Source organism: Sparus aurata, chromosome 18 (genome assembly GCF_900880675.1).
Source record: "Sparus aurata chromosome 18, fSpaAur1.1, whole genome shotgun sequence".
In the NCBI taxonomy this organism is placed as follows: domain Eukaryota; kingdom Metazoa; phylum Chordata; class Actinopteri; order Spariformes; family Sparidae; genus Sparus; species Sparus aurata.
This window is the reverse complement of record NC_044204.1, coordinates 12,599,197-12,671,285: the sequence shown is the minus strand read 5'-3', so window position 1 is coordinate 12,671,285 and position 72,089 is coordinate 12,599,197. Positions and strand designations below refer to the sequence as shown.

At 43.6% G+C, this 72,089-nt stretch overlaps 2 protein-coding genes across 5 annotated transcripts; both read right to left on the bottom strand.

The window, feature by feature from the left end:
• Window positions 1-21,795: 21,795 nt before the first annotated feature.
• On the bottom strand, window positions 21,796-43,897 carry LOC115568413 (uncharacterized). Of its 4 annotated transcripts, none has more exons than XM_030395676.1 (10): window positions 43,768-43,897; window positions 42,636-42,739; window positions 41,514-42,551; window positions 41,088-41,311; window positions 40,927-40,962; window positions 40,680-40,835; window positions 40,538-40,600; window positions 40,264-40,323; window positions 40,001-40,135; window positions 21,796-22,145 (listed from the first exon to the last, which is right to left on the bottom strand). In XM_030395676.1, exons 4-10 carry the CDS (start codon window positions 41,229-41,231, stop codon window positions 21,864-21,866), a joined length of 876 nt encoding a protein of 291 aa, XP_030251536.1. In that variant the 5' UTR covers window positions 41,232-41,311; window positions 41,514-42,551; window positions 42,636-42,739; window positions 43,768-43,897; the 3' UTR covers window positions 21,796-21,863. The 4 variants fall into 4 exon arrangements, with proteins under 4 accessions (XP_030251536.1, XP_030251538.1, XP_030251537.1 ...); XM_030395678.1 differs by having other exon boundaries at window positions 41,088-41,606; window positions 42,275-42,551; XM_030395677.1 differs by having other exon boundaries at window positions 42,275-42,551.
• A 17,382-nt stretch (window positions 43,898-61,279) lies between these two features.
• LOC115569220 (uncharacterized) lies at window positions 61,280-63,865 on the bottom strand. Its single transcript, XM_030397194.1, has 8 exons — window positions 63,674-63,865; window positions 63,419-63,588; window positions 63,080-63,318; window positions 62,699-62,957; window positions 62,363-62,570; window positions 62,024-62,254; window positions 61,788-61,940; window positions 61,280-61,708 (listed from the first exon to the last, which is right to left on the bottom strand). Exons 5-8 carry the CDS (start codon window positions 62,531-62,533, stop codon window positions 61,535-61,537), a joined length of 729 nt encoding a protein of 242 aa, XP_030253054.1. The 5' UTR covers window positions 62,534-62,570; window positions 62,699-62,957; window positions 63,080-63,318; window positions 63,419-63,588; window positions 63,674-63,865; the 3' UTR covers window positions 61,280-61,534.
• Window positions 63,866-72,089: the final 8,224 nt, after the last annotated feature.

The window sequence follows — 72,089 nt, the reverse complement described above, 5'->3', positions numbered from 1 at the left end:
AAATACCACAATTAAGTGTGAACACTGGGCAAACATGGTTGTCATTTTTCTGTCTCTCTTTTCTCTAATCTATCGTCACTCACTTACCTTTCATAATTTCTAGGTTACACGAAGACTACAGCAGCTTCCTGAGCCACCATCGTGCATGGTGGACCCTCCTGGCCTGTAACCTGTCTGCCTGAATGTATCTGCACTGCAGAATGCACTGAACATTTATCAGACAGACTATGGACCTTTACGTCTGAGGGGAATAGTGCAGTAAGCTTTTAGTCACATAAATACTATTAATTTATCGCAAAAGTGTTATGATGAAAAGTACATAACTGATTCCTCTATCTTACATTGCTTGTGGTTCATCTTTTACTTATTACCATAAAAATTACATATCAAACAATGAAAACACAGAACAGTCAGGAAAGATGTTTTATTGTAAGAAACATATGTAAACATGTGTTGACATGAATGAAATAATAATAAGAAAATAAATATCTGAAGTGAAACAGTTTGACTTTATATATTAACTTCAATATCAATATGAAAATAATAACAAAAAAAAGTATCTAGTTGCCATGGGTGTAAACATTCAGTGCTGACTTTATATTGAATTGTGTTCAGCCAATATAGCCTACAGAAGCTTTGTAAGCTGGTGCTGGGGCTCTCTGGGGTGGAGAGTGAGAGTTGTGCTGCCTGTCTGTGTGGTCCAAGAGGTCTTCAGGGATTATTAGTTTCAGCACCTCTTTCACATATGGGGCAGGGTCCTGGAAAACCTTCACGAGAGCAGGTCCAACAGTGCATCACCTCAGTCTGCAATGCAATAAACAAATATGTATGTTTACAGGAAAATTGCAGTAGAACCAAAAAGCCTTGTGCTGCAGTGTTGTAAAGTTTCTCTTATTTCTCCTAATTACTTCTTATTTATACATTCTCCTTATTTATTTTGAAAACCATCTTAAAATAATTCAGATTTTAAGTTTTAAGTGTTTGTGTTCAACCTTTTGTGTGATGCCTGTGTGTCCATGTTTATTTTAATTTGAGAGGTTCAAATAAAAGATTGTAAAACTTACTGAATGTCGCCACTGTCTACACGGGTTTGGCTCTGCACTCTCCCTTCCTTCCTGGACTTTGGAAAGCTCAGTTTGAAAAGAGGATCTCCTGATGATGTGGTAGCTTGTCCTCTATCAGCCTTCTCACTGTAATGCAGTGCAGCCAGGTAGAGTCTTAAACAGTAAAAAGACAATAAAACATGAAAACAATTGCAAGAAATGGGCAAACAATTTAAAATGTTCTCAACAAGTAATCACAGTTTAATTATCCTGCACAGAATTCCCAGATATGGATAGGAGTAACACATGACAGCACTGTTACAGTATAATTCAAGCACTAAAGGCTGCAACGCGTTACGTTACTCTAACCTGACCTCTTTATTTCAGTAACGAGTAATCTAATGCGTTAACATTAACAAACAAGTGATCAGATTAAAGTTATTTATTCAAGTCACTGTGCATTAGAATTATTTTGGTCATTTTCCTTAGTAAAAATATATATTCTTGCTTTCTTCTTGCGTCTCGGGGAGTGATGTCACGTACGTCTCAAGTCACGTTTTTACCATGAGGATAACTCACGTGTAACACCACGCAGCAACACAAAAATGGAGGGAGGAGAGAGATGCGCGTTTTTCTAGCTGTTATTAAAAACAAAAAAGCACAAATACTTGGTCAAGGGCCCGTTCCGGCCCGGCCCGTCCGAGGATAGCGGCGGGCTCGGGCAGAGAATCTAAACTCTGTGTAGCACTCAGCAGTACACTCGTTTTGCCCTGGCCTATGCCAACATATTCCAGCTTAGAAAACGTTTTCAAATGCATTATTTCACAAAATCCTGAAAATTTAGACCCGGTGGAGGGTGTGTGTATGTACCGCTTGACCGACCGGGTCTCTGGGTCTGCGTGTGGAGACCGTGTTGATCGCGAACTAGCTCGCGGTTAGCATTAGCTTGGAAGATCGCGGTTAGCGTTAGCTGGTACTATGTGACACTGCTTGGTTAGTTTGTGTAAAATTGCTAAATAAAAACAGCTACATGCACATGCAGACATTTCCCTAGGACACGCATTACATAATGTGCAAGATCAGAAATGTAATACACAGAGTGATTCTGCTGTAGCACTAACTTGTGTGGTCAGAGAAGCTAACGTTAGCGGTTAGCCGCTAACCATACCTTGTTCTCAATGGTAAAACACACAGTACATCAGGCACGAGTTCAGCCTTATCTACAGGAACACACAGCACATTATTTGTATACTTACATGTCACTGGTCTGCAAGTATTCCTTTGAGTACAAGTCTGCCGACTACTCCTGCCTTGTACTGGCCCAAGTTGGTGAAACAGTCAGGTCAAAGTGGTTCACACACACCTACAGTTTTTTGCCAAAATCAGCTGGGACATTGCTCTCAAAAATAAATTCAATCCATGCTGCTCTTTTTTCCTCTGCAGCTGGGAGACGATGAAGTGTTTTGTGCTGGTCCTTGCAACCAACAACAGCGCACTTCTCCTTGAGCTTGGACATGGTGATTTCAATAGCGTAATGGCGGATCTCCGAGACGGTAGCTGTACCTGGTGGGTGGAGACACCGTGCGGTGAAGGGAGGGGCAGTGGGGTAGCCATATGCAAATGAGTGGCCGTCGACGTCGACAGCCGCAGCAAATTTGACTGGTGTATCTGGAAACTGCAGGCAGGACCCCTTTAGAAATCTGTATCTCACTCAAAAAAGCACGGATAGTCTTTTTTCAAAGTTTCTAGGTGTGTGGCAGCACCATGGACCCACAATAACACCCCAAATACCAGAAAAAGTCAGTTTTTCATAATATGGGACCTTTAAGACTGATAGACTGTGATAATACCCTAACTAAATTGGCCTACAGCCTGTTAGCTAAGTAACAAAGTCCACAGCTTTTTATATAGGTCACCAGGCGCTGGGTATTTGTTGTTTGCTCATTTCATCATGGCAAAGATAACTTTATCAGATGATCAAGTCTGTTGTTAAAAGTTGTTCTACAGTTTTTCAATGGCCACAATGCATTTTGTTGAGGTCAGTCAAGTTGTTGACCATTGCGCTTTATTGAGTTTCTTTTTAGGGGCAGTGCCATGTTGAAATTGTGGGCCAAACATACAATTGTCTATCATTGTTTGCTGTAGATTTAAGATGTCAGACTAAGACAAGAGCACAGAGGATTTGCTTTTGGCAACAGTGTCAGATTTGGCAGTCATACTGTAAATGTATTGATGTGATATGCAAATTAACACAGCAGACGCAGACAAAGTGGATCCTTACAAAGTATGGACAAATCAGGTTGTAGGTTAAAGTAGAAAGGCTGCCATAACAGTGGTGGAACCTTTCTTGTAAACTCTATTGACATAAGTCCTACATATTTAAATTAATGATATAAATATAAAGAGGAAATATTGGAAGTGTAAAAAAATTGGTCTGACAGCAATGCTTACATGCTTCATCATGAATTTTCCATATTTCACATTTTTCTTCTTATGCTTGTATTGCGAAAATAACAATATAAGTAACTTTCATCAGTCTTTAAATCAGTCTTTCGGTGCACTTTTTCTTGAGGCACAACTTATTAGTGGACTTAACAGCTTTTCAAGAATCATTTATTACATTTAGCATGCCACCAAATGGATTGCTGTTTTGTACACAGTACAGGTCACTGATTGTCACATCCTCTCTCTCTCCCTCTCTCGCACACAAACACATACAGCAAATTAAGTCACTCTCCTCCTTCTTACTTACACACATGTACACTTACAAACACATACAGAGTGGCACCATCCATTAGAGGCAGGCAGGTGACAGCAGGCAGTGTTGGCAAACTGTGACAATAATGACACCTTCTTTAATCACAGGACACACACACACACACACACACACACACACACACACACACACACACACACACACACACACACTGACAATGAGGACACAACTAAATGGACAACATAGGAAGGTAGAGGAGGAGGAGAATGGAGGCCAGGAGGGAGCAGCAGATGGAGAGAGATGAGGACATATTACTGTGATGTAGAGGAGGGATGAGGCCCAGCAGACCTGAGAGGAAACAAATGAGAAGACAACGTACCAAACAAAAGAAGACAAGGGAATTTCCTGCTGGAGAAGGCAGGGCAAGACAAGAGGAGACAAGTGGAAGTGGGTTGGGGAAGAAGGCTGCTGTATGATTCACCTCTTCCCCAATGAAATGTCCCAGATGTTCGGCTGTCAGGTGTTATGAACCTGTCTGCTCCTACTGTGTCCTCTGTCACCGACTGCTAGTGAGACAGACAGCAGCCGCCTCTCAAATGTTGTCCTGTCTCTTCTTTCTAACCCTCTACTTGGCATGTTTTTATCATCTTTCATCATTTCCCTTCTCCACTCTTCTGCCCTGCTGCCCTTAGAGGTTGTCTCCGCCCTTCTCCCTCTCATTCACCTTTTCCTCTCTTCTGCAGTGTTTACCATTTTAAGGGGGGACTGCAGCATAAAAATAAGTACTTTCCCTTAGATTTGGTAATCTCAAAGATTTCCATTTTTTTCTCTTTAGCGACAGTGATGGCGATAAGCTGCAATTGCAGGTGTATTTTTCGACCTCACTGCTTCCCAGACATCCAGCGTCGCCTGCGTGATGTCAGTCAGTTGTCAGTTGGCATAACAACACCAAATGAAAGCAAAAACTGACTCTATGGATACTGCAATTCATCAATTTTGTGTGATTAGAGAACATAATAAATATTTATCAACCTACCAGAAACTGAGGAATTTTGACACATCTTTCAGCCAACGATCCAGGACAACCTCTGCGAGAGCCACAGGAGCACCAGGAGCAAACAACTTCTGGTGAACCTATTCTTCAGGCATGGCTTGTATGAGCATTCTTCATATGTCCATACATACCTGCCAGAGACATGGTAAAAGGAGTCCACGCCAGAGGCCCTGAAAGCACATGCAAGCTCTGCAAATTCTGTTGTTGAGTTTTGGCTCTCATTATCACTTTGGCACTGCGATAGACTATGACACTTGCAAAGTGAAGTGAAAATATTGCATACTTCATAGTTGAACAGAATGTAATGCATCGTCATAACAAGATTTGGCAATAAGTGTCACTTGTCTTACAAAAGTTAACAGATGCTTGTATGCAGTACAATTATCGACCATCAAAAATCTACCATGAACTGCTCATAGTTTTGGGCTTCCTTGCAGCAGTACCAGAAGTGGGCAGTGATGAAATTTATCCATGGCATGATTTTGATCCTTTCATTCTTGCCTGTGTTCATTCCAGAACAACAACAAAGTAAATCGTGACACACAAATACTACTTTTTCTTCTGAAACGCAACCATGATCCTCATTAATGTATATTTGTTACCCTTGCCAAATGAAAGTGAAAAAGTGACCCTACAAGCCAAAAAGGGAAAAAAAAGTTTCAGGTGTGCTCTTACAGCATGAAGCTTTTTGGCAAAGCTTTTGGCTGCTTGCCACATGTCCAATGTATTATTCAGACCACATGCCTTGAAAATCCATCTTTCTGGGTCTGTTAGAGAAATATTTGCATTTGATTCATCAAAAGAAAATAATTTTCTTATGAAGAAATATGATGTGTGTAAATAATGATTTAAGCATGAGCATCTGTGCAGATATCCTTCAGTGAGATCTCGGGCAGGAGTTTGTTTAACCTTTGTATAAAGGCTTCTGTCTCTATCAGCACAGAGCTGAAATTCCACAATTTTAACAGAAGAGCTACCTTGGAGTGGCTGTTTCCTGAAAGAAGACTGGGCTGCAATAGGTTATCGTATTACTTTTGGAAATAGAATGCGTATGTCTCACAAACACTGCGTGTATAGTGTCAAGATTTATTATCAGCAGTTCTACAGCATTGAAGCTAACCTTTCAGATTCAGCTTTAATGCTGGATATTGAAGGGATAGGGGCACGCTGATCACCGTGCTAGACTTGGTTCAATATATATATGGACCTTGAGCTTAATGTTCATAACTGAAACAAAATGATCCGAAAATTGTTATTGCTTATCGATCAATGAACAAACAACTTTTCACAGTTACAGTGTGCCTTGAGGCCTAACTCTACAGTCTACTTTATACTGATTGTATATTGTGGCGACATGCATAGGCTGTGAAAGCAGCCATAGAACTTGTTGTTCTGTGGTGAAGCTCAAAGCTTTCTGACTAAAGACACAAAAAGAAATCATTTCTGATATCTACCTCATCACACCCACACAGAAAACTGGTTTTATCAACAACCTTAATATAAGGCTGTAGCAGTCCTATTATTTAAGACTTGCTATCTTTCTTTGTTTTTTGCTGATTTTAAAAAGCCCTCTGGACTAATTGCAGGGGATTCAGATCACCTGTATGGCCGATGGAGAGCCTGACTCCTGATTGAGGAATGGACGATGAGGTCGATTGACGCACCAGCGTGTCAAAATCAAGTGACCAATATAAGATGACGTAGCAGTGAGACAGAGCCTCTGTGAGTCTCGGTTCCGACTCTCTGTTGGATAAGCCTTCAAACTATAAACCAGTTTTTAAATCATGTTGACAGGCCAAGTAAAACCTGATTCACAATATATTATGTAAGCCATGCTTTTTCGCTAATGTTGCCGTCACGTTTGCTGCGCGTTCGGTGCAGGAAGACATGGTAAAAATGGGCTTCTCTCACAAAAGTGTCCGCAAGTAGGAAGTGCTTCCAAGCAAAAAACATGTTCCTATCTGTGTGTAGCAGTATGAAGGAGCGTTTGATGGGTTTCAGCTGTGTGGCTCTTTCCAGCCAATCACTGTGAGGGAGCACCTTATAAAGGCAGGCATAGGGCACCTGGTTGTCCTCTTGCCTGACAGAGCCTGGGTCACGTGACTTCCTGGCGCCCTTCACTTCCGCCTTCACTTGGTTGCAGGTAGGCTGCCGGTTGCGACTATAGTCTGGTCTCACGTTGTCTCTCCAGTTTTCATGGTGGTCATTTTATTTTAGCAGGCTCGCTTGGGTGTTGCTGCTGGCCGCACGTTGCTCGCTGCTGGTTGTGTGCTGCTTAATGTCCGCTGCTGGTTGCTGTGTAGCGGATCGTGTTGCTCCACACCGTGCCGACCGTGATTGCCTGACTGGTATGTAGCACAGTGACTGTAGCTTCCTCCTCCAGCCACTCGTAAGTTGCTAATATCTGTTCTCTTATTGTAGGCTAAAGACACCTGTGTAGCGGCATAGCAACCGCTAACCTGCAAGAAATCGCTGCTGCTTTGCTTTGCCTTGCTTCACTTCGCTGCTTTGCTTTGCTTGGCTTCACTTCGCTGCTTTGCTTCGCTGCTTTGCCTCACCGCTAGCTGCCGTGCTGCTAACAGCTGCATTGCTTTACGTAGCTATTGCTTTGACTCATTGCTTGGCCTCACACTGCGCTGACACAGACTTTTATTTGCATCCGAGGTTGCGGGGCTTCAACGCTGTCTGTCTGGCTCCTGGCTGCTCACTACAGCTGGCTAAAAGTGTTAGCCTTCGTCCAGGCTTTCTTTAAGCGTTGCCGTGGCCTAATCGTTGCTCGGCAATCCCATACTGAACCGTGTACTGTCAACCCTGTCACTTGTTTTGTGTGTGTGCGTGTGTTTGAGAGAGTACAGTGGGAGAATTTATTCCATTCTTTGTGATTAGTAGTTTATGATCTTTTCTTTATTTTCTTTTGTAATAATTGGTCTCACTGCAACCTGTAATTCTGATTTGTTAGATTTATGGTTATTTTGGTCTTTGCAGGTTGCAGGTGAATTTCATTTGATGTAAATCTTAATTCTATTTTAGTTGTGTCAAATCTTAGATGTAAGATTAAGTCTTGGATTTCTTGTTTGATTCATTGTATTTAATGTTAGTGTTCTCACCTGCTGTCCTCTGATTTCCCCCATTCAGGTGCTGAGCCTATGGTGGTGGATTGGTGTCCTGGTGGCGGTGTCCCTCTTGTGTTTTGCACTTTTTAGGTTGATTTTGCTTCACTGTTATTTACTTCACGTGTGGTGTTCCTGGGATCCCCTTTGTTTTGATTGGTCCCCATTTTTGCCCCAGTGAGTGACTTCTTAATACATTTTTAAGACTATTTGAACTAAAATAAATAAATGTTTTGTACCCAGTTATGTGGTCTCTGCCTCATTGTGAAACGGACCTGAGTGCCTTATTTTCATTACAAGTTGTCCTTTAAAAGGTAAAAAGGTCCCTGGGTGAAACCCCCAGGGTGGCGTTGTTTGGCGTGAAATGCCGTAATAACTGAGTGCCGTCCAGAGCACGCACCTCGTGCCGCCACAATCTGGCGTTGTTGGCAGGACTTGCAATTTGAGAGCAGAGACGCATATTCTGGTATTTTGTTTTTTTCTTTGAATGAGAATCTGTGACAGTGTTACCATTTGGAGTGTCAAGCATTTTAAGTGTTGGTGTCTGACCTGTGTTCTTCTTCCGAGGCAAAGCAGCAGTCGATTTCTTGGATTTGAGAAGAGTCCTGTGAGGAGCCTGCCCTCCTTCTTCCCTTTTTCCCTGGTCTCATCCTTACGGTAGGAAAGCTTTAGTTGTTACAGGTTGTCATGGAGGCAGAATTGCAGGAACTGAGGGAAGTTGTCGCTCAGCTAAGAGCAGATAACGAGAGGCTGAGACAGGAACAGGTTGCGGCCGTGCCTGGCCCTAGCACAGCGCCCCCAGTTTCTCATACACCTGCTTCTTCTACTGCCAGTGCTCCTTTAACAGAGCGACTGATTTTTGTGCCCCGAGACCGAAAATGTCCCACATTTAGGGGAAAGTTAGGGATGGGGTTAACGGAGTGGTTGGAGGAGGTTCAAGCTTGTATGAGAGCACGTCACTTGTCTACATCCGATCAGGCATTCTTCTTATTTGACCACTTGGAAGGTGAGGCACGTGAGGAGATTAAGTACCGTTCCAGTGGAGAGCGTTCCGATCCAGATAAAATCATAGAGGTGCTACAGGAGCTATATGGGTGCGTAGAGTCCTATGTAGCTTTACAAGAAGCCTTTTTTTCTCGACGGCAGCAAGAAAGCGAGACCCTGTTAGAGTTTTCACTTGTGTTGATGAGTCTCATGACAACTGTGAAGCAGCGTGCACCCAGTGGCATACCCAATGCAGAGGTTTTGTTACGTGACCAGTTTGTGGAGCATGTGCTGGATGGGGCCCTTCGTCGTGAGCTGAAACAGTTTGTGCGCCGGCAGCCTACCGCTACCTTACTTGAGGTTAGGAGTGAGGCCATCAGGTGGGAACGCGAGGGCTTACCCGGGGGTGTTAGGGGTCGGAGTCAATCTGTCCCTTCTATCTTCGGTGCTCAGTGTGTGGTTCAGGGTAGTAGCCAGAGAGGTGTTGGTTCCCCACCAATACCCGAGCTGCGTGAGTTGCGTGAAATGCTAAAGTTACAGCAGGAGCAGTTGAATCAACTGACTCAGAGCATTTCCCATTTGCAGGGCCCTCGGCAGCATAGCCGAGTAGCTTCTCGTGGTCCCATAATCTGTCGGCGATGCCAGCAACCAGGTCACATTGCTAGGGAGTGTGATGCGGCCCGTGTCCCTTTCCGTGTTCAGCATCCTTTGCCAGCCTCCCAGTCAAACAGGCCATTCCACCCTGCCCAGGTGCCGGAAAACTAGTGCCCGCCGAGCTGCAGAGCCACAGTTTGGGCGGGGCAGTTACGGGCTCCAGGGGTGTAGGTGACGTGGAAGTGTCCAAGCTCATGTCGTCTTGTCCCCATTTAGATGTGAGCATGGGCGGCATTGCCGTTTCTTGTCTGATAGATACAGGGTCTATGGTGTCAACCATTAGAGTCTCTTTTTCAACAGCACTTTGAGCCATGGGGCCAAGAACGCCTGAAATCGTGTCACTGGCTGCAGCTTAGAGCAGCCAATGGCCTGGCTATCCCCTATGTTGGTTACCTTGAGCTAGACGTGGAGCTTTGTGGTAAGAGGTTGCCAGGTTGTGGGATTTTGGTGGTCAAGGATCCTCCTGGCTGTATGTCTTCCCAGGTTCCAGGTGTTCTAGGGATGAATGTTATACGTAAGTGCTACAGGGAGTTGTTTGGGCATCATGGCCTGGCGTTGTTCGACCTGCCGGTGGTGTCTGAGGTCCCCAAGCGTGTCATGCAGGCTCTGCAAAAGTGTCATCAAGCCAATGTTGAGATTGATCAGAGCGCAGGGAAGGTAAAGGTTCGTGGCAAAAGGGCTTGTCGTATCCCAGGTGGGGTGCTGAAGATTGTTGCGGCCACCTGCTCGCAGCAGTACTCTGGCAGCACTGTGTTGTTTGAACCATTAGACTCTGGCCTGCCAGCCGGACTGCTGGCTTCTCCTGCCCTTGTGCCGGTGGTACGGGGCACAGCCTACATTCCCATTGTGAATGTCGGCGCTTCCGATGTGTTGCTCTATCCTCATGCAGTTGTTGGCACCTTAGACGAGGTGCGTGTTGTCAGCTTGCCTGCTGGTGTTACTGAGGTGCCAACTTTGGTGGCTACAGTGGCTTCTCAGTCGGTCTCCCCACCAGTGCAGGATTCGATAGCAGCCATTGATTTGGGTCATTTGCCTGCTGAAGTACAGGATAAGGTGAGGGCTCTTCTTGGTCAGTACAGTTCCATCTTTTCGGCCCATGACGGGGACCTTGGTTGTACTGACCTGATTTCCCATGAGATCCCCCTCTTGGATGATGTCCCAGTGAAGCAACGCTACCGCCGCATCCCTCCATCTGAGTATGAGGTTGTTAAAGACCATATTAACCAACTGCTAAGTGCTCAGGTCATTAGGGAGAGCAGCAGCCCCTATGCCTCTCCAATTGTTTTGGTCAAGAAGAAGGATGGCACTGTTCGTATGTGTGTTGATTACAGGCTCCTTAATGGGAAAACCAGGAAGGATGCTTTTCCGTTGCCCCGTATAGACGAGTCTTTAGATGCCTTGACTGGGGCCCGTTGGTTTTCGACCATGGACCTGGCCAGCGGATATAATCAGGTCCCTGTGGTAGAGTCTGATCGTTCCAAAACTGCCTTTTGTACTCCCTTTGGCCTCTTTGAGTGGAACCGTATGCCCTTTGGGCTTTGCAACGCTCCCAGCACCTTCCAGAGGTTGATGCAGCGGATTTTTGGTGACCAGCAGTGCCAGTCTCTGCTGCTCTATCTGGATGACATCGTGGTCTTCTCCTCTACCATCGAGCAACATCTGGAGAGGTTGAGTGTGGTGCTGGGGCGTCTGCAGCGGGAAGGGCTAAAGGTGAAGCTCAGTAAGTGTGCCTTCTTTCAACAGGAAGTCAGTTACTTGGGCCATGTCATTTCTGACAAAGGTGTTTCAACTGATCCTAGTAAGATCGAGGCCGTTTCCAGCTGGCCACCCCCTGCCACTCCATCTGAGCTGCGCTCGTTCCTTGGCTTTGCCAGTTATTACCGCCGCTTCGTAGATGGTTTTGCAAGGCTGGCTGCACCTCTGCATAAGCTGGTGGCAGAACTGGCAGGCCCAAAGTCCAAGCGGGCTGATCAGACACTTTCTGGTCGCTGGACAGAGGAGTGCCACAGTAGCTTCGAGGCACTCAAAGCCAGGCTCACATCGGCACCTGTTCTGGCTTATGCAGACTTCACGCTCCCATTTATTTTGGAAGTGGATGCCAGCTATGGAGGTCTTGGGGCTGTGTTATCACAAGAGCAGGGCGGTAAGGTGAGGCCTATAGCCTATGCAAGCCGTGGTTTGAGGCCCACTGAGCGCAACATGCAAAACTACAGCTCCATGAAGTTGGAGTTTTTGGCGCTCAAGTGGGCGATGACCGAAAAGTTTCGGGAGTATCTGTTGGGCCACAAATGTGTTGTCTACACCGACAACAACCCCTTAAGCCACCTGTCATCCGCTAAGCTGGGGGCCACTGAGCAACGCTGGGCAGCCCAACTGGCATCCTTTGATTTTGAACTTAAATATCGCTCTGGCCGAAGCAATAAGAACGCGGATGCTCTCTCCCGCCAGCATCCCCCTGAGCCACAGGACATGCAAACGATGGTCCGTGGCACACTGCTCCCTAAGCCGTTGCAACAGGCCTTGCAGGTGCAAAAGGTGGGTGCAACACAAGCTGCCGTTGCAGCCTTGCCCCATCATCCCCCCTCTGACATTGTCACCCTCCAGTATAACGACCCCGTCATCAAAGAAGTTCTGGTTTTCTGGAGGCGTAAACAACATCCAAATAAAGAGGAGCGCAAGAATGCGTCTCACTTAGCCTTGGTGTTGCTTAGGCAGTGGGATCGGTTGGTGGAGGAGAATGGTGTGTTGTATCGCCAGGTTTTCCGGCCGGACGGGGCAGAAGCCGTGTTTCAGTTGTTGTTACCTGCTGCTTTAAAAGCAGACATGCTGAATGAGGTTCACCAGGGGCATGGTCATCAGGGGGTCGAGAGAACCTTAGAGCTCCTGCGGCAGCGGTGTTACTGGCCAGGCATGTCGGCTGAGGTGGCACAGTGGTGCCAGGCATGCGAGAGATGCCAGGTTGCCAAGGAGAGTCAACCGACTGCCCGTACCTTCATGGGGCACTTGCTGGCATCTCGGCCTAACGAGATCCTCGCCATTGATTTTACTGTTCTGGAGCCCAGCCGGAACGGCATGGAAGACGTCCTTGTAATGACTGACGTTTTCAGTAAGTACACGTTGGCTGTTCCGACCCGGGATCAACGAGCCACCACTGTAGCTCGAGTGTTAGTAGTTGAATGGTTCTCAAAATTTGGTGTCCCGGCCCGAATACATTCGGACCAGGGGCGAAATTTTGAGAGTTCCCTCATTCAGCAGCTTTGTGCTTTGTATGGCATAGAGAAGTCTCGCACTACGCCATACCATCCGTCGGGGAATGGGCAATGTGAGCGTTTTAATCGCACGCTTCACAACTTGTTGCGTACGCTACCAGTGTCACGTAAGCATGACTGGAGTTCCTGTCTGCCCCAAGTTTTGTATGCCTACAACACCACCCCGCATCAAGCCACCGGTGAGTCTCCTTTCCTCTTGATGTTTGGCCAAGAGCCTAGACTCCCAGTTGATTTTCTGTTAGGCCGTGTTCAAGATCCTGTTGGTGGCAGTGTTCACGAGTGGCTCCAGGAGCACCAAACACGCTTGCAGATGGCTTTCGAGGGAGCTCGGGACAGGTTGAAGGCTGCGGCAGAACGTCGGAAGAGGAATCATGACCAATCTGTCCGTGACATTCCCCTAAAGGAGGGCCAGTTGGTGTGGTTGCGAGATCTTACTGTTCGGGGGCGCCATAAGATCCAGGATCAGTGGGCCTCGGTTGTGTATCGTGTTTTGAGGGCACCGAAGGAAGGGGGGCCAGTTTACACCATAGCCCCAAGGGATGATCCAACCAGAGCCAGGCAGGTCCATCGTACTCTGCTGAAGGCTGTGGTTGGGGTCGACCCTCCAGGTAGTACCGCTGTCTCTCTTCCGTCTGCTGAGCAGCCTCAGTCAGAGGATGAGCTGTCATGTGATGGCGATTTGTTGTTCCTGAGGTCAGAGCATTCTCTGACCACTTCCCACCAAGCCGCAGCTGTGACTCAAATCACCCCCCAGTTATTGCTTCCACAGTCTGACCACGCTCCTTCTGTGCCACTCTTAGCAGTGGATCCTGCTTCTGAGATGGGTCCTTCCCTCCTTGTTGAAGAAGTGGCTGCACGGCGGACCACTAGATCTACTGCAGGTCAACATTCCAATGCCCATCATCTCCCACGGTCCGCAGGTGGGATGGTACAAAGAGGTGTAAACCTTCCTGGCCCAGTGTCTAACGCAGTTGCCGCTTTATTTCGACCGTGGCGGTAATTGTTCTTGGCTCATTGCTGGCTAGTTCATCGTCGGGACGACGATTCAATTGATGGGGGTAGATTGTAGCAGTATGAAGGAGCGTTTGATGGGTTTCAGCTGTGTGGCTCTTTCCAGCCAATCACTGTGAGGGAGCACCTTATAAAGGCAGGCATAGGGCACCTGGTTGTCCTCTTGCCTGACAGAGCCTGGGTCACGTGACTTCCTGGCGCCCTTCACTTCCGCCTTCACTTGGTTGCAGGTAGGCTGCCGGTTGCGACTATAGTCTGGTCTCACGTTGTCTCTCCAGTTTTCATGGTGGTCATTTTATTTTAGCAGGCTCGCTTGGGTGTTGCTGCTGGCCGCACGTTGCTCGCTGCTGGTTGTGTGCTGCTTAATGGCCGCTGCTGGTTGCTGTGTAGCGGATCGTGTTGCTCCACACCGTGCCGACCGTGATTGCCTGACTGGTATGTAGCACAGTGACTGTAGCTTCCTCCTCCAGCCACTCGTAAGTTGCTAATATCTGTTCTCTTATTGTAGGCTAAAGACACCTGTGTAGCGGCATAGCAACCGCTAACCTGCAAGAAATCGCTGCTGCTTTGCTTTGCCTTGCTTCACTTCGCTGCTTTGCTTTGCTTGGCTTCACTTCGCTGCTTTGCTTCGCTGCTTTGCCTCACCGCTAGCTGCCGTGCTGCTAACAGCTGCATTGCTTTACGTAGCTATTGCTTTGACTCATTGCTTGGCCTCACACTGCGCTGACACAGACTTTTATTTGCATCCGAGGTTGCGGGGCTTCAACGCTGTCTGTCTGGCTCCTGGCTGCTCACTACAGCTGGCTAAAAGTGTTAGCCTTCGTCCAGGCTTTCTTTAAGCGTTGCCGTGGCCTAATCGTTGCTCGGCAATCCCATACTGAACCGTGTACTGTCAACCCTGTCACTTGTTTTGTGTGTGTGCGTGTGTTTGAGAGAGTACAGTGGGAGAATTTATTCCATTCTTTGTGATTAGTAGTTTATGATCTTTTCTTTATTTTCTTTTGTAATAATTGGTCTCACTGCAACCTGTAATTCTGATTTGTTAGATTTATGGTTATTTTGGTCTTTGCAGGTTGCAGGTGAATTTCATTTGATGTAAATCTTAATTCTATTTTAGTTGTGTCAAATCTTAGATGTAAGATTAAGTCTTGGATTTCTTGTTTGATTCATTGTATTTAATGTTAGTGTTCTCACCTGCTGTCCTCTGATTTCCCCCATTCAGGTGCTGAGCCTATGGTGGTGGATTGGTGTCCTGGTGGCGGTGTCCCTCTTGTGTTTTGCACTTTTTAGGTTGATTTTGCTTCACTGTTATTTACTTCACGTGTGGTGTTCCTGGGATCCCCTTTGTTTTGGACCCATCTCCCCCCACTAAGTCTCAGCCCTGATTGGTCCCCATTTTTGCCCCAGTGAGTGACTTCTTAATACATTTTTAAGACTATTTGAACTAAAATAAATAAATGTTTTGTACCCAGTTATGTGGTCTCTGCCTCATTGTGAAACGGACCTGAGTGCCTTATTTTCATTACAAGTTGTCCTTTAAAAGGTAAAAAGGTCCCTGGGTGAAACCCCCAGGGTGGCGTTGTTTGGCGTGAAATGCCGTAATAACTGAGTGCCGTCCAGAGCACGCACCTCGTGCCGCCACATGTGGAAAAAGGCACCACACCAGCCAGCCAATCACAAAATTATATGGCAAACCACATGATTTGGTTGCTGAGAAACGGGGGGAAGATGTGGGAGGTACGCTGGCGAATGACTGACAGCAGCAGTGTCGGTGACAGACAGCTATAGAGACAACGAGTTTTGAGATGTGTGACATGGCGGGTTTGGAGTGTACAGTTAGTGTGTTATGTAGTGTTTAGTGTAGTCTGTTTAGTTTGTTGTTGTTTTTTTTGTTTTTGTTTAATGAGTCAAAACAATGAGGAGACTGCTGAATGTGGAGAAGGCAGTGCAGCTCTTCATTGAGCTGGAGGGAGCTCAGGGAGCCCTGAGCCTGAGGCTTTGCCTATATTTAAATGTAAATGGCTACATATAACTTTTGTAAATTTCAGCTCCAGGCTTATTTTCTGGGTGCTACGTTTTGCAGGTAATTTTTATTTTTTTCCGATTTGAGTATCATCACATATGTAGCAATCCCATTGTTTAAGACTTGTTATCTATCTTTGTGTTGGGGCTGATTTTCAAAATCCCTCAGGACTAATTGCAGGGGATTCAGATCACCTGTGTGCAGGATGGGGCGACTGACTCCTGATTCAGGAGTGGAAGCAACTTGGGACATTCCCCTCCCAGCCAATCATGGTGTGACCACGCCCTTTTTTGAAGGCTTAAAAGAGGTGGGGTATGGTACCCAGGTGGCTCCTGCACTCATTCCGAACCTGTCCCTGACACACTGAGAACCTCAGCCCCTTACATTGCCAGCCAGAAACTCTGGTCTGTTTAGGGCCCCTTTCATGTTTTCTTGACTGCCCCATGTCATTCTAGTGAGGAGAAACAGTTTTGTTCTTGAAACCCAAGCCCCTATACTCCTTCAGTTTTGACATTTTATTTCACTGGGGCTTGTAGGAGTACCTTTCAGTTCGATTATTCTAAGGCATTTGTTCAAGTTGTGAACATTGGCCATCCACTCTACAGTGAACAAAAATTGTTATTGCTTATCCCTCAATAAACAACTTATCACAGTTACAGTGTGCATTGAGGTCTAAGTCTACAGTCCTACATTTAACTGGTTGTAAATCATGGCTACATGCATAGAGTAAATGATGTGAAAGCTCAAAGCTGTCTGACTAAAGACACACAGAGCATTTCTGATTTCTACCTCGTCACACCTAGTAAAAAAAAAAAACTATATTTACCAGCAACCTTATTAGAAGGCTTTAGCACTCCCATTGTTTAAGACTTGACATCTATCTTTTGTTTTTGGGCTGATTTTCAAAATTCCTCTGGACTAATTGCAGGGGATTCAGATCACCTGTGCGACATTATATTTCACTGGGGCTTGTAGGAGCACCTTACATTTGATTAACCCCCAACAAGGCATTTGTTTTCCCCCCGGTGAGGCATTTGCAGTTTTGGTGTTCTCCACCTTGGCAAGGCAATAATGATACAAACTCTGGTTCTTCAGAGACAGACACCTCCTTTTTAGACCATGTGCCTTCTTCTGAACGTCTATTTTGCTTGCTTAGTAGCACATCTCTTGCTCCTTTGCGCATACGTGTGCACAAATTAGTAAATGAGCATTAGTCATCTGTGTTAGGAATTGACTGTAGGGAAGGTATGATTATTTATTTTTATATTTTTTTATTTTTTTTTATATATACATTTAATTATTCAAATGAAATCAAATAATTTGGGCATTCACAGTGACAATTCTGACGTTTACAGTGTCACAGCATGCGGTGGTGCGGCTGCAAATGGACTGGGGCACCCTACGCTGGGCACCTGTGTCCACCAAGCGGGCCCTTGGTGGCACTGGATAGCTGTCAAGTGTCATCGGGTCTGGGGCAAAACCACATGGAGCAGTTGTGATCCCTCTGTTGATTGGGATGGCCTGACTGTGTGTATTGGAGTCCATCTGTCTGAACTATCTACTGATTTAAGTGGCCTCTCTCCTTGATGGAGAGGCAAAGGAAACAAGCGGCCACATCCTGCAGGGCTATTTCATCTGGCTAATAAAGAGCTCTGGCTCCTGTCACACTGGGGTTTTGTCTAGTAATTTTACTAAAGTAGCAGTGACAGCCAGTGGGTTCAATATAACTTATGCGAGTGCCGCTATGTTTCTGATGCACAGGTAAGAGGCTTCACCTGTGACCTACAATCCTACCTGTTAGTAGGTGTTATGCTTATTACCCTCATGCAACCTATCCTATCCTTGTGTTGGTGTTAGAGACCACAGAATCCAAATAGCAAGGCAAGTTTATTTGTATAGCACAATTCAGACACAAGGCAACTCAAAGTGCTTTACAGGGACACTAATTACATTAAGACATAAACATTTCATCTAAAAGACATTAAAAATTGCATTAAAAAACATTAAAAATAGCATTTTAAAACAAGTAGACTGAAATGGAAAAGCTGTAAAAGAAACAAGACTGTAGAGTCAGAGTCATAATGAAGTTCAAAGACTTGAATTGCTTCAGTTAAAAGCAGTGGCAAAAAGAAATGTTGAGTGTTGGAGCAGACCTGCAATTTTCAGGGAGTTTGTTCCAAATATGTGGCGCATGGTAACTGAAAGCTGCTTCTCCATGTTTACTTCTGACTCTGGGGACTGAAAGCAGACCAGTACCTGATGATCTCAGAGGTCTGGATGCTTCATAACGCGGCAGCAGATCAGAAATGTATTTTGGCCCGAAACCATTCAATGCTTTTATAAACCAGCAACAGGATTTTGAAATCTATTCTTTGATAGACAGGAAGCCAGTGTAAAGATCTAAGAACTGGAGTGATGTGATGTGATCTACTTTTTTGGTTCTTGTTAGGACTCGAGCTCAGATTTGATTTGACTCGAGCATCAGCGTTCTGAATCAGCTGTAACTGTCTGGAGTTTTTAGGGAGTCCTGTAAGGACACCATTATAGTAGTTGAGTCTGCTGAAGATAAATGCGTGAACAAGTTTCTCCAAATCCAGCTGAGACATAAGTCCTCTTATCCTGGATATATTAAGGTGATAGTAGGCTGACTTTGTAACTGTCTTAATATGGCTGCTGAAATTCATGTCGGAGTCCATAATTACACCAAGGTTTCTGGCTTGGTCTGTAGTTTTCAACATTACAGACTGTAGCTGAGCAGAGACTTTAAGTCGTTCTTCCTTGGATCCAAAAACAATTATTTCAGTCTTTGGATGTGTCAGAGTTTTCTTCAGTTAAACAATCATTGATTTGTTCAATGCATCTACTCAGGGTATGTATGGGATTATAGTCCCCTGATGATATGGTTATATAAATTTGTGTCATCCTCTATGGTAGCAAATTTCATTGTTTTCCATTATCTGAGCTAGAGGGAGCATGTAAATGTTGAATAGTAGAGGCCCCAGAATGGAGCCATGGGGTACTCCACTTGTCATTTTCATCTGTTCAGATGTGTAATTACCAATAGACACAAAGTAGTCTCTCTCATTTAAATAAGATTTAAACCACTTTAGTGTTGTACCAGAGAGTCCAACCCAGTTTTCCAGTCGGTCCAGTAGTATGTTATGGTCGACTGTGTGAAACGCATCACTGAGATCCAGTAATACTAAGACTGAGATTTTTCCGCTGTCTGTGTTTGAATGAATGTCGTTGAGGACCTTAACAAGAGCCGTTTCTGTGATGTGGTCGAAATCCTGATTGGAAAACATCAAAACAGCCATTTATTATTGAGTAATTGTTCAGCTGTTTGAAAAACAGCTTTTTCAATTATTTTACTTAAAATTGGTAGGTTTGAAATGGGCCCATAGTTATTCATTACTGATGTGTCTAGAGTTCTCTTAAGGAGTGGTTTAATGACTGCAGTCTTAATGGCTTGGGGGAAGACATTTGAGAGAAGAGACGTGTTAACAATCTGTAGCAGATCTGGAATCATGCAGTCTGAAACTTTTTGAAGAACCCTGCTAATAAAATATCCAGGCTGCAGGAGGAAGATTTCAAATGCTGTATAATGTCTTGCAGGTTTTTGTCATTGATTGGATAAAATTGTGTCATGGTGTCAGAGTTGGGTTTAGGTGGACAAAACGACAACACACCACCAGTACCTGGTAGAGTGGCACTGACTGCTTGTCTAATGTTCTGAATTTTGGCAGTGAAGAATGATGCAAATTCATTACAGGCCCTGGTAGACAGATGTTCAGAGGCTACTGGCACAGGAGGGTTTGTTAGCCTGTTGACAGTAGCAAACAAGGCACGAGCATTATTTTTGTTCTTGGTGATAATGTCTGAGAAGGACTGCCTTGACATTTTCAATTCTAAATTAAAAATGTAAAGTCTCTCTTTATAAATATCAAAATGAACCTGGAGATTTGTTTTTCGCCACCTGCGGTCAGCTTTTCGACATTCCCTTTTTTCCATCTTGACTAGCGTGGCGTTTCTCCAAGGAGATGTTTTATTTTTATTTTTTTTTACCAGAGACCACCTTCACTTTAGTGGGTGCAATGGCATTCATGACATTTGGAATTTTGGCAATGAAATGATGTACAAGGTCATTGACAGAGAACCGAGAGAGGGGTGGTGTGGAAGAGAAAGCCTCAATGAAAATGTCACCAGTGTTTTCAGTGACCTATTGCTTTGAGACAACCTCAGTTTGAACATTTGTGTACACAAATATATCGCACTCAAAGAAAACACAGTAATGGTCAGAGAGCGACATCAGATACCAGAACCTTAGAACCTTCTTATTCATCGTGAGATTTGTGGGGTTACTGTGTATTTTGCATTAAATTCCTTGAGTATTCTAGGTATAGTATCATAAAAACCAACTGCCAGAGATATAGTATGTTTTCTTTGTTTTAGAGTCATAGATGTCCACATCTTCTTCTTCCGGGAAACTTTTCCAAACACGGGGATACTGGACTTCGATAACACCAACTTCATATGGCTCGTTCAAAACTATTGGTTTAGCTAATTTAGTCCGATATTGCCATATCTTGTTTGGATATATGTAATGAAGCATTACTGGGGAGGGTGATGTACAAGCCGTTCTTCTCCATAACTCTGATATATACAGTATATGAGCACCTATTAAAAATGCGTGCTTGTCACTGTTTTAACACGTCTTTTATCACACTATCTTTTTCAGGGATCCACAAGTTAAATTTCGCAGGCCACCCCAGCCATTTGACAAGGACCATGTTTTTTGCGGCCTAATTTTTTTTCTAGACAATGTTTTTTCCATTTTGAAAGTTTTGTGTTTAGCAATAATTACTAGTTGCAGCTCTGGCTCATAGAATGTACATTTCACGGCCTCGCCCCCACAATCTAATAGTCTGTACACAGGCGGATCTCTTGCTTTACGTTCAGCTATTGTAAAATATTCGTTTGTGAAGGTTTGCTCGTAACCTTTTCTAAACACACCGAAGTTTTGAAATTCACACTTTATCCCCCAAACTATATTTAAAGGCTGACGATCTCTGAGGTTTCAACTTGTATAAATTGTTAAAGACTGTTTTCTCATTGTGTTAACAGCATCAGGGGCCATCTTTATCGATCTATGGTGAGATTTGTTGTGGGAGGCAACCAGGTCCTGAACCACATCAACATATCTACGTGTTTAACAGACGATACCTCCACATTCGAGTCTTGAAGGTTCTGTTAAAACACTCCACCACACTAGTATTAGTTTCGTTTGATGTTGAAAAATGTTGGCTTTCATACTGATCCAATAGCTGTTTGAAGTGTTTATTATAAAACTCTGTGCCCGTGTCCGTTTGTGTTACAAAAGCTTTTAACATACTGAGTGAAGGTAGTATACCTACAAAACTCCAAATGCCTGATTTGTTTATAACACATCTGACCCATGCGTATTTAGAGAACACATCAATACACATTAGCAGAAATTTTACGCCATCGTTTTCACCAGAATATTCACTCATATCTACTAGATCAATTTGGAACTGTCTCAACACCGCTAACCAAAACCCTGTTCCGGGTAAATTGTCTAGCTGCTTTGGCATGAACTGTATAGACATCTTGTCCCAATAAGTGTTTCACATCAGATACCATAGGGGCAACCCCCGTAGAATCCCTCACAGCATTGCGAAGCTTGTAGATACTTCCAAGACCCCCTGGATTAGCAGGATTGTAATAAAACTTTTGCATTGTACTTTCCATGTTAGAGATGAGACAGGAATGACACGTGTTACAAAGACTTTTTTATTTCAGTCAAACAAAATGTTAAACATTAAATCCGACTGGGGTGGTTGATCTGGCATCCGTAACAGATCTTCTCCCAATACTTGTACACAACAATGTGAAGGAGGTGGAGGATGATAGTTTTCACCCCGTCTATGAAGGTAAGAGACAACACTTTGTCCGCCTGGTTGTCAGTCAAATCTTGTAAGTCATAAAGAGGCGGAGATGATGGCGGGGTCCGAACCAACAGTGCAGGAGCACCAGGAAAAAAAAGAGGTAGCTACGCTGTGGCATCGGATCCGGATGAGGTGGAGGAGACGGTGAAACTGTCCAAGGCAACATCGTATAGATATCGGGTGTAGGAGTTGTTGGCTCAGGAGGTGGTTGCTGAGGAGATGGTAGAGGTGACCAAGAAGGAGGCCAAACCAGTGTCGGATTATAAGGAGATGGAGTGAGTGCTGGCAAAAGGGATGGAGATGCAGGGCTGTACTCTAAAAAATAAAATATAAATAAATGACATCATGTTTAGAGGTAAATCAGCAATTAACACAATTGTACCTGTGAGCATGATTACAAACTGAAATTATTCACAATATGCCTACCATTTGTTATTAGCAGTCAGTGTGTCTGATGATTTTCAGCCTACACAAGGCAGGCAGGAGACCGCTTTGGATACCAGGCAATATATCATCATAAATAAGGTTTTCTAATGTACTCATAACTATTGATGATTCTGTTTCATTTGATTGCTTCATCAACTTCTCTAAACACCCTTTGCAGACACCGCCAGTTGTACCACTGGATAAAGAAAATGTTTTTGAACCATGAGTCATGCTCTTCAAGATTGAGCGGGTACAGCTGATTTTTCCATTCTTTGCGACCTCTGACTGCAATCAACCCCTCCCTGTCTTCACACACACTGATAACAAAATGGTCTAACTGATGAAAAAAACAATCGCCCACAATCCGATGAATCTCCGGGCCTGTGGCACTGACCAGCTGCGACACATAAACCGTCTCCGGATAGCTGGGCTGGTCAAGGTCGGAACAGACAACAGAACGAAACGGCTTCCAGTCTTTCACAGACATGCTCCCACCGTGTTACATCAACTCCAAAACCGGAGTCCGACTGACAGTCGACACTCATCTTGACTCTTCCATCATGATACTTCAGAGTAAACATACCCATTCAGACGCACACACTCTAGGTCCAACCCCGTCCCTGGGTTAGCACTACCATTGACCGTCATACCACCCACCCGTTTCTTTTTGGAACGCCGGACACCTACAGCGGCAGCACTAGGGTATTGACAGCGCGACATACCATCAAAACCGCAGGCCAGATCCTCCAGATCGATACATCCAGTAATTGCCATGACTACTCAGGGGTCCCTTGTTGCTCAGTTAGACTACTGTATAGACACATTTGAATATGTGAACTCCCATACAACTGGATGCCAGTGTGGTGAATACAAAAGTTCCGTGCATTTATGAAAAATATCTCGGTAGATACTACATGCTCTGCGCAACACATCCACATCATTGACACAATAGCGAAGAATCTCACTCCCAAAGTTGAAAGTTTCTCTGCTGACTGTCATACCAAGCTCTGAATGCTGTTTTCTCCTTGTCAGTCATACTGTCAAAGCCGTAGTGGTATTGGTAGTGGTGGTGGTGTTCGGGGTACGTACTTCTCATTCCCCAAGGTGTTAAACTTATGAGGGAAATATCCTTTCGTCATATCCTCAAAGCCTAAGGCCGCGGGTATTTTCGATAAGTGCATAGGTAGAAGGCTGAAAGAATCTATCCAGCGCTGTTTGTATGATCTGTCATACATTAGAATGACCCTGCTGCCTCTCATTGTCAGCTCGGGGGGTTATTCCTTGTTTGACAAAGTACTCTAGCAGTATATAGTTGTCAAACCCTGAAGCATTATGCGCTATGAATGTATATTCATAAAATTTGGGTGCTTGACAGTAGCTCACAAATGCTTTCACACAATGTTGCCATAAGAAACAGAACTTATTTTTACCAACTGTCTTTTACGCAGCAGAAATTAGTTTCATGTCTGCCATTATGATACCGCGTCTCAAAATCAAATATATTGTACTTTTGTTTGTCAGTTCTTCCCTCTCATAGGCTGGATTTCACACTGATGTAGTGACTTACCATCCATTATGTCTTCACAGCAGTGTCGACACCTTTATAGGCGGACACTTGTGTGTTTTTCCTCCTTTTCCCTACTGTATAAATGCGGTCGCATGCCTCACAGTATTTACGCGTGTTGCACGGTATCTTTATGTACTTCCTCCACCAGCTTGTGTTGCTTGAAACAGAATTGAGATTTGCATATGCATCTGAAAATGTCACATTTCTTGGTGTTGGTTGGATGTTTATGACATGCGTTTGTAAAACTGACATTGCAGCTGAGTTTACAGTTATGGCATAAGGCTGTTTCATGTCACATGTATGAGATACACTACTTGGAAATAAAGGTAATTAATAACACACTCGTAGATGGGGCACCACCTCCGTTGTTTAACTATTGGAATAATACGGAGGGAATTATTCCAGAAATCTAACTGTACAAGTTTGGCTTGAACAGTTCCAATCAATTTATTCAATTTCAAAATCTACATTCAATTTCATATTCTGAAGTAGTGATGTCTTTACACGGATCCAAGTGTTTGCAAGCAAAAAAACATGTTCCTATTGGTGGAAAAAGGCACCACATCGATCGATAGATCCCAGACTGGGAAATTATTTTGTCACAGCAGTAGTGGGTCTGCAAATAAAACACATCGTACATAATAGAATCCACTATATACATAGTGTGTGTGTGTGTGTGTGTGTGTGTGTGTGTGTGTGTGTGTGTGTGTGTGTGTGTATACACACACACACACAACAAAACAGAGAGACCAGAGTTCTCTGTCAGGCAGAGGTGAGAGAGTTATTGTATAAAGTGATGGATTGTGGCAGGAAAGATTTCCTGTATCTATTGCTACGACAGCGAAGCTGAAGCAGCCTTCCGGAGAAGGTGCTCTGCTGTCTGACCAGTGTGAGGTGGAGAGGATTATCCATAATGGATAACAGTTTTTTTCAGTGTCCTCCTCTCCACCACAGCCTCCAGAGTGTCCTGTTTGCAGCCAATCACAGAGCCAGCCCTCCTGATCAGTTTGAGTCTGTTGGTGTCGCTGGCTTCGATGCTGCTTTCCCAACAAACCACAGCAAAGAAAAGTACACTGGCCACCACAGACTGATAAAAGATCTCCAACATCTTGCTGCACACGTTGAAGGATCTCGGCTTCCTCAGGAAGTAAAGTCTGCTCATCCCCTTCTTGTAAACAGCTTCAGTGTTAGATCTCCAGTCCAGTCTGTGGTTGATGGTAACACCAAGGTACTTATAATCCTCCACATCCCTTCCCAGAATGCACAGAGGTTGGAAAGCCGTCTTCCTCTTCTTCCTGAAATCTATCACCATCTCTCTGGTCTTGCTGATGTTCAGCCGCAAGTGATTCTGTCCAGTCCACTTCACAAAGTTGTCTACTAGTGCCCTGTACTCCTCCTCCTGTCCCTCACTTATACACCCAACAACAGCCGAGTCGTCAGAAAACTTTTGCAGGTGACACAACCCCGTGTTGTACTGAAAGTCAGTGGTGTATAAGGTGAACAGGAAAGGAGACAGTACAGTCCCCTGTAGAGCTCCTGTATCACTAACCACCGCATTAGACAGAATACTGCCCATACGGACAAACTGTGGCCTGCCTGTCAGGTAGTCAGTAATCCAGGAGATCATTGTGTCGTCTAGACCCATCACCCGCAGCTTCTCCCCCAGTAGCAGTGGCTGAATGGTGTTATAAGCACTAGAGAAATCTAAGAATGTGATTCTCACAGTGCCTCCTCCACCATCCAGGTACGAATGGGCTCGTTGCAGCAGGTAGATGACAGCGTCATCAACTCCCAAGTGGGGCTGGTAGGCAAATTGCAGAGGGTCTAGCAGGGCTCTCACCTGCGGCCTCAGGTTGGCCAAAACCAGTCTCTCCAGCACCTTGACGTAAGATGTGAGGGCCACTGGTCGATAGTCATTGAGGTCTGACGGTGTCGACTTCTTTGGAACAGGAACCGGGCAGGAAGTCTTCCAAAGCACCGGTATTCTCTCCTGACCCAGGCTCAGGTTGTAGAGGTGTTGTAGGACAGGAGACAGCTGGCTGGCACATGTCTACAGGATCCTGGGGCTGATACCGTCAGGGCCTGCAGTCACAGTCATGCGGGGGAGGCTGCCGGGTCCGGAGTCGGACAGGAGAGCTCACAGCAGGGGAGTGAGGGGGAAGGGGAGGAAGCATTTGGGGCAGTGAGGGTGTGTGTGTGGGTCTGGAGATATCAGGGAGACGACAGAAGGCTGTGAGCTGAACCTATTGAAGAATCTGTTCAGCTCGTTTGCCCTCTCCAGGCTGCCCGATGACTGTCTGCCGCTCACCTTACACCCAGTGATCTGCTTCATACCAGTCCACACATCCCTCACATTGTTCTGCTGGAGTTTGGCCTCCAGCTTCCTCCTGTAGGCCTCTTTACAGGCCCTCAGCATATCCCTGAGTTCATGCTGCACTCTCCTCAGTTCTTCCCTGTCTCCAGACCTGAACGCCCTCTTCTTTTTGTTAAGAAGAGCTTTCAGGTCATTGGTGATCCACGGCTTATTAGGGAAGCAGTGCACAGTCCGGGTTGGCATGGGGGTGTGTTCACAGAACCTGATGTATTCTGTGATGCAGTCGGTCATGCTGTCAAGATCCTCTCCATGTGGCTCAACAAGTGCATCCCAGTCTGTCGACTCAAAGCAGTCCTGTAGTGCGTCAGCAGCCTCCTGAGTCCACCTCCTCACGCCCCTAGTGTGGACAGGCTGCCGCTGAACAAGAGGCATATACTTAGGGGTCAGCAGGACCAGGTTGTGGTCAGATCTTCCAAGAGGGGGGAGGGCTGTGGGACTGTATGCATCCTTAGCATTTGCATACAACAGATCCAGTGTGTTACAGTCTCTGGTGGGGCAGTCAACATACTGGTGAAATTTTGGGAGGGTTTTGTCCAGTGAGACATGATTAAAATCCCCAGTGATGACAATAAATGCGTTAAGATGCTGCGTCTGTATCTGGGCAACAGCGGAGTGGATGACGTCACAGGCCAGCGCTGCATCAGCTGAAGGAGGAACGTACACACCGATAATGATGGCGGACGTGAACTCCCGGGGCAAATAATAAGGCCTCATCCCCACAGTCAACAGTTCAATGTCCGGGGTACAGAGATGTTTCTACACGTGAACATGTCCGGGATTACACCACCTCTCACTCACATACAGTGCAATCCCTCCTCCTTTCTTCTTTCCGCCGCTTATCACGTCCCTGTCTGCCCGAACAGTGCTGAAGCCGGGAATCGCCACGCTGTGGTCTGGGATGTTTGAGTGAAGCCATGTCTCCGTGAAACACAACACACTGCGCTCACGATATTCCCTCTGAGCCTTTATCAGAGCGGCGAGCTCGTCTGTCTTGTTCCCCAGAGAACTCACGTGCCACAAAAGTCCAAAAAAGGGGAAAAAAAAGAAAGGTGTTCGTCCTCTCTCAGTCTCCGAAGAAGAGCCGCCAAAGTTCAGCGAGAATCAGAACAGAGATACAACAAAATCTACGAAAAAAACTTGAAAACCCACAGGAGCTGCTGTTACAGGCTGCCACCTTGTACGGCACCATAGCAACCTATATGGTAATATGGCAAAACACGTGATTTGGTTGCTAAGGAATGGCGGCGAAGAGTGACAGTGACAGTGGCAGAGACGGCGAGTTTTGAGAGCTGCATTTAAATGTAAATAGTTACATATAACTTTGCCAAAATTGTGCATACGTTTTTGAAATTGACAAACAACTATTTGTATTCTAAGTAATAAAATTGGTTCGTTAAACATATTTGTGGTTTTCAGTGTAAAAATCCAACTTTTTCCTACTCAGTGTGTCAAAATGAAAAAAAAAAAAAACTGTTCAATCACACGTGTGGTTGTGCTGAAAATAATGACACCAAACAAGGCAAGGTAAATAGTTTTTAAGGTGAAATATAATGGTAAATTCAAAAGTAGTCAAACGGCCAACCATAGCCCAGACTCCTAAGGGTTAACAAAGCCCTAACCGAAATTCTGTTTAAGCTTATAAGATGGGAATCGTAGCTTACAGTTTAGCCTACTTTGTTTGTAGATGGATGAAGTCCACGGCTTTGTTTTCCTCTGGTCCTCTCAGCTTGGCTGCGGGTGTGCAGCACCGGTCCAACAGCTGGAGGGAAGTTGCTCTCATCTCTGACGAGGTTAGTCCACATGGCACAGCGAGATTCCGCTTGAGTGTGCTGGAGGCAGAGTTGGTCTTGGCTGGATAATAATGTCTCTGTTCAACTGGAAATGTTGGCACGGCTTCTTGAGCAACTACTGCATCGGCTTTCTGTTTGATGATCAGTGTGTCTTAATCAATATATCTTTGAGCGGTGGTTCTTCAGCTTTGATTATGAACTAATTTAAAAATAACTGGAGGATGAAACACTGGCCGGGCGAATCTTCCATCGTCACTAAATACAAGACTTAGATTAAGTACACTTCTTCTGAGTCAGGCAACGATACTTAATATATAAAAACAAAAAGAAATAAGTTTTATTTGAGGTTTTCAAAATACAGGTAGAGTACCTCAAAACCGCGAGTTATAACTTTGAAGAAAAATTCAACACATGGTTAAAATCTGCAGAGATCGCAAGTCTCGGAGCGTATCGTAAAAACGAAGTAAAGTACGGAAATCAAAAGTAGAAATAGAGTTGGGTCTCAAGAGGTTAAGAGTTTCAAAAAGTAAGGGAAAAGAAGGATGAGGTGAAGACTTGTCTAATTTATCTTTTAGTCTGAAGGCGGAACTGAAGGGCGGGCTGACAGTGTCACTTCCTCTGATAAATTTCTGTGAGCTAGACTATGACATCGCCAAACTATTCTTATCGTCTTGAAGGTTTTGAGATCATGATTCACCGTTCACACCTTTTGTTATGGTTTAACAGACATTGTGATATATTTTAACAAGTTGATTATGTCATGTTAAAACATGTAAGCAAACACACACAACATATACAGCAGCAGCACTGATGACTTATACATATTTCATATAGTGCTAGCTTAATCCCGATACTATTTGCTTCCCCCCCACATATTTTTGTGACTCCATTTGTGAGTTAGGAAGACACGCTCTTCCAGCAGACAGTTTTATGGCTAAGGCAAAGCCTCATCTTCTTGCCAGGTCAAAAGGGGAGAGTTGGGGCCTTCCTAACCCTTCTGATGGGGGACAGGCAAAGGTAGGTGAAAGTTGAATCATCAAGGCACAAACAAGCCTCTGGATAAAGATGCATAAAGACAGGACATGTTCCTACACTCCTAACAATATTGACACACGTATGAAGTACCAAAGAATCCTCTCAGGTTTTCTATCAAATAATGATTATCCCGTAAGTATAACCAGACGGTATAATTGTTGTTCTTATCATGTGTTTTGTAGCACTCCAAACGTTTGCGTGCAGCTGTGTGATGGAATATTATAATTTTTGCCTTTTTATCTTTTTCTCAAAGGCCGCAAATTTATCAAATGACAAACGACTTGCAAGGTCGGTCATTATTTTCAAATGAGTGGTTTTTGCATATTCCAATTGCTCACACAACGTTAGTAGTTGGGGCCCGAGCAGGTCAAAGACCTGTGAGGTCCCAATTGTAATTAGGGCCCGAGCAGGTCAAAGACCTGTGAGGTCCCAATTGTAATTAGGTACGCACATTCATCATGAGCAGACGCACAAAAAACCCATTTGGACCCATACTCTCAGTCCAACAGGAAGTCAGCCATTTTGATGTGTGGCGGCGTTTTTGGCAAATTCATGCCTACTTTGAAAACTCTCTCGTCCTAGAGCTTAAACACCACAGTCTTCACATTCACTCAGTATCATCTTCATGCCTTGAAGAACAAAAGTTATGGAAATCATTCAGCTGTGTCATACCTGGTGGGCATGACGGCAGACGCCATTTCCTCCCTTTGCTGTCAAGCATCAAGCCCTTATAACTTCCACATACAATGCCCCATCTCCACAGATTTTTTCATAAATGTAGACAGTCTCGCCCTGAATACATATACACATCCATTCAAAGTTGGCCATTATGAAATTTTGCTTGACATCATACTTTCACGTCTTCCTCCTACAGATTGGACACCACAGACTTCACAGTCAGGTAGTATACACCTCGGACCATGCCAAAGACATGCTAGGAAAATCTTTATCCTATATCATACCTGCTGGAAATGGCGGTGCCCGCCATTAAAATCCTTCGTCATGAAGCCTCAAGTCCTATCAACTTCTTCATACAATTTCCTGTCTTGGTCAAATCTCTCAGGAATCTAGAGGGAGTCGCCATGAATAGATCTGTGCATCAATACTGTGTCATATCCATAGCGCCACCCACTGGACACAGGAAATAAGTTTTATATCAGGCAATTTAGGCTTCCTACATGCATGTACATGAATGAAATGTGGCATGCATGTGACGCACAAACTCATTTAGACCCATACACTCAGTCCAACAGGAAGTTGTCAATTTTAATTAGAAACACATGAATGTATGGTGTAAGTGATACAAGTCGTCCACTAAATGGCATTGTTGTCTTTGAAGTCACATGTATCGAACCTCTGAATAACCTCTGAATAATTCCATTCCATTGCAGGAAGGCAGCTTCATATTTATCAGATTTTATTGAAACTTCAAAATGTGGCAGCATGCACTTTATAGAATTAAAAACTGGCAAACAAAGCAGAAATTAGATCAAAAGCTTGACATTGATAGACAGCCATAAATAAATTTTTGAAAGAAGGCAAATTAAGCATTATTTTACACTCATTTATGTGCAGTGATGACAAACAGTCAGATGTACATGACATTTCAGGTCGTTTTGTCCAAATTGCACATTACAACATGGCATAATTGAAGGGTAATGTTTGGAGCCACATAATGGATAAGTCAGTGGTAGTAAGCCCAGCACACATTTATCAAATAAGCCAATTTGCTAAGAAAGCCATTTGCGTGCTGTGTCTGCAACCTGTAATGTGTAACTGTGATTGAAATGTACTAAAATTTAGAAATGTAATGAAGGTCATGTTAAATCAATAAAGTACGGTTTGGTTGTAATATATCTGAAACATTTTCTTGGTGTGTATATATAAAGTACACAACTCATGAAAAGGAAAAATGCATATATAAACAATATAATCTTCATAAAAAATTAAATTTTTACACACACACACACACACACACACACACACACACACACACACACACACTATATCTTTATAAAAAAAATGTTGTTTTATATATTCAACACCCAAATCAGAAACATGTTTTTGCATTTTTTCAATTGCATCTTTAATTGTGTCCTTACAATAGATGGCTTTCTCCTTAAAATCGCTAATAATCAAACCAGACAAAATTTCTAACTCGACTTAAAGCTACGTACGCCTGTCCAGCTGTCAAGTGACACTACTGCGTTATCTACTGTAATGCCTTGTACTTTATGTACTGTACAGGCCCAGGCAAGCTTCAGTGGAAATTGCCTACGTATTCCACCTTTCTTAGTCACTCTATCCTCTTCAGGTTCAATGCCTGTGGGAGCCATTTGGACTGCAGAGGCAAATGAGCAGCGTTTCCTCTTCTGTGCACCTACCCTATCGTCATCAAATTTAATATACACCGTCTGAGGAAATCGTGTGTTGTCATTGTGCGGATAATCGATGTGTGTCACAGTGCCACAAACACCATTTAACTAAACCATCTGCTACATCCAAGTTTTTAAAAAGCATTACACGGGCATCTTTCCCTAAAAGCAGTGTCTCATCCAGAGTTGTGTCATATGCTCTGGAATGATGCCCATCTATCAACGTGAGCTTGCCTGTTTGTTTACTATTTACATAATCCTGAGCTTCTATCTTAACTATCAGGACAATTATCAAACAACTGCCGTACATTATGCTCATTTACTTGGCAATTTGTTGGAAATATGTGCAAAGCTGAGCTGACTTCACCGGTTTCACAACGTTTTAATATGTCGATGTCGCTAGCCAACATCGGGGTACCTTTTGAACGAGTTCTAACTCTGTTCAACATCTCTGCAAATACAGGATCTTTCTGACGAATGATGGTTTTCAGTTCTGCAACCTTAAACAACTGAGACTACAAATCAACACCTACATCATCTAAATACAGAGCTTTCCCTTTCACTGGAGGCAACTAATAAAATTCTCCTACTGCAATGACACTTACATTCCCAAATGGGGAATAGTCACCAGATTGCTTAATTTGTCTTAATCTTCCATGGATATAGGATAATAGTGGGGCGGCTTAGCTGAAAAATCGTGCACTTTATGATAAAAGCATGAAATTTGGTACAGTTGAGGCCAAAGGCAGACTGAAAAAACTGGATATCGGGCCATTGTGAATTTTCAATATGGCGGCCGTGGTGGCCATTTTAAAAATGGCCGCCACTGACAACAGTATTTAGATCAATTTTCTTTTTTGCATGGTATAAAATATGATCTTGTTAGTTACATTTATTTACCACACCTATCTTAAGGAAGTTTATACATGAAGAATACATATAAATCAATAAAAAATCAAGATAATTGCCACGATCAGCATGAACATTGTAATTGTAATAAAGTTTTGTATATTACATATCAAATGGTCGATCTCCATAAATAATACATTTTTATCATGCAGAAATAAAATCTGCAATGTGTAAAAAGCCCAGAATCTTCCTTTGTCCTCACAATTCAAGATGGCCATTTACGTGCAGATATCACACACAAATGTAAGTGGTGCTAGTTACAATTAGCTAAAGAGAATTTAGAATTTAGTTTAATTTCAGTCTTTTCCCTTAAACTTCAGAAATACCTAAGTCTCAAAAATAGTGACATGTTGTCACCTTCATGTCCTTCAATTCATTGGAAAGATCAGATGTGACTTGACAATTGCAACATGTCTCGAGTTCTTATTTGTCATACGCTTGGCTCTAGGTAGGTTTACAACTAGATAAATAAAACTTGTTTTAAAACTTGTTTTGTTATCACAGTTAGCTCACAACTAGATAAATAAAACTTATTTAAGAAAAACCCTTATTTTACCCCCATTGACACCCACATAAATAGTTGCCAATACCACGTTTCAAATGGTGAGTTGCTGTTGATATAAGACTACTTAGGACTTTACCGCAGAACTATGTCGGCTTTATTTAGGCCTGAAACTAGATGAATGAAACTTTATTTTAGAAAAATAATTTAGAAAAAAAAAAAGGGGAATGCTCCTCGCTGTCAGCCAGGGGACGGACGGAGAAGACCGCGGCTTGTTACCAAGTTGACCTTCTAAAAGGTTACTGGCAAGTCCCTCTAACTGACAGAGCTCGTGAAATCTCTGCTTTTGTGACACCAGACGATTTCTGTCAGTATACTGTCATGCCTTTTGGGATTCAGAATGCACCAGCTATGTTTCAGCGTCTGGTAAATAAAGTATTGAAGGGAGTTGCAGATTGTGAAGCCTATCTTGATGATGTGGTGATTTACAGTTCTTCCTGGTCCCGGCATGTAGCTCAGCTGGACAGTGTTCAACAGGCTAGCTGTTGCCAATTTGACCTTGAACTTAGCCAAGTAGGGCTGGGCGATATATCGAATATACTCGATGTATCGCGGCTTGTTCTCTGTGGGATGTAGAAAATGACTATATTGTGAATATTCAAGTATACATTCAATTGTCACGCAGTTGCTTTTAGTTGTGAGCACTGAACTACAGGTTTTTCTCACTCATCTTTCCGCACAGAGAGATGAAACAAACGCACCTAGTAAGCTTGGCAAAAAAAAAAGGCACAGTTTGATTTTATAGATTGAAAATTACATTCATTTTAAGTGTGAATAGAACAGCTGTTCAGATCATCCTCCTGTAAAACACTGTTGGTCAAATATGTAAACGTGATGTCTGCATTAGAGAACATGGTGTGTGGTGAGGCTGTAAATCTTATTCTTTTAGCACATGTCAAGTAACGTGCCCTGTAACATGTTTCACAAATTATAAATTGGGAATATGACTTGGCTACAGCTCAAAAAAATTTCAGTCAAAAGATTTTTGCTTTAATCCATGAAACCAGCATATAGTAATGCAGTATGAACAATATTTTAATGTAGACACGTAGAATCATCATACTGGCATGATTGTATGCATCAAAGTGTTAATTCAAGGCTAAGGAAAAATATCAAGATATATGGCCAAGTGTGAATTTGGACAGGCCGCCATAACACATTTGGGAAAAGTGGTTGGTCATGGAAAGGTTTGTCGCATTGAGGCCAAAGTGGAGGCCATTGAGAATTTTGGTGTGCCCAGTTCCAGGCGTGACTTGAAACATTTTCTTGGCATGGCAGGTGCCCTGGGTTTCTGCAAGAATTTTGCCACTGTTGCGTCCCCCTTTGACTAATCTGCTCAGTCCTAAGGTTCCTTTTGTTTGGACAGAGATGTGTCAGTTCTCCTTTGAGAGCCTGAAAGCACTGTTGGCTAGTGCTCCTGTTCTTGGTGCACCTGACTTTAGCAGGCCTTTCAAACACAGAGTCTTCCACGATTGACCCCATGTTTGAACAGTTACTGTTGTCAGTTAGGCCTATCGTGCATTGTGACCTTCCAAATAGGCTAAATACTAAAGTTGCCACCTGAATTCCTAATCATAAAAATGTGTGATTTGATCCCAATATCATTCATATCACAGGAATCCATGCAACTTTGAAGTAGTAACGATTTTCAACCCAGTCATGGTGGCCATCTTGAAAAATAACAGCCATCTTGAAATTTACTCCAAAGAGGTAAATAAATGTAGCTAACTGTATAATCAACACACAAAAGAAAATTCACATGGAAATAATAGTCAACGGCCGCCATATTGAAAATTTGAGATTGCCCGATATCTAATTTTTTTTGGGGCTATGTTTGGCTATAAGTGTACCAAATTTCACGCTTTTATCACAAAGTGCACGATTCTTTGGAATTATGCTGTTAAGCCACCCCACTATAACAGTTCGTTATCAACCATGGAGATTTCATCTATTATCAAAAGCTGCAAACTACTATATTTGGCGCGTGAAGAATTCAGCTTCTCTTCACCCAATGGAGTGTAAGGTAAGCGTACATCTTTACCAATGCTTAGTGCATTGTGGACAGTAGACGCATGTTAATTGTGTGCAGCTATCCCTGTAGGAGCTGTTAGCAGAACGCTAATGTCGTCTGGACCACAATACACTCTTTCAAACAGCCTCATAGCCTCATACTGTATAGCCTTGATTAAATGGCTTTTACCTGTCCCTGCTCCGCCTGTAATAAATACATGTAATGGATCAGGCTTTGCTCCATTTCTTGTATCTAAGCACCACTGCCTAATCTGATAAAAAATATGCAACTGTCTCATTGAGAGACCTAAGTAAAGCCAAACCATCTTGCTTGGAGAGGACATTGTTGCCTCTTTTCTAAATGTTCAATGTCTTTACTGTTAATCGTCAAGTCTGGAATACCATCGACAGGTTTCTCCTCCATAGACTCGGTTTCTCTACTTTCCTCTATACATTCTCAACACTCCAACTCCTGCTGTGGGCACAGCTCACACCAGGCGTCTTCTGCAATGCCATCACTATTGATTGAATATTGGATATCGTCCAACTCGTCGGCATCTCTTTCAAATGTGCATCTATTCTGATCGACAACTGCTTTGACAGAATGCAGCAATGCATCACTGAATGGCACACGACAGTGTCGATAAAACTGCTCAAACGTCTCAAACCCTGTTGGTTTAAGCTGCTCGTCTGTATAATACGGCAGGAACAACTGAAGAAGGCTCTGATGGAACAATTCTAGAGTTTTAGTCTCTGAAAAGCACACGTAGCGAACAACGGCAGGTTGCGTACATGTTCTTTTCACAACAAAACCACAGTCATTGTTTAATTTCACTTTATTGTAAGCTGTTTCGCTTTTACTCAGAACACGATACTCAGAAGCAAATGTTGCCAAACACATGTCATTAAAGGTAGTGTCTTTTGGCCGATTCTTGTATCTGTCGACACAACTCCTCATCCACATATCTTCGCTGGTAAGATCATGTGAAGATGCCTTTTCGTTTAACACACTTAAAGGCAAACTCATTCTCACTGTATTCTCCCCTACTAGGACAAACACAACTTTCCTAGAGCACTCCTTCAGATGCATGTTTGTTCATCTATACACTGCCTCTTGAGCACAAACGTCCCTACTGTGTAAATACACACTTGCTAAATTTTTTAAGGCATCTTTAGCACTGCCATTAGCCTCTTTAGCTGTTTCCCTCTGGGCATTTCCCAAAAAACAACCCTATTTCCTTTTCTGCCTTGGAAATGTAAGAAATTATGTACACTACACATGCATAGACATCAACAACATATTGGATGTCAATATTAGCATTCCAGCATTTTAAAAGTGGTTTGCTGTACTGATTGATCCAAACTTCATTTGCCTGCCTCTTCAAAACAACCTGCGTTTTTCTGCCGACACGATTATAGGCAGCCTCAAACATCTTTTGATTTATGTTTAAATGTTTAAACAATGCTGCCACACTATCAAAACTGACATTGTCATCTGAAAGAGCCTGTTTAATCTTTGTCATAATGTTCACAGCACTGTCTCTTTTCATGATCTGTGGTTTTTTCTGCCCGCATTCTTGCAAGCACAAAGGTCCAATTTCTGTGCTTCATCTACCTTACATTTACAAGATGTTTTGCCGTCCTCTTCACTGACATCGTGAAATAAAGGTTTTGCAGATGGTGGCTCAGGAAAATTTAATCAACAGTTTTATTCTTTTTACAAGATTTAGAATGTTGTTTTGAATGTTGTTGCACAGATTTAACAATGTCCAATAATGTTTCATCCTGTGCCGGTAATTCACATGTCACATACTGATCAATAAAGTTAATTACTTCTGCATCTGTGTTATCAATTATTGGGGCATTCTCTATCCAGAAGAGGCAGTGAACATGTGGTGATCCACGCTGCTGGAATTCCACTCTATAAAAATAGTCCTTTATTTTGCCAATAGGATTACAAGACGACATGAGCACTTCTCTGAGAAAACAATGCCAGCGAAAGTCAAACATTCTGGCTGCAGTGACGGGACTGGCACGTAAAAGCTCACACTTCTTTGCCCAATCCAACTGTTCAAGTGTCTCTGTTCTACCAGCCTGCTTCAAAATACTATTGAGGAGATTCTGCCAACGCATATCAGCTGAAGAAAATGAACAAAACCGCGTCGGGACACCCAGCTGACGAACACAGGCCAACAAATCCCACTGGGCACCCTGCCAAAGGATGGGGTACCTCTAATGGGTTTAAGAAAAGGAAACCCATCATCAAACTGCAACAACTTTTCAATGACTCTACATCATTCAAAATATTTTTGCTAACTGTTTGAGATTTAGGACCTCTTTTTCCCTTGCGCAATGCCATTGATACATTTGACACAACCTGTTGTACCTCTGATAAGTACTGTGCAATAACGATGCATTCAACATTTTGAGCAAATCTACCATCAGCATGTAAAATTCTGTTATTAAAATAACGCAACATCGTCAAACGTGCTGTCTATCATCATCATATGCTCCGCGTCCAGTAGGGAACAACACCGGGAAGCATTTGGCTTCATTTGTAGGATCAGACAACAGCCTGACAGGAGAGTTTCCCTCTGCTGGAGCCAAATTCAATATATTATATCTACAGGCATAAGACAAGTGTCCTGGAACATACAGTGTTGTCTGTCATGCAGAAGCTCATCTTCGTGAGCATTTGCAGATGCTTCCCCACTTTCAGCATGATTCTCAGTCTCCTCTGCAACATCATTGCCTTCGTCATTAAATTCTATATCTTTATAGTACTTGTTAGCTTTCAAATATTTTACAGCCTCTCTAACATGCATAGTGTCGACAAACTGATAATCATAATTCCCTTTATAGGTGAGCTTACGCTTCAGTTTAACCCGTAGCAACGACCCCTCCATGTTTGAACGCGGTAACACATTAGTTGTCTGTGAAATGTTGGCTGGAACACATGTCACTGGTCCATGGACTCCATTTTGACCTCCTTTAGGTAATGCCAACATTTTCATAAAAGGTATGTTTGGAGAGACCAGATGGGTTGCTAGCATGTTCAAACACGCCAACTGTGGTGGAATGGGATCAACACGCAAGTTATTTGCTGAGCACTCTGGTGGCGGTACACCCTTATGTAGACAAGTATGGCAGAACAAATCCACAATGTACCTCTAGCTGAATGCAACCACTGACATGGCACTGCACAATCTTGACTACATTTATGCAAGTACTGTTTGCTTATGCATGCCTCTGCTAATGCAGCTATGGCATAAGCACTCTTTCGACACTGCAACGCCTGGGGTTTAAACAGATTGAAACACACAAAATCAGGACCATCTTTCACCTTATTCAAAAAGTTGGTCATAACTACATCGAATGGCGTCACTTTCTTTTTCAGGTTTAGCCGCTTTGATCTGTTTTTACGTGAAATAAGTCGATAGGCGGCACTTCCATGATACTTTGCGTTAGACCTGGCTTTAACCTTCTGTTTGTGAAAAGGATCATCTTTATATTGTCTTTTACTTATTGTCTTAAGTTTGTCTGTGCAAGTCATGAAGTCTGTACTTCACTTTACTATACGTCTTAACTTTCTCCTTGAACACCAAATTTTTCCTGTACATGTCATTACTATACGTCTTAACAATCTGTGTGCCACTTTTTCATTATCTCTTTTTAGACGATATTGTTTAGAGAACAGAAAAAGCTATCTTGATATAGCATCCTCTTTTCTAAACATTGCTGCTTTTTGAAATACTGTGAAACAGGACTGGTAAAAGCTTTGGTGATCTTACATTCTGCACTTCCCAATGAAGTCTCTGCAGTCCTATGCCTGATATTGTACCTTTGTGCAGTTGCACCATCAGCTTTGCAGAGACCATAACAACTGTCTAGTTGAGGCTTACGAACACAAACAACACATTCATAATGGTTAGCATTAACATTATCCAAATAGATCCCTTGTTGTGGGATATTGCCATTTTTACAGCTAAATTGTCGCCATCGACTGTCACAATAAGTGAAGATGTGCACTCCTAAATCTGCAGCTGCCTGAATTTCCACTTCTGTTGCCCACTTGTTAACCAAATTCATCTTAGTTTTCTCTACATAGTGTGCCATAGAGGAATAACCACTTCTCAAAGTTTACCCTGCTGCGTTAGTTTCCAACTGCCTAACAACAGCGAGTCGAACTTCCCTGTGGTGTTTCTGTGTACCACTGACAGCAAAAGACACAGCTCTAAAGAAACAGTTACCGTCAGCCACTATCTTCTCCTTCTTACATGGAGATCCCAGCGGGCCGACAGCTGGAGTAACAGGTGCTTTGAAATTGTCAAGCTCCATGTTCAACTGTTTACATAACGTGTCTGCTACTGCTTTACTGAGGGGGAAAAACTGTAGCTCTCTGAAAGACACATCAGTGACAAACACATCATCTGACTTTATGCTGTCATCACTTCTCTGCCATGTTGCACATGGAGTATGTGGCCATGTCTTCTTGCGCCTAGCACCTTGACGTGCAACACAAACATCAGAAATCTCAAATTCCTTGTGGCTTGCCTTGACTGATGCCGCCAACTTACACACTAATCATACAAGTCCTTGACAGCTCAAATACACAACAGAGCTTGTACCGTACCTGCTGCATTGTGTGCATGAGAATCTACTACAGTATATTCTCCTTTCTGAGAAATGAGTGGACACGAGTACATGCCCACTGTCAACAAACACGTGTCATAGCTAGCAAACATGTCTGTCAATCCATTTAGCAGAGATGTTTGTCTACCTTCCTCAATGTCCACACCCCCCGTTACATCTACAACACCGTTGACAAAGTCATCACCATACTGAAATTGGAAATGCTGCCCACCAACATCATGGTGCTTTGGCAAATCCGGAACAGACAACATTTGTGCTGAAGCACTGATGAGCCCGCTATTTCACAATGATGTATACAACTTGTCACCGTCAACTACAACCTTGTGTTTTCATGGGATAGTGACACACTTGACACTCTTTACAGTATGTACTAGCAAGCTTACCAAACCTACAGACATATACTGAACTCCATTTTATATACAAACTTTTTATCCCCCTGATGAAACGTTTCTGTTAAACTGGAACGCACAGGGGGTGATGTCTGCGCAGATTCGCTTGGTGATGTGTGAAGCTGGAACCCATTGTCCATAAGAATTGCCTCCCAAGCGCTGGGAGATGCCATCTCTGGAGGGAAAAATTCCACCTTGGGCGATGCAGCCTTCACCTAAAAGCAATAAAGTAACACAAGACTTGCATCAATCAGATTTTGCTTGTGTCACAATTATTTACATTATCCAACTCTAAATACCAGCCATGGCTCATCAGGTAAAACAAAATACAAAAGTAAATTACCTTGCCGCAAACTGCTGGCGGTGGAAGGGCGGACAGCTGTATGTCAAGTGTTGCCTTCACCTGAAGTCAAACAGAAATTTAACACAAACGCAGTAATAAGAAACTGAAAGAGAGGTACATATTTCAGACTGCTGGCAAGAAGGAATATTTAGCAACCAAAGTCCATCAACTGTGTATTAAATCATCCTTACAATATCAGTACCTATACTAGTTTGCATGTCATTGTAATGATGCCATTACATTATCAAAATTAGCAAGCACAAAAATTACACACCTGATGGAAAGCCTTCTGTTTCGGCTCAGCGCCGGACCATTTAGAAATCTCTGGCTGGGTGACCTATAAGACAATTGCCACACATCATTTGGAAAAGCCACAGTTAACTCAATACTTCAAGCTAAACACATTCAAAATTTACCCTCTTGCTTGGACGGCGAGCAGTGGTAAACACACGCGCAGAAAAGGATGGCAGCACCTGTGAACTGGATGGCATCTCCTCATCACCAGCAACCAAAAAAGCACTGTTAAACCGCACAGGTGAAACTGGAATGCAGTCCTGTTCAGACAGAAGCACCTGGCAAAAACAACCTGATTACTTTAGTGCCTTCTTCTCTATAACTTGTCCACATTCTTCTTTCTACTTTTCAAAAGAAAATCACACTAACCTGCTGCTGGTTGCGGCTCTTAAGGGAGTTGCGAGACTGTTGACAAAAAGAGCAAAATAAATGTATGCACAACTAATAATACTAATCACAGTGGTCACAGCCAACACTAGTTCTCAAGTCATCCACATCAGCATTAACATAAACAGTAAACATGTGCTCACCTGCTTGTTGCCTCCAACAAGCTGCCACTCAGAGGTTTCCCTGGGCTTAGACACCTTAACTTCCGCAGCCACCACCAGCTGAGCCTTGCGCCGCCGCCTGGGCAGGGACACCTTAAGTGACCTAGTCACCTTCAGCCGAGGCATGACCTGGCGCCTGGGTGCTGCCAAGGCTTCCCGGGTGGGGGGGTCACGTTGACAGGAAAGTACTTCGCTATGTCAAAATACTTCACACATGCAAAAGAGCATCAGCAACTTGAGTCCATAGCTCACAAATATAGACAATGTACAATGACAAATCCTTAGAGCAGTGCCTTGACCTTGTAGATATACAATATCAAGTGGCTGTACAGTAGCTATGTCTCTAATGCACAGTTTCAACACCCTCAGCTCATCAACATGTAGTAAATGTTGCCACTAAACACATACCTTCTAAAGCAGCCTTAATATGGTAGATGTCAGACAGGAGGTTCTGAAGTTCCATGTCAACATTCAGACGTCGAGGAAAGCCCACCACAAAAACTTACAAAATCACACACGTTTTCAGTATCAAATTCTTGCTTACGTACATGATATATTTATTCAATAATTCCATGCATCTCTTCAAAATACTTGCTACAAATGTACCAAACAATTTACACTCCATTTTGCTGATTCGTGTACATTACATCATGCACATTGTGGTTGGCTGAGCAATCTTGCTCTAGTCTTTTCCTCACTGAAATATCACTTGATGCCTTTGCCTTAGTATATTGACACATATGCAGATAAAGTTAAAAAAACATGCCATGATCAAAGTCATATGGTAACAGGTCTGAGGTCTGCAGTGAGCACAATGCCGTAAAATAACTCATGTATCATAGCGATTGCATAACATGGTTGACCTTTACGGTGATTGCAATAAGTGATAAAATGTTCCTTTTAATTATCTAGATATTTAAAATTGCAATTTGACCTTAACCTCGCCAATTACACATTTACCACATTATGGGTGCTTATTATGGAAACATATAGTGTATTTATCAAAAATGAAATGTGACCTGACTTATAAAATGACTGACCAATAGTATCAGTCAATACGGATATTTAACGTTTAGATGGCAAACACATGTGCGCTTAATTACAGATGACTCAGATGAAGTCAACCACCACTTGGTTTGCATCACTCAAAATCCCTATTGCTGGCTTACCGGGTGGCCTCGACTGCAGACAACAGATAGCAGCTTGGCAAAATCCTCCCCTGCCTCAACAATGGTCTTGCTAGATGTGAGGTTGTTGCCTGGAGCCAGAAGACACATTGCGCCAACTTCATCCGGCAGCTTCATTGCCGCCACCTCCTTCCGCAAGTCCTTCACACTGGCACATGGTGTGGACAAGAAGCCAAAAGGTGCAGCCCCCCATGGCATCCATTCGCACAATGCAGTCAGCACAGCTTCACAGGTGGGAGTCACCGACTATCAGCACCGCCTAAAAGAACAAAACATAATACTGAAAAGGCGATCCAAAATATTTCACAAATTATTGTGTTCATAGGTTAGAAATAGCTCTGACCAGGTGATCCATTTCCTTTTTAGGAACAACGATCTTGTGAGGTCGACCACTGGCACCTGGCTCCTCCCAGTCATTCACACGATGCCTCCATCCAGTTCCAGTCACTATGAGAAAACACACACTCATCGTTACTTATTGTACTGACAGTGCAGTGATTCTTGAGAAACCCCCCAGTTGTAAATTGTATTTTGTTGGATCACCTCTTGATTTTTGTCAACACCATCAGGAACATAAAAATACTTCTGTAATTTCCTTTTTTATTTAAGCTTCAGATTTAACAGTGACATTTTTGAGTATTTAAAAGACACGTGGACATCAGACTTTATCTTTTATAGTGTTGCGTCTGATGTTAACAAAATAACCACATTTCTCCTTGTATCATACAAGATTCTCACAGGAGCTGTGTTTTTTATCATCTGTTCATGGTCCAGCCAATCGAGGCTAGATTGCTGCTAATTGTACCAGCACATTCTGGTGTTTCCCTTGTCCTGTTTCTGATTTTGGTAATTTTTTGAACAAAATTATGCATATTCATATTCTCCCCCTCCCTCCTCATTCTTCTGCCTCTGCGCAATGCGCAGTCCTCTTCTTCACCACTTCGGAACGCTTGTGAGATTTGGCGCGAGGCATCCTAAAGCCATCAAAACAATATAATGTTTGCAACACAGCTGCGGTGTACTCACTCACACACACAGCGACTTTTACGGACAACATTCACTGCTGTTATGAGAGCTAGCGTGCTCATTTAGATAGGGATGTTACTAAACAACAAGGAGACAACGACTTCGCACGGACAGACAAAGACACAGCATTTAGGACATACATCCACCGCATTACGTTAACTTAACGTTACCTGCTCCACACGAATACCGTTTATTAAGCTCTTCCACAAAAAAGGTTTACACAGTGCTTTCGCTTACTTACATGCGTTACAGGCTGCTATACTTGCGACATTACTAGACAAAGAAGGCAACGACAATTACACGGAATGCAAACAAAGACACGATATTGCGGACATAAATACAGTGCACTGCTTCCACATGAAGCCCGTTTTGCTCCATCCAGCCTAATGATAACACAGAACTAGAAATTTGTCTGTTTAGGTGAAGGCTGAAAGCTAGTTGCTGCTTACCTTGCGAGATTAGTAGCCGAAGTGAAGACAAAGACAAAAAAAGGTTAACGGGAATAACACTACAAGATAAACCAGCAATGCTAACGCCAAAAATACCGCTGAATCTTCCAACTACTCTGCGGCCGCAGTCTGTCGATCGGAGAAAAAAGTGGTGCCGAGCAGCTGCCGCTGACGGTCTTCCGGCTGCCGCGTTGCATGACGGGATACTCACACCGCAGGCCAGGAAGCTCTCCTGTTACCAAGGACACGCGGACGCGACATACCTTGAATGCATATTACTCCTCATGCAGCGCCCTTTTCATCAGCCACTATGCTACTTCTTATGGTCCTGACAAAAAACACAACGGACATCAGCCACGACACGAACGGCACTTGGCCTACCCTCTAGCCATAAACACATGACGATACACCAGCGTCGACCTCCGAGCTAACGAGCTACCAATAGCACAGCTCTTTCTCGCTGCTCATGTCTCCGTGCACAGCATTACTTGCCGACGTCTCAGCATATCAAACAACAATTGATTCCCTGCCAAATAATCATGACTCATTCCATGCTTACAATTACGTGTGCTTTCTGACACTTAGCCTGAATATCAGAGTTTCTTACGATACATACAATCCATCTTTCCATCATGTACTTAAAGGTTGAATATGTAATATGCTTATTAAAAGCTATATTTTTTCAAAAATAATACATCCACGGGGCGTTTAGAGGGGCGCAGATTAAAAGTAATGAGTTTCCTTGAAAAATTATATTTAGTCTGGAATAAATAATTTAAGAAATTGACGGGTTCGACAATGATTTCCTGTTTACATCGTACCAGCCAAATGGCGGCCGGCATTGCGGGTTGCCAATTTTGCAACGTTGGCAATGCTCGGCAAAGCTCGGCAAAGCTAGGCTGACACTGGGTAAAATGGCGGAGTCTGCAAGCTCTTCAGAGCCCCAGCGAACGGTGCGTTATCTGTCCCAGCAGCTGAGTGACCGGAGAAGAGCAAAAACCAGAGTAAATATCGGTGAAGCATACACTCGATGGACTCAGGTAAAGGATTTCCATGGCATCAAAACACACGCGGAAATGGCAAACTTTCTCCTGGATCGGTAAGCTAACTCGCTTGCTAACTTAGCTAACGTTACCTGTTGGTCAAACTCCTCTGCTATACTTATTTTCATATCACGTTGATCCTAGATACAAGAATACTGATCGTGACCCATCGACCTCCACACCCAGTAAACGGAGGAAACGGAGGCGGCTCAATCCTCCTGCCCTGTCCAGTATTGCTGGTTCACTTTCACCATTGCGGTCAGTGGCTATAATAAAGAATATTCTAGCTAGCTATCTGTATTTACATAGGTCTCAAAATGGAGACAAACCTGGCAACCCGACCGCTGGAATTACTTTTTTGTTGTCGCGACTACGATCTTGAGACACTAGATGGCGGCATTCAGCTCATATTCCATATTTAACAACCTTACATTAATATACTTTATACACACCTCCATGGAAGTTAACATTTATTTTGCCTACTGTATTAAGAGACCGTTGTGTAATATAAAACATATGCAGTATTACTGATTAATTTACACCCCTTTGTGAAAGTGTTCATGCTTCACTGTACATGTTATCCTTCAGTTTAACACCCCTGCCCCCACACATATTGAGGACCCAAATGGCTCGTCATTTAGTCTCCTGTAAAGCACCTCCTAGTTGCCTCCCTCTTCATTGCACACCCTCAAAAACATCTACTCCCAAACATTCAGCCTTGCTGTGTGATTTTCTTTTAAACTGGTTACCAAAATTCTTTACACACCTCACCTCTGTAAACAATTATGACAATGTCTAACAGCTACACCAATGTTACAGGGCTTGACGCTAAGCTTTTTTCCAAGTAGCACTGTGCTACCATGCTGAAAAATTTAGTAGCACACAACATTTTTTAGTAGCACAATGAAAATTCAGCAATTTTGGTAAAAACGTCATTTTCAAACAAAGTACTTATTTAGCCTAATCCTAACCCTGTAGACTAATTTTAATGTTATAACTGGCTCTTTTAAACTGGAAGAATGTCCCTGCTCCAGCAGTCAACATAGTCTGGTCTCCTGACCCGCTTGGAACTAAGCCACCTCTCTACGGCTGGACTTGGGTCATAGCTCTCTAGTGGAGGCCCCTCGAGGCTGATGCGCATCAGGTCCTCTGTTGTAGACACGGCCAGGCTGCTTCATATGGAGGTCTTAAAGCTTAACAGCTACAGTGCCCCGGCTGCCTCCCAGTGTCCAACATGACATTTTTTTCTTACTGGCTCGCTTGGCCAGTAGATTCGAGTTTTGCTGGCCCCATGTGTAATTATAGTGGCCCAGCCACAAAAAAAATTAAAATAACTGTTTTTCTGGAAAAAAAAAAAAAAAAAAAAAGGACTTGTTTATAAACTGAAATTGTTCCCATTTAATTGTTTGGAGAGTCTGTCCCTGCAAAATCAGTATGATCTGGCAGTGGTGGCAAAAAGTAATAGGGGTTTGCGTAATAAGTATTACAATTTCAAAATTGAAATTACAACATATTTAATATTTTGAGATGTATCATTTCTCTCACTCCTATAATTATGTGGTGATTGATTTTCTGAAAGCACTGTACAAACAGTACCATTAATTATCCCAAAGTGGAGGGATCAGTATACCTGGATCATTTTTCAAAGGCACCTATAATAACCACACCCTGACATGTAAATGTGACATCTGTCTTGATTCATTTAATTTAACTTAAAATATGGACAACTGACTGCATAATATATAAATCAGAAACAGAAATGCTTTACAGCAGTTCCCATTCAAAGTCAATAATAATAATAATAATAATAATAATAATAATAATAATAATAATAATAATAATAAAAAACTATATATATGCTTGTCTTGCGAGTCTAATTTATTTTGAAAAAACATCAAGGAAGAAGACGTGACCACTGACACTGCATGTTCTTCTTTTTCGCCTTTTTCACGTGTTGTGCCCAGAAGGATGCCAGAGAATTCAGAGAGCTGGAGAAGTTTGTGACATTTTCATCCCGGATTTTTGTGAGGAGGGAATTAAACGCCTGTCCCAAATAAACACCTGGTCTGTTAAGTGATTGAAACAAATAAACGCCCGGCTATTATTGGGTATTTTGCGGTAGTTCCCGCATCATCAGCACGAGCTGAACAATAAAATCTAACACAGCAAGAGAGGCGGGACTTAAGGCAGAGCAGCCAATCATCAGCCGGTCAGTCCCAAAGCCGGTGTCATGTTTGAAGCAGCAACAGGAGAGGGAGGGAGGGGGAGAGGAGGCAGCTGCAGCGAGCGCAGACACAGAGCGGCCACAGAAACTGAGCGACTGTAGGCGTTTGTGCAAAACTGCGGATAAACGGCAGAAAAAATGTGGGTGTTTACTGCTCAGTGCTCACGTAAACAGCAAAACAGTGCATGTACTACAGTTTTGTCGGAGTCACACTGATGCGACTGAATGTAATTTTCTATTCGCAATGGAAATAATCAACTCACAAATGCGAGCAAAACAGTCGCACTGTCGAGCCCTGTGTTACAGTTACATACAACAAAATCACACACAGCCCATCTGGGTGCCTCTATAGAGCCAACCAGCATAACAACTTGTTACACAGGTTTCTCTCACCTTCTGCCACTGTTAGGTTTAATTCTGTTAAGAAATGAGACACGGACACGGAGATTGTCTTTCTAGGCAAAGGGGAAGAGCAGAAGTCAGCACACAAAGTCTGGGCTTCCGAGTTCCAATGAGCTGCTCTCCCCAAGCATCTTTTATTCACCTACAATAGGGCGTAAGCGTATATGATTGGCTCTTTGACAGTACATATGAGTCATACAGTTGTTATGCATGATGGAGAAGTACACGTACACACTTTCGGACCTACGGCCTTCAGCATCTATCCTTCACACAAACATTCTGATGATGTCCACCATCAGTTATTCACACAAGATGCCATTCGAGGCCTTGTGGTCCTGCTGGAGGGTGAGTGTGTTTCTTCACAGTACTTTTCCAAGAGCTCGGTACACTTCCACAAACATATAAAGGAAGACAAGCAGGTTATATTAATGCAAAGCAAGAAACTGATAATATAAGCATAATTTTTCCAACATTTCCCTCCTGTTTATCAGTTTTATTGCTCGTACTTTTAATTCGTCAGGTTATTATCACTTGTCACCATTTTCGACAATACCTTCATTGGAAAAAGACGAGGCATAAAACATTTTTAATCAGCATAAGGTTGAGGATTAACAAACTCATACCTTTGGGATAATAATTGCATTTGCACAAAACTTTGTTGAACCATTTTCTCAAACATTGATCGTATACAGGGTATCACACAAGAGATGAAACAGAGGAACAACAGCATGACTATGAACACGGGTACCAATGCCTTTAAGAGAACCTGCCACCAGGTGCCGTTAAAGAATCCAGTCATCCAGTCTGGGAGTGGATCGGCACCGGGGGTTTGCTCCAGCACATAGCTTTGGAGATCGGTCAGGTTTTGCAGAGCTTGGTAGATATCTCCTCCGTTTGTCATGCCGTTAGGGATGTAGGTACAGCAGGTTTGTCCAATAACTGCACACACTCCTCCTTGTGATCCTGTTAGCAAGTCTAGAACAATCCGATTCTGCATCACCCTGTCCCGAATTTGTGTCTGCTCGTTAGCGAGGCCATGTCCCAATGCCAGAGTTGCGTTGATATGACGTAGGAGGGCGTAACGGTTGACCTCCACGTGATCTCTGATGAAGCCTAATCCCACTTGAGGTAGGATGCTCTGACCAAACTTTGCTCCCGCTCCCCAGATGCGGTATTGCATAGGAACGGGATCAGCGAGCGAGGTGGAGACAGTGTCTCTCCTCTTCCTGGTTTGGGGACCGTCGCCATTAGACGGGTGTTGGAATGATTCTGCAGGCATGAAGAAAACATGATCCGAGAGAGATACTAGAGCACATAAACCTCCCCACTGTGGAGGCAGGGAAGGATATGCTTTGTGTCCACACAGCCAGTAGTAGTCAGCTGCCACGCGAGTGCCGAGATGGGTTGGGCCGATGCGTGAGCACTGGGCGAGTTTGCTTCCTCGTCCTGGAACTTCCATCGCGTAGGAATGGTCCATGTAGCATGCAGCCCGCTGGGCGGTGGCGTTAGAGCTGCAGAAGTAGTTAGCTTTACACACACGGCAGTCATTGAAGTTTTTTACCGGGCAGTATGTGGCTACGGACCCGCAGAGGTGCTCTGGCACGGAGCCCACGTTCACCCTTCCATTTCCTAAGTAGCAGCTGGGTAGGTCTCCAGGCCCGAGATGGTTCAGAAGGACCAGGCTGGGCAGAGGTTCAGTCAGTTGTGGCCAGCCTAGGAGGTCCTCTCCTGGGATGCAGTCCGAGCCTAACACTGGCACCGAGGACCAGGTGATTTGGAAGGGCGTGGTGAAATTAGCATCAGATGGTTTGACACCCACTCCAGGGTGTGTGGTCAGTCCCACCAGGCATGCGGTGCGGTCTCCGTCCGCAGGGTAGGGCCAAAGGCCGGGGAAGTTGGTAGACACCGGCATGTGATTGCACACATAACAGTTGGTCTTGTTGTTCAGATGGGCCGTAGTATTCATGAACTGCCACCACTCGTTTGTGGCGAACCCATGTGGATAATCAGCGTGTGGCAGATAGTTATTAGTCATCCGTTTACCTCTTAGTGGTGTCTGGTTTTGTTTGCAGGGGAACCAGATCACCCCTCCAATGATCATGAGGAGCAGTACCACAGGAAACACCCTGAGGTTCATGCCCCATTGAGTGCAGCTCCATCTAGGGGGCGGTCGTCGTCGTTGCAGATTGGTGTGGGTGAACCACTCGTCTTGAGGGATTCCTTCCTCCTCCTCTTCCTCCACTGGTTGAAAGGGTGCATCACCTTTCTCTGTCATCCTAATAGGACAGGGATCAGTTGTTTTCTTCACTGGGGTTTGAGACGGCCCTGCCGCTATATAGCAGAGCCCCCTTTGTAGCCCAGACTTCCCCACTATCCAGTTGAGACAGAGGTAGGCTGCAGTTTGCAGTGGCTGAGGTGGATCCAAGTTGTCCTTTCTGCAATCTTTACTGCTGTCGGTGTTGTTAGCAGGACCTGGTACGGACCCTCCCACCGTGGGCTGGACCAACATTTTCTTTTGATTTTGACGAATATGTAGTCCCCTGGCCTCACTTTCTGGCTGTCCTGTGGAGGGGGAAGAGAATCAGAGGGCAGTAAATTTGTTCTGGCAACATCTTTTTGGTCCAACAGTTTTCTCATGTGCTCTGCCAATGTTGTCTCTTCCTCAGACACCTCAAGGTCTTTTGAGAAAGCAGGGAGTCTAAATGCTCTACCATGAACTATCTCAAATGGGGTTAACCCTTTATCGGTCGGCGTGATTCTCATGTACAATTTCACTAGATCTAAGCAGTCAGGCCATGGTCTCTTTGTTTCTTCCATGCATTTCTTTAAACGAGATTTGACAGTCCCATTTGTTCTCTCTACCAGACCTGCACTTTGAGGGTGGTAGGCACAATGATTTTTTAGGTTTATTTGTAAGTGTTTTGCAACTTGACTTACAACTTGGTTTACAAAATGTGCACCATTATCACTGTACAACACTTCGGGGATCCCATACTGTGGCACGATTGTTTTGCATAATGCTTTTGCTACTGTCAGTGAGTCTGCAGCTTTTGAAGGTATTATTTCAACCCATTTTGAATATGCATCAACTAGTACTAAACAGTATTTGTATGGCCCCCTTCTGTTTAGTTCTATGAAATCCATGTGCATAGTTTGAAAAGGTTCAGTTGGTTCTGGGAATTTCCCTCGTTTTGGTCTTACATTGCCCTGTGGGTTGTGTTTTATGCAAGTTACACATGATCTGCAAAAGTTCTTTGAGCAGGAATTAAATCCATAGGTTACAAAGCTTCTGTTTACTAGGTCTGTCATCCCTCCTGTTGAGACATGGCAAGGCCCATGACTCAAAATGGCGGCAGCTTTGTACAAGTTTTTAGGGAGAATAGGTTTGTTAGCCTGTGTATACAGTCCTGTTTTGTCTGTTTCAGCGCCTTGTTTAACCCAATACTGTTTTTCATTATCAGGAGCAGAGGTCTGCATATCACGAAGGACGTCGAGAGTGATAAGCGGGTGTATTGACTCTGCTGAGTATATGTCAGAGCTGCCAAAACATCCTGAGGCAGCTTTCTTTGCCATTTCATCTGCTAAGCGGTTTCCGGAAGTAATAATATCACTTCCTTTTTGGTGAGCCGTACATTTGCACACAGCAATATGTGCAGGAAGTTGTATTGCGGAGAGAAGGGAGGTGAGTAGAGAGGCATGTGATACAGGCTTCTCTGTTGAGGTTATCATCCCCCTTCGTTTCCACTGTGCAGCAAAGAAGAACAGAGTAGAGAAGGCATATTGGCTGTCAGTGTAAATTGTTACAGCCTTATTTTCAGCTAAAGTACATGCTCTCGTCAATGCTATTAATTCAGCAGCTTGTGCTGAGTGTTTCCCATGGACTCTCTTTGCTTCGATGACTTTATCTGGCAGTTGCACGACAGAATATCCTGACATATTTTCTCCTAGGTCATTCTTCGAGCAGGAGCCATCGACAAACCAAACATCCCCGAAAGATAACGGTGTGTCAGTGAGATCACTGCGCGGCAGTTGCAAGGCCTCAGTAGTTGATATGCAACTGTGAGGCTCCCCCTCATGAGCGGAGGGGAGTAGAGTTGCAGGGTTAAGAACAGTACATCTTTTCACAGTTAGATGAGGTTGTGACAGTAGTATCGCTGTATATGATAGTTGTCTAGCTGGCGACAAAAAAGTCATTTTTGCCTGTAGTAAGAGCACATCAACTGCATGAGGAACTAACAACGTGAGTGGGTGAAACAGAACAACATCAGCCGATTGTTGTACAGCTAGAGCAGCAGCAGCTATAGCCTGTACACAAGGAGGCAGAGCTATAGCTACAGCGTCTAATCGTTTGGAATAAAACGCAACAGGTTTCATTTTCCCACCATGCAGTTGAGTGAGCACAGACGTCATAAATCCTTCTCTGCAGTCTACAGTTTGAGTAAAAGGTTTATCGTAGTCCGGCAGTGAGAGGACGGTGGCTGAGACAAGATCCTTTTTAATGGTTTCGAACGCTTTTAAGGCTTCGGAGTTCCAGGTCAATCTGTCGGTCAACGCCATGGGAGCAGAGTAGATAAGGTTTAATAGTGGTTGAGTTTTCTCAGCGTAAGAGGAAACCCAAGCTCTACAGTAGTTGCAGAGACCTAAAAGGCCATCATTTGTTTTTTAGTCGCGGGTTTAGGTGCTTCTGCAATCGCTTGTTTGCGCGTCACCTGTATCTCTCTTCTTGCAGCGCTAAGCGTGTGACCGAGATACTGAACCTTGTCTCTAACCCACTGTAGCTTCTCCTTTTTTACTTTGTTTCCTGTGTTATGCAGGTGTTGCAAGAGAGCATAGGAGTCCACTCTGCAATTCTCAGCAGAAGTGGCTGCTATTAAAATGTCATCTACATACACAACAATTTGGCTTCCACATGGAGGTGTGAAAGTTGATAGGCATGCATTTATAGCTTGTGAAAAAATGGTTGGGCTATCACAGTAACCTTGAGGTAACCTATTGTAAGTGTAGCTTTTCCCATTATAAGAAAATGCAAACCAATGCTGTGAGTCTGGGTGGACTGGAATGGAGAAAAAGGCATTGCTGAGGTCTATGACGGTAAAATGGGTGTTTTGGGCTTTTAGAGAATTCAGCAGTGTGTGTGGATCAGGCACTAAGGGAGCACGTGATTGGACGGCGTCATTTACCTGCCTAAGGTCCTGTACCATTCGCCAGTTTTTACCGTCAGCCTTTTTCACAGGAAAAATGGGTGTATTACACGGAGAATCGGGGCATTCACGAATAACATTAGCTTTCAACAATTGTTCAATCACTGGGCGAATGCCTTGTAATGCTTCTGGTTTTAATGGATACTGTTTAACGCGGGGTCTCCACTCAGATTTTGGCTGGATTCGTACTGGGGCTGCAGTTCTCATTAAACCTACATCTGTAGGTCCTGTAGTCCATAGACTGGGTGAGAGGCCCTTTAAGTCTGTTTCCTCCTCTTCAGTAAGAAAACAGCTTGTGGGAGGGTGTCAAGGGCGCAACTCATGTACAGCGGGGAGTGCACTGATAGTGCGGTTAATGGCTTTTCTGTACAGGCCTGTGTTATCGCTAAAGCTCCAACCTTCATCATCCTCTATCCCAAAGTCTGTAGCTCGTGTGGCTTTGGTTACTAGGCGACCGAGGTCACGCCAGTCAAGGTTTGTAGCCTTCGCGAGAGAAATATGTGGAACCCAACTAGTGAAAACTAGAGGTTTTACATGTCGAGATAGCAAAACATCTGTTGCAGCAAAAGTGTCTTTATCAGTATAAAGATACGGGATCGTGAGGGATACGTCTTTCAATGCAAAAAGTTTATCTTGGTACTTCATGTCGGGTTTTGCAGCTGTCATCAGAGTTACATGTAGCTCCGTGGCTCTCATTTTATTATGTGATTCAGATAGCACTGTGTCAGCTGTGCACAACAAGCGTGGCAAAGTATCAGTTGTCGGATGTGTGGTCCCTAGATCGAGAGAGTAATAGAGACGTGGCGGGGCTCCGTCCACATGATACAAATCTCCTGTATCATCGTCTACATGGGCAATTCTCATACCGCCTGTGGTCGGAACAATAGCTATGCGTAGGATTTCCATGAGGTCGCGCCCTAAGAGATTTATGGGGCACTCTGGGGAAATAACAACGGAAGCTTTAATGTTCTGGCCTGTCTCGAAATCTTTTATGAACAATGGTTTGGATAGTCTGTTCATGGTCACTGCTCCATTGGCTGATTTAACCCAGATGCAGCCATTAGAGGGACAGAGATTTGGCACACGAGTTTTTAGCACAGTTCGACATGCTCCTGAATCACAAAGGAATGTTACCGGTTTGCCATTTATGTTTAACGTTATTTCAGGGCGAATAGCCATTGCACTGAAAATTTCCCATGAGTTAAACACATTTACAAATGCTTCTGGATCTGAGGAGTTGTTTACAGGCTTCTCCTCAGGCCCTGTTTTCTCCTCAGGCCCCGCTTCTAGTCATTTAAGGTTATAGTCATTTGAGCGGCGGTTATCCCCGCGGTCATCATGTGGCTGGCTGGACCAGCGGGGCCTGTTTCGAAACCCACGTCCCCTGTAATTTATACGGCCTCCCCTGCAGTCTCGTGCCCAGTGGCCTTTTTTACCGCAACGGTGGCAGATGGTAGGGTCATATTCGTCATCTTGGTCTTTACGGTTTTGAATGCGGTACCCCCTAGAATCAGCGTTTGGTCTGCTGTCACGATTTGGGCTGTCATTGAGGAAAGTCTCACAGTCTTCGTCATCATCGAAGAATGTGTTCACTCCTTTTCCTCCTTTTCCTCTCTTAGTCTTAGAGTCTAAGTGTTTGGTTGCATGGCGGACCCACTGCATAGTGGTAGGAACGTCCGCGGTGTCAAATCCAACGAAATGTTTGTGGACCCAGCCTGCAATATCTGGGCGTAAACCATGCATGATGGCATGTTTGAATTGTTGTTGGTATGCATCGGTCGTATTTTCACTAAATGGTATACCACTATTAGCACGAAACACGGGTTCTAGTCGGGCCCTGAAATCCTCAGGATCCTCGTCTGGTTTCTGTTTTATGGCAGCTATGCGAGAGTAGTTTGCGGTGCGCGCAAAAACAGTCTTCACTCTAGCTGCTATCGCATCGAGAGCCTCTTTATAGTCTCCCGTCAGCACTCCATCGGCTGGATATTCAAACACTGTCCCTGCACCATTTCTCCCTGTGTAATTACCCTTTACCCTCCCCCATTTAATTTTCAATGAAGATTGCATAGCTTCCCCTGCTTCCTGTCCATTCAAGCGGTAGGAGCCTATCAGATCTCTCATACTTTTTATCCATTCCTCTGGATCATCCTCCGGTGGAGGAATGCTGGCTACAGCATTTGCGGCCTCCGCGAGGGTCCAAGGACGAAAAACGTACAGGATTGGAGGCTGATCCTCAACCCCCATCTGAGGATTGGCAACTTGGATCTGAGGAAACACTTCTTCGGCTATCATATTTGAAGAGTTTTTCACTAGCGGTTCTTTTTTTTTAAGTCTGATAGTTAGGCTGGGGCTTCCAGCCGGGCTGTTTGAGGGGGTGTATCTGTTGGGTGCTTGGAGGAGACCTGCTGGTCGCAACCCATAACTAGGGCCCCCCCTGTCGTTCATTTTTTCAGTTTCAGGAGTTGGCACCTTTGGGTACAGAGGCGGCCAATGGGACAAATGGGATGGTTTAGCTGCAGATGCCCCGTTTGGCCCTGGAACTGGCTCTGGAATGTTTTGTTGCTCCGGAATGTTTTGTTCGACCGGCGCACTAGCCACTGGCACGTATGGGGGAGGTTCAGGCGCTTGCCTGCAGTTTGTCTCATTGTCTTCTTTACGAACAAAAAGAATTTGGCTTTTCTTAGCTTCCTTTTTCACTTCTTTTTGCTTCTTAAGGTTATCCTGTCTAGCTTTAGACTGTGTTAACCATCCTTGCGCTATGCGGAGCTCGTCAGCTCTTTTTTCATGCTTTTTCCCTCGCTTGGTGATGAGACTAGTCTCCAAGCGGGATATTAAATCCTCTATTTCTCTTACTTTTAGACGGCCTGTAAATCCATACTTCTTTTTCCATTTATCTAGATACTTGACACTTTGAGGATTCCATTGCTTCATATACTTTTTATCACCTGTACTGTCTTCATCTACAGTTTTACGAGAATTCTTCCCACCCATTGTATGCAAAGTTTCGTTTCAGTGATCGTTATTTTTAATGCTTTTCCCTAGTCTGCGTTGTGTTTTTTATGCGTTCTCTTCTACTTCAACAGGCCATAGACGTTCGTTTACACCGATAAGGTTTCAGTCTATGCTGCTGCTTCAAAGAGAAATACTACTTAAACTGATTTTAATTTTGTTTCTATTTTACTTTACCTAGGAATTTGCAATATCCTGTTTCTAAATGTAGGGTGTTTTTACTCACAAGAGAAGGTGATAAGATTTTTCCTCAGTTCTCCGGTCCCGTCTCCTTAGTTTCAAAGTCCGGATCCCGTCAATCCAACGCTGTTCAGTTGGAGGGGACGCCTCCTTCAGGCCACCTGTTGTGGTCCTGCCCGTCGACGGGCCTCGGTGTGTCGTCCTCCTTCTGGCAGAGCTGGGTATGTTGGGATCCGGGTCACGGCACCAAGAAATGTTAGGTTTAAATCTGTTAAGAAATGAGACACGGACACGGAGATTGTCTTTCTAGGCAAAGGGGAAGAGCAGAAGTCAGCACACAAAGTCTGGGCTTCCGAGTTCCAATGAGATGCTCTCCCCAAGCATCTTTTATTCACCTACAATAGGGCGTAAGCGTATATGATTGGCTCTTTGACAGTACATATGAGTCATACAGTTGTTATGCATGATGGAGAAGTACACGTACACACTTTCGGACCTACGGCCTTCAGCATCTATCCTTCACACAAACATTCTGATGATGTCCACCATCAGTTATTCACACAAGATGCCATTCGAGGCCTTGTGGTCCTGCTGGAGGGTGAGTGTGTTTCTTCACAGTACTTTTCCAAGAGCTCGGTACACTTCCACAAACATATAAAGGAAGACAAGCAGGTTATATTAATGCAAAGCAAGAAACTGATAATATAAGCATAATTTTTCCAACACCACCCATCCAACACCCCCAGCCCCCCACACATTCCAATGAGCCAAAAGGCGCAACCCACCCCTCAGCACCCTTCTGTACACCACCTCTCTAGCTGCCTCCCTTTCAGTTCACACTATCAACTTCATATTTCTGCTTCCAAACATTCAGCCTTGCTGTGAGATTTTCCCTTAATTTAGTTACCAGATTTCTATACACAGATGTCACCTGTGTGTAAACAATTATGACAATGTCTAACAGCACTGTTGCATTTATACAAAAGAAAACACATCTTGTAACAGTAGCCACACCTTTACTACATATCAATTACCATTCACACAACTGTTCACACATCCTCACCCAATACTAATTCAAAACACCTCCTCCACCTAGAACACTAAACACACAACAAAATCACATCATTTAGTTCACTTCTACACTGCAACTGTATAAACACAGGGCAGCCTCTTGCAACCAATCAACAATGCAAATCTTGAGGCTTAACTACCAGCTGTCCGCCTGCTAGTGAATGGTGACATGGCGCTGAATGAGACCGGTCTGCAAATAGGCAAATGGTTGTGATTCTGCACGGCTTTTCCGCAATACCCGCAGTGCCTTCCCTTCGGTCTGAAGTAACGGAATGATGTATTTGGTTACATAACACAAAACACAGCTACTGCAGGACGCTCGCCAAACCTGTTCACTTGACCGCTTCCCCTTTCCAGAAGGTAGAATCACATCTGGCTGCACTCATCTAACTCCGTGGCTTTCCCCCTTCACTATGACGCACACAGAAAATGGTTTGACCGTCGTCCGTAGTCGCATGGTTAGTGCGCATGCCTTACACGCAAAGGACCCAGGTTCGAAACCTGACCAGACACATTTACTGCACGTCACACCACCGTTCGCTCCCACTTTCAATCAATCCCCTGTAACTTATACATTTGTCTATGCATGGAAAATATAGTGGACAGTAGTGGTGTCAACAATAATCGATTCGGCGATGCATCGCAATGCGGGGCATGCACGATTCAGCATCGATGCGGCAACGTGCCATAATCGATTATGTCACTGTTTATTTTCTGGCCTTGAATGGACAATAAAGTTGTGAAGTTTCAATTACTTCCGGGGGCATTTCCGGAGCAACGTTGCAATGACATGCGCAGCCTGTAGCTACATGCTAAGCGGCAGCACTAGCTAGCATAACAACAACAGTAGCCTCTTTCACACTGCCATTTGCATGCGGGGATCCTGTGCCAATTCTCCGCACCGTCCTCAAGTTTCAGATGCGGAGAGGGGGGAAATTTCGCTCCGGCGCTGATCCGCCTCTGGAGGCACTATCAGGGCTGCATTATTGGTGAGCCGTCCCAGTGTGAACAGATAATCCGGAGGCGCGGAGTGGGGGCGTGTCTGTCGTGCAGTCTGATAACTGCACAGGTCCTTCACTCAACTAAATACAGAGAAATGTCCCACAAAGCAACGTTACAGGACTGAACAAAAGTAACGTAGTAACTGTAACTGTCTTTGGCAACTTATATAAGGAAAACAAATACCACAGCTGTACTAGGAGAAGCGTCTGTCCTCCTGTCCGTCCTCCGCCTGTCCTCCCGACTCTTCCTCACATTTTTGCTAAAAAAACAGCGTCTGTCACTGGCAAAAAACTTTAACACAGAGTGTTTGTGACGAAAATAAATCACCGCGACCGTCAGCCCTCCGGACCGAGACTTCAGGGAACTTTCCCCCAAAAAACAGCCTCTGTCCCCGCGAGTGACAGAGTCAGACAGTGTCCTGTTTACTGATGGTGATTATGTATAATTATGTAATTTAACGCAAAAACTTAACTTCTTCACTTTCCAGGATGTTTGGTGGGTCAGGATCTCAATCATTACACATTATAACAGCATCTATATGATTATAAACTGTCCGTGGGTTTAGATTAACAGAGGGGAACACCTGGGGAAACAGGAGAGTGATAATACACACATAGCAGCCAATAAAATCTGTTGTTCAATATCTGACTGCTTGTATTACCTCATGACTGATGAAAAGTTTGCCTTGTTGTGTGCAGTAGAATTTTGATGCATCGCAATGCATCGTAGAATCGAATTGAATCGAATCGCTACCTGGTGAATTGTAATCGAATTGTGAGGGCAGTGCCAATGCACACCCCTAGGGGACGGTGTGTGTGTGTCCTCACTGCACAAATGAGGAGAAATACACACATGTATCTGTTATGATTATTATTTTAAATGTAACAAAACTCATTCAAAGTTCTTTCTCCTTAACCATGTGCATGACTGCTACCACTGTTTAATGATGTCTCCTTTTGAATGGCGCTGTAAACTCGCATTCTTACTTTTGGTCACTGTTAATATAGTATCTATTCAGAAATGGAAGCTGATGTGATGTTGCTCACTGTCATCTGTTTAATAATGTGTAATTTAATCCTCCATCAGTGAGGTCATTGTTTACTGACAGCTGTTTTACCACCGTTTCACTGCACATTGCTAGACACATTATGTCATTACACCAATTCATCTTCACCCTAAGTATGTCACCTGTATTACACTCTGTTAAAATACAATTGTCATATCATTGCTAAGCCGCTATATATTCGCCAACTACATGTGGTTGTAAACAGCTAAGCTGGGCAGACCACAACCTACTGAAACATCGCACTGTTCACTGAGTGTCTATCCATTTGTTTCCATGGTAAACATTTCCATGGCGTCATGTCATTAAAATTACCCTGCTTGTCATGTCTTGTGAAACACATAAGAAAACCCTGCCTAAATCAACCCAGTTTGCTGCACACTATTTAAAAATGTACTTACTAAAGACTTTTACACTGTTTGGCACACAATGGTCAACAACACGATCGGAACCATGTCATTCTAGACTTTCACATAGCACAGTTGTAGTTAATGTTCCCTGCTAAAATATCTTTTGAGAGATGAATAAGGAGTGTGCAGGATGCCATTTTGTTTTGACTCGGCCCAACCTCTACGCACCACCTTCACCATGTACGCCATCACCTGGGCATTGGTACGCACACACTGCCTGTACCGCTTCTGCCGAGGGAGAACCTCGTCTAAGGCAGAATACTGTAACACACAGATAGAAATCCACTCTTTACAGTCAGATATTACCACCATAACATCACACATTAACAGGAGACATGCAAGTAGCCCCGCAATCCGAATTGGCTAACTACATAGTTATAATGCCACAGTGCTGCCGCTTCCGGCAAATAACATCACCAACACCTTATGCATTCTCCAAAAGGCCACGTTATATACTTACACAAATCACTGTAAGGTCCGTCCGCAGACGCGTTAGCTCCTCGTCGTCCACCGCAGCAAACTTCGACGGGGAAATAGGGAGAGACATTCCGTTGCTGTAATCACCACACACATTGCTTGTAATTACTTGGCGTACATAACCAACGTGAACAACAAAATTTGGTTATTCCTTGAAAGATACCGCTCATCATTCCTTATTCACCCTAATCTAACTTCCACAGCGTTTTATCACCGTTACATAACGACCTAACCAACCTGAAATAACACCATCTTATACATATTCCTAACAATACCGGCATGCTAAATATCCTCGCTTCTAGGGACGCCATTCTCAACACCAAACGTTACCATTTTGTACACGTACATTATCATTTGCTTTGTTAAATACCCCTTGAATGCCACAAAACATACCTACCGTTGTCTGAGACACAGCTACTGCAGGACGCTCACCAAACCTGGCAACTTGACCGCTGTCCCTTTCCAGACATACCAATCACAGCTGTCTGTACTCACCAACCAATTGTAGGAGACAATACTCTGATAAAAAAGGTGATTAATTACTGGCTATTGATTATATACTTTTAGACTATGCGCAACTAACTTGGAGCAGGGTTTCCTCCAGGATTTTTTTAAACCGTGGGGGAGGTCTGCCCAAGTGGAAGAGGAAATATATAAGTTAAATAACTAAACTAGTCTATACTGAATACAGTCAAATAAACATCTCTTCCTGCATAGAATGTGTACAAAAGAAAAAGGCAGTCCATCCATTGGAAGAAAATAGCTACAATGTAAAAATACAAGGCTGTAGCACAACTACATACACAACTGTGCCCTCCTGTCTCCTGTGGTCTTGACATTTTTTTCATTTAAAATAATGACTACAAACTGAATGTTTGTACTGTAGCAAGCATATACACAACTGCCTAATCTAATGGCACAGTTTGCAGCCTGGCTGAGAGCACTTGACATATTGACATATCCAAGACACATCCAAGACAAATTTTGCCTTACTAAGCTTTGCCTTACTTGGCTTTAACACTGGAATCAGGAGGAAACTTACTAGTTTAGTCTTTTCCCCAGAGTTCCAGCAGCATAGCACACAATAAATTTCTGGTCTGTCTACACAATGAATCTTGTGTATTTTAAGCACATTTGTACCAAATTATTTTGTGATAAAAGCACCTTTTAAATAATTCTGGCAGTACATTTTTGGTTCTGTTCTCTTAAAACCTGGATGGAAGTCACCATGAGGCATTACAGATAAACAAGATATACCGAACTGTATATTTACCTTTAGCTCTGAACTGTTTGACAGTCATCCATCATGTGAATTAAAATGTAAGGCATCATAACGGTTACTGTACACAAGAGTAACATGAAATACCACAAGAAAATTATTAAAACTCTGTCAAATAGTTTTATTAGTTTTTATGACCCAAAAAAAAACAATAAACACACCAGCAACGGGGTTAATAATTTAGAATCTCAGTAGGAGCCTTACATTGGCAGCTCTACTGACCTTAAACAAACCCCCAGCAGACTCTTAAGAAAACAGCTACAATGTAAAAATACAAGGCTGTAGCACAACTACATACACAACTGTGCCCTCCTGTCTCCTGTGGACTTGACATTTTTTAACATTTGAAATAATGACTACAAACTAAATGTTTGTACTGTAGCAAGCATATACGCAACTGCCTAATCTAATGGCACAGTTTGCAGCCTGGCTTAGAGCACTTCATTTTTCTTGGCTTTTTGAAAAACAGCTGTAAGGCTCTGTCATAAGGGAAGTCCTTCAGAGGTGGCCCGTTGATGCAGAGGAGCATGCATGCTGCCAGATGGTCCCCCTGCAGCCTGTTCCTTAGGTCTGTCTTCACCTACACATAAAAACAATTAAAAGTGAGTGGGGTGTGGAAAATTGAGAGAAACCAAACCACTATTAACCAAATGTCTGACCCTGTTCATTGTAGAGAAATCTCTCTCACAGTTAACGGAGGATATGGGCACTGTTAATGCAATGGCTGCTAGCTGGCTCAAGCATGGATAAAGCTGTCCCCATTCATCATTTTGGGATGCCAGCTTCATCATCATGTTGCGCTGGTCCAGATTCTGAAACACATTAAATGTATAATATCAGGGGTCCTCAGTCATCTTTCTATATAATTCCCCTCTTGCTTAAATTCTCATTTTACCTTGAAGACTCCAACTAGCAGATGCTGTTTATATGATGTCCACTCTTGCAGCAGTGCTGGATTTTCTGGCTGCTGTAAGAATTTTGTAGACAGGGTCAAATGTCCTGTGTTGACTGCATCTTCTTCTGTGGCCGCCTGGGGTCCCAGCACTTGAAAGGCTTCCAGGATGTCAAGGTGTTGAAACCGGTGATCTAGGCTGTCTTGCAGGCCATCCAGATAAGGCTCCATTACCTAAATATGACACAAAATAGTCAATGAGTAACTTTTTTAATTGATAGACTGAAGACCTTATTTGATTAGCTGATTATATTATTTAACTTCACAGCCATCAAAATGTACCTGGGTCCTAAAACGGGACCAGAGACCCTCCCTTGTCTCTTCACCCCGGGGTCTGCCTCTCCTGTGTCTCTCCTCCTCATGCATGATGCTAAAAGTTCCTAATCCAGTAGGGTCATTTAGGTCCTCATGGAGCCGGGCTAGGAATGACCCTTGTGCCTTGATCAGCTGCATCCCGGATTGACCTCAGACAGGCCTTTGTCACTGGGACCTAATAAAGGCAGTCACACCATTCTTAGCTTTTTTGTTTAAAACAATACATGACTCATAAAAATAGCTTCATAGATTCTGTTGCTTACAAATCCCGAAAAAGCCTCGGGATAGATTATTATAATGTACCTGCTCTTTTATGGCCAGGAAGTTTACATTTTCCTTCTGGAAAATTTTTGAGAGCCGAGCCAGATGTGGCAGCACGTCTGCCTGCAGGTAGACTGCTGCGACGAAATGATATGTGCAGCAGAAACCATAAAGGCCCTTGGCTACAGGGCACTTGTTGACTTCGGTCTCCTCAGCCAAAGCAGCCAGGACAGCCGGCAAGTTTCGCTGCAATGTGGTGGTTGCCAGTTGTTGAGACAGCCAGCGGGTGTCTTTTTACTTCCTGAAAAATATTTCAGTCATGAGATAAAAGCTATTTATAAAGAAAGTTCATCTGCAGTGCACAATAACAGTCACACTTTCTGTTACATGATAACATGCATGTATATTTTTCTGTGATCTCACCGTCACTTTCAAGGCCTGCAAGCCCAGGGACTGTGCTGCAGTTTTTAAAACAGCAGTTCTGTTGGCACTATTGTGGAAATAAAGATGGAGCTGCTGTAAATGGTCTCTGAAGGTGGCCATATAGGTGACATGAGATGAGGCATCCCTGCATGCCAAGGCGAGGCGATGTGCAGCACATGCAACTGGCAGCAACCAAGGGAAGTCATCCTGGAGCTGCTTTGTTACACCATTCAACCTCCCTGTTTCAAAAATAAAACAAAATTAGTACATACATGCAGTAACTAATTCATGTTAAGAATCCTAATGAATATTCTACTTTGTTATGCTGCGAGTTCATACCAGTCATTACAGCAGCTCCATCCGTTCCTAATCCATACAGCCTTTGGGTAGGAATCTTCTTTTTGTGCAGCACGTCCTTAATAGCTGCCACAATGGTATGTACCTTTCCATCACTGACATTTACCAGGTCAAGGAACTGGCTGAAAAGCTGCCCCTCCTTGTCCATATATCTTAAAATGCATACAACAGATGAATTGTAAACATACAGAAATATAATTCAGATTCAGTCAGAAATCATTCCCTCTGAATTTCTACCTGACATGCAGATCCAGCTGTCGTGTCACAGCGACATCTGTACTTTCATCCACCTCTAACCCAATGGCAACAGAGGAGTGGATGTCTTTAAGAATCGGCTCTTCCACGACAGTGGCCAAAATCTCCAGCATTTCATCGATAATAATGTGAGACCTGTAATTTATTGTTTTCCCAATCTAAGAGTAAATGAAATAAAATATTAAGATTCTGAGGTTAGCATGAAATAATGCAAATATGACCAATATGACCACAGTAACATTACCCTGAGCTTTTTGAAATAATTACAGCCCAGCAGCTCAGCCAGATCCAAAAGAGCTGGGTAGTTAGTATGGTGTGCCTGCTCCCTCTTGGTCAGATAATACAGACATTTAAAGCCACCAAGGATGGACTCGTGTTCCATGTTGATAATGGGGTGAAAGGCTGCCATAACTGAAGAACCTATGCAAAGCAAGCACAGATAAACATGATCTTTGATGGTTATTTTAACAAAAACTTTATTCCAGAGACATTTTTAGCTATTAAATTAATCTATGATATTTAAGTGAAGGAACTTCACCTTGTGCCAATAAGGCTTGTGATTTCACACTATTTTTGTGGTGTTCTGTCCCCATGTGTCTAAGTAGTCAACACAGTAGATTTGGCATCCTGCCTCGATGAATGGTCGCTTGGCCACTCCTGCTTTTGCACATTGTTTGTGTTGGCGGCATAACTTGCAGAACATTCCTGCAGGCACCGGGTTAAATTAATGGCACAGTCATTGTTCAATTGAAATTAAATTGAATGAAAAATGAAAACTAAATTGCATGATATTGTAATGTTAACTACTCACCTTGATCAGTGTGGTACAGCCATGCGCGGAACTTGGTCATGTCTGTCCATTTTGGGTCCCTATTTTGGGATACTTTACCTTGACTGCACGAAGAAAGTTACGAGTGGCAAGTCCAGCTTCTCGTTCAATCTGCGGAGGAAAAAAGCTGATGCAATCCCAAAGGGGCGTGGAGATATGCGGTTTGATGGACACTTCTGACATCCAATGGAGATAATGAAACACCTAATAAAACCTCTTCTTATTGGTCATTTAGATGTTGAACACTAACAGTAGATAGAGGAGAATGGGCACATTCCATATATCATAAAAAGTCAAAATTCTCAAAATTGGAGATACGCGGTTTTCATCGGACAGCGACGTTATTTCTTCCAGAAAGGCCATTAATTGACTGCGCACAATCTTCTTCAGGATTTTTGAAAGAAAAGGCAGTTTTGGAGATAGGCCTGAAATTCTCAAGAACTGCAGGATCTAGAGCAGGTTTTTTAATCAGAGGTTGTAACTACTGCATGTTTAAAATTTTCAGGGACCACACCTGAGGACAGACTGCTATTAATGAGTGCAATAACAGATGGTCCCACAGTGGGGAAATCCTCTTCAAATACTCGAGGAGGGACAGCATCATTTGGAGAACCTGAGGGCTTCAAATGACCAACAGTCTCCTGTAAAAAGGAAAAGACAGCAGAGCAAGGGACAGCGATTGAGGGGTCATAAGCAGAAGGTGAGATTTGAGCCCTAATTGAAGTGATCTTATCAATAAAAAAGTGAAGTAAGTTTTCACACCCAGCAGGGGATGCATCCATACAGGCAGTCTGTGGGACATTAAGAAGAGAGTCAACCGTGTTAAACAAACCCCAAGGCTTGTGACAGTTTGACAGGATAATATTCAAGAAATGTTTTCTTTTAGCATCTTTTACAGTTTTTTGATAATGATGCCAGCAGTCCCATAATTTGAAAATACACCCGCAGTTTGTCCTTCACCACTTGCGTTCAGCTCTACGGCACTCATGTCTGACAGCATGAGTCGTGTCATTTAGCCAGGGCTCAGATTTAGTTTTAGGCTGCCTGGATTTAAGTGGAGCTTTTCTGATTGAAAGCAACAGAGAACAGAACAGCAGTATAAGGGTTAATAATGCGACAGCGCCGAGCATCAGCGCAAGGTTTAAATGTATTACAGGCAAGAGCAGCCTCAAATAATACAGGCATATGGTCAGAAAACACTGCGTCACATATCTCTAGATTAAAAACGGGCAAACCATATGATAAGACAAGATCAAATGTGTGTCTCTTGTGTAGATCCAGACACAGATTGCACAATATTAAAAGAATCAGTGAGGTTTAAAAAGCCCTTTGCCATTGGATTATCAGGACAACACACATGAACATTAAAATCCCCAACAATAACAACACAGTCGTATTTAGGCATGATTTCAGCCAGGAAATCAGAAAAGTCATTTAAAAAGTCCTTATTGTACTTGGGAGGCCGACAGACCACAGCACAGGACACTGTGTGAGAGCGACAGAGCTCAAATAAGCTCAGTTCAAAGCTGGTGAAAGAGAATGACAGCAATAGCTGCTTACATTTCTAATGACTCTTATAGAACCGGCGGATCCGCGGCGTTGGATGCCCAGGGAGCCCGACACAAAGGGCGCAAGTTGCAGTGATTCACCCAGGCGCCAGCGAGGACGAGGAGAGCAGGGGCCGCAGGGCTGGAACACCTCTTCCGGGCTGACGACAGGTACCAGCCAGGCGTCGTCAGGGTCCAGTGAGCGTTGGGGAATAACGAGGCTAGTCATGGCTCCAATCTCAATCCAAGAAGGCGTAGAAAAGCACACGAGACAGGCCTTCAGCCTCACCAGCTGGCTGCTGTGTTTTCCCTGGCGGCAGGGGCGCCGAGAATTTGGGACTGGAGCGCGGCACAGGTGAGCCGTTTTGCTGGGTAGCAGCAGCTTGTTTTGCTCCCGTATCCACGTTTTGGTTCCCCATTGAAATAGGGTCTTTGCTCGTGGTGTGCACAGTGCATTTGCATAATTGCAGCTTTTCTTGGTAGTTGAATGGCGTCAAGTAGTTGTAGAGTAAGATCTTAAAGTCCTTGTAAAGCAGAAATACATTTGTGTTATGAGTTTGTCACACCACAGAAACATGTGTCATTGACCACTGAGCCAAATTTGAAAGATTAAAAAAATTGCCAAGTATATAAAATTAGGTCTCAAAATCATGTAAAAACAAGCACTTCTCTCTGCTGTGAAACGCTGGGGGCGTGTCAGTTAGAGGTGCTGGAACCACGCCCAGGGAGGGGAGCCTCCTCCGTGTACTGTACAAGGAGGACGTAACCTACAGTAACAATGGAAGCTAACAGCATCATCGGACGGACCCAGCCCGACCTGTTTGAGCCATCAGAGCCAGAAACTGACTCTGAGTCAGACACTGATGGTGCTCAGCCTCGTTCCTCACAGTCCATGTTTTACATTACACACAAACGTAAAACCCCAGTCTACATATAATTCCTTGTCATAGCTATATTGGTGCACATAAAGTATTACCTGTAGATTATCATTGTGCTGTCAGATGGACTCCGCTCAGGGAATGAGGCCAAATCATGTCATGATTAAATGCAATAACATTTGCTAACATTACATGGGCATGACAGGATGCACGATGTAAAATCACTTTCAGGATTTGCACCTTCAGCAAAATGCATTTAACTGCCCAAATGTACATTATTTATAACAGAGGTTGCGCTAGACTTTTTTGTTGTCTGTCATTTTGACTGACAGGGTGATACAAATCCCGTCATGATCTATTTTTACAAGTCACTTTATTTTTTTAAATGATAATAATGACATATTCAATTGCATTCAATTTTAATTCATTTTTAATTAATATTCAATCCAAACAAGCTGAACAAATAATCCACACCGTGGATACACACATCAAGCAGAAGAATGTGTAACTTTTTCTCCGCAGTAACAAAAACATCTGACTGTGTGGCCCCAGTAGCTACATATGAACAATGAACAGTGAAATATGAACAGTTCACCTGTGGCCTAAACGCACAGTCTCACACCTTCCTCCTGGTCCGCATGGACTTGAATCGCCTGCCTGCTTGCGCGTAATCAAATGTCTCAAGTGGGACTGCTGCAGAGGCTATTGTCATGAGGTTTTGGACTTTTTCCTCAGACAGACGACTTCTCATGGCTGTTTTGATGTTGTTCTGGAGACTGAATCCGCGCTCTGCTGCCACACTGGAAACTGGAATTACAAGCGCCACTTCAGCCAAAGTTCTGATATCAGGGAACATTTCTCCGAGTGAAGTGATCAGAAGTCGGAAAGACTCTCTGAACGAGGGGTTTCCTGATCCTGCAAGCACCCGCTTCAGCGGTAGGAAATCCCGCAGCATGCGCTCCTTCTGCACCAGTGGATCAGCTGCACCGGTCACAGACGCGCTCAAAAGCCTCCTGATCAATCTGTCAAAATGACGGATGGCCCTCAGATTTTTCCGTCACCGTTTTAAAAAAACGGTAAATGACTGAAAATATTCGGATAATGTGACCCCTGATAAGCACACACTTACCCTTAGAGCTTAGATCTGGCCCAAAAAAAATCAAGCCCGACCTGGCCCATGCACGTTGTGTCCGAGCCTGGCCCGGCCCACATTAACTGTAATTATGAGCCCAAGCCCGATTTAAACCCGTCATTTTTTTAATACGTGGGCTGTTATAACGGACGTTCTCAAGCTCCATGTTGCACTTAAACTACACAGTCAGTGATGCCGGTAACGCGTAACTCTAATCTGACCACTTTTTTCAGTGAGGAGTAATCTTAACGCGGTAATATTTTTGAAACCACTAACTTATTCAAATCACTGTGCGTTACTATTATTTTTGTCATTTTCCTTAGTAAAAATATATATTTTTGCTTTCTTCTTGCGTCTTGGGGAGTGGCGTCACGTGCGCGAGAAGTCAGGTTTTCAGCACGAGGACACTCACTCACGTGTAAAACCACGCAGCGGCACAAACAACATGGGAGGGAGGAGAGAGATGCGCCTTTTGTAGCTGGAATTACAGTCATTATTTTGAGTTATAAAAAAAAAAAAACACACACACACACAAATGCTTGATCAAGGGCCGGCCCGACCCGGCCCGAGGATATTGACGGGAAATATCGGTCAGGGTCGGGCTCGGGCAGAGAATCTAAACTCTACTTACACTCTCTGGTGGGCACGTAATGCCGGATGAGAGCACCTGCTGTCGGTGGGACGGTCGCAGACGGGCACATAATGCCAGCGGCGGAGATGAGAGCATGCACTGTCGGCGGGACGGGGGGATGCAAGCCGGGGACAGAGAGGGTCGGTTCGGTCCCACTGACCAGCGTCAACAGACTGTTCAGATATCCAGACTTACCTGGTGATAGTTGCTGTAACTATCGGGGGTAAAGTGGACACTGCAGAGACGGGTGATGGTGGTGATTTTTAACTCTCCACAGTAACTCCCCTTGACAAAATCGATCCACCGTTTCCTTACGTTGTCGTCTATAGGAAACTTAAACAAGCTAACGGTGCCGTTACCCTGCACACTGTGGCATCCAGGAAAGATGCACGAGCGATGTGGAGGAGACATGACTGTTTGCAGCTAGCTAACCAGTCAACCAAACTATTCCAAGAGATGCTATCCAAGACTCGAGCGCGAGCAGAAAAACCACTGAAACTAATGCGCTGAATGTATTTATACCACTTCCGCAGCAGGGCCGGGTTTATGCAAATCATGTCCGCGTTACGTAATGCGGCCATGATTTCTGACCTGCCCATTAAATCCCTCACACAGAAATTTTGAAACGCAGTTTGTGGGCCTAGCTCCAAAATTAAATTCTAAATGGTTGAATGGCTTTTGACATGTTTTAAGGAAATACATTTATGACCTTTTAAATGTGTTTAGAAGAAAATGGCTGAATTTGCTTTACACAGACTTTAATGTGTGATAGGTTTTCCTGTAGATGTTTCCATGCGACTATTTCTCCACTGTTGTGCAAATACATGGAGTGTTGAATGAATACTGGCTGTCTGCATACATGGTGATATTTTTGTTCTTCCCTAATTTGCACGCCTCAGTTAGTGCAACTAGTTCTGCTGGGTTACACCCCGCCTTTCCGAAACCCCGCTGTCCCGAACATAGACTTCAATTCATCGTAATGGCGGGGTTTCCCTTTTTTTCAAAGACCCCGCTATTCCGAAAAGTCTATTGGGGAAACCCCTCCATTCCGAAACCCCCCCACTCCGAACGGACTCAATCAGAAAGGAAACGGAGGCTGCGCATTTATCCTTTTTTTCTTTGTGGGTTCAAACGGCAAACAAGCCTACTTCATATTAATGACATAACGCTCATTATGCTTCAGCTGGACAAATGGCTATGTTGACTTGAAATTACTTTATCATGCTAAATATCCGAAATTGTATGAAAATTGCTCCAATGCGTTATACCGATCTTCGTGTATATTCAGACACAGCCTGATATGGGTTCTGAGCAAAGGAATGTCTGTTTTCTCCCCCGGTCTGTTGTTAGCAGGAGCGGGGGCTGCAGGCTCGCGCCTGGGTGAAGTGGGCTCAGGCCAGAGTTCAGCCGGGCTCGAGCCGAGGGGGGAGAGAAAAAATGTGTATTTCTTTTGCTCTGTGGGAGATCTCCCACAACAGAGTGGATGAGAAACCAAGGGGGACAGATCTGCCCAGCAAACATCAGAACGCAGAGTGCAGCTTTGTCTGTCACCTGGTTCAGCACCCTGGACAGCTGCCTGCGTAACTGGATGTGGGAATTTGATGCATTTGAAGCCGCGACATTTGGTCAGAAACGTCATATATAATAACATGGTTTCGAGTCATAAACAGTTCTGTAAGTGTGAGAAATAACAATCAATTAGGCTATTAGTGTTAGTCCTTCTTCATATAAAGTTGTGTTACAGTCGCACAGCTGGAGACGCTAACAAAGTCAGAGACAAGAGAGACAATGTATGAAATCCCGCGAAATGATGTGCGGTCAATATGACCGCTTATGGCCGAAATAGGTAAAACAAATCATATTTTCTTTTCCTTTTGTGTAATTTATATAAAAACTATTCTCAATTAAAATACAGACACTTTTAGAAAAATGGTTAGAAGTCTGTAATGTTTGCATTTTGTTTACATCGCAGATTGATAACTTAATTGTGAAAATGTTCAAAGTTATCATTATTATTATTATTATTATTATTATTATTATTTACTGTGCTAGGTATTCTTTTCGTGGTTCTTGGTGCTTGGAGCAATATTGTTGTTGTGGCATTCATGCCAATAAAGCGAATTTGAAATGAATTGCATTAATAAACCTTTAGATTCTTGCCTATAGACTGATAAGTGTTGTGTTTACAAATGAGCAATACATCCAGATTTCTTGAGATTTGTACTTTCAATGGGAACTTAAATTTAAATGTCAGGCGATGTTTTCTTCATGGAAATTATTTTTCGGGCAAACAATTATAAGAGAGAGAGGGAGCGCGGACGGGGGATCCGTTGTGTGACAGCGGAGCGGAGGGTCAGCAGCTGGATTTTGCACGCACTGTCAGTGTTATTAGCAGGTGTTTGAGGTTTATTACGTTTGCGGACATTATTACATTCAATGTAATTATGTAACAGCATTTGCGCCCTTGCCTTACAGCGCCTTTGCGTGCGCACAGTTTGCGTGTGTAGGCCCCTGGTCATGATAATCCGTCTGTGGCTATATAAGAGATGGATACACAATCAATTTCATGTAATGTTTATAGAATGCTTTTTTGAATTGCTTTTTTGTTCAAAGACAAACTGAGCAGCAGTGCTCAATCCACTCATACATTGTTAACCTTCCACAAAGACAAGTTATGTTAAAACGGACGAGCAGAGGGGTCATTCCCCGGCAGATCGCACCCATGGGCCACAGTTTATTTCAGAGTTGTGCGAGTGCGGCTGGAAGTGGGGATTCCAGCACCACGGATAGTGCGTGTAAAACGATTAGACAAACGTTTAACCCTTTAGGCGCCGGGTTTTATTTTAAAAAATACTAGATTTTGACATCTAAATTTCAGAAGGCTCTGGCTTGAATGTAGTTTGAGATAGAGACAAAGTGTAAATGAGACAAATATTGAGAATGACCTAAAGTTTATGAAGGGAGTAATTTTTCCCATCTAATTTGCATATTATGACGTCATATGGTGGCGGCCATATTGGATTATGTAATTTCCATGAAATACCTGGTATTTTGAAAGAGAGTTGAACTTATTTCATCAGATTCATCCCCTCCATCCATTTGTTATGTTGTCCACACATCAAATGAACAGGGAAAAAGTAAATTGTAAGCCAACAGTCGTAAACTAGAACTATTAGTACACCACAAAACTCATGTAAACAGTATGCGTTTTTTTTACCCACCATCCCCCCCCCATTGGAGGACACTTTTTTTTCTTCCCTTTTTCTTGTTTTCTCTTCTCTTCTTCTTTATTATTATTATTATTATTATTATTATTATTATTATTATATGATAATAATAACAGTAGGCGTCTTTTAGCTGCAGAGGCCTGTTCTGTGCCCA

Bases quoted from the DNA above. Each gene is read 5' to 3' on its own strand.
- LOC115568413 (XM_030395676.1), bottom strand. From the start codon at position 41,231: ATGCCTCGGCTGAAGGTGACTAGGTCACTTAAGGTGTCCCTGCCCAGG. The intron at 40,836-40,926 runs GTTAGTGTGATT...TGTTTTTGCCAG, and splicing joins AGAGCCGCAACCAGCAGCAG to GTGCTTCTGTCTGAACAGGA. The intron at 40,324-40,537 runs GTGTGTAATTTT...GTTTGACTTCAG, and splicing joins AACAGAAGGCTTTCCATCAG to GTGAAGGCAACACTTGACAT.
- LOC115569220 (XM_030397194.1), bottom strand. From the start codon at position 62,533: ATGCAGCTGATCAAGGCACAAGGGTCATTCCTAGCCCGGCTCCATGAG. The intron at 62,255-62,362 runs GTACATTTTGAT...TGTCATATTTAG, and splicing joins GGTCCCGTTTTAGGACCCAG to GTAATGGAGCCTTATCTGGA. The intron at 61,709-61,787 runs GTCAGACATTTG...TTTTATGTGTAG, and splicing joins ATTTCTCTACAATGAACAGG to GTGAAGACAGACCTAAGGAA.